The 72,089-nt window shown below is 45.9% G+C and overlaps 1 protein-coding gene across 1 annotated transcript; it reads left to right on the top strand.

Moving 5' to 3' along the window:
• The first annotated feature begins 36,815 nt into the window (after positions 1 to 36,815).
• Positions 36,816 to 42,475, top strand: LOC120993944 (transmembrane protein 70, mitochondrial-like). Its single transcript, XM_040422406.1, has 4 exons — positions 36,816 to 36,843; positions 37,558 to 37,688; positions 39,780 to 39,891; positions 41,973 to 42,475. The coding sequence occupies exons 1-4, from the start codon at positions 36,816 to 36,818 to the stop codon at positions 42,419 to 42,421; spliced, it is 720 nt and encodes a 239-aa protein (XP_040278340.1). The 3' UTR covers positions 42,422 to 42,475.
• Positions 42,476 to 72,089: the final 29,614 nt, after the last annotated feature.

The following is a 72,089-nucleotide window of genomic DNA, read 5'->3' as shown; positions in this document are numbered from 1 at the left end:
ATTTATAGGAACTAACTCCTATTACCAACAAACAAAGTTGAAAAGAAAATAGAAGTATTTAGGCCCAACGAACAAACTTGAGGTAGCAGATTCTGAGGCAAAGCCTCCCGTTCGCTAGCAAAATCAGTTCCAACCGGCCAGGAGAGACGGCCCCGGCCCAACCTACTTACATAGTATGGCGCGTGCATACCACGGTAGCAGAGAGCAAAATAAGAAGCTCCATGCTGCAAAGAAAGAATCCTACCACCAGAGAAGCTAGTTTGCTAATGACACCCAGCGGCAGCTGTGCACCTAAAAACACATGCCTGGAAGTGAGGGTGTGGCTCGTATATGAAGAGACTCCGCCCCTCCCACAAATGCAGGCTGACTAATCAGCCTTACCAACTTGTCCTTAATTGTAGGGCACCTTCTAAATGTGACCAGAGGTCAGCCTTGTAGATTTTGAGATCGATTTATTTTTGTCGGTCCGCAAGTTGTATTTAAAAAAGCTGTTCACAGAGACCCCCATACAGGGTCCCACCCCTCCATCGGGAGAGGTCCCAGCCACTATGTCCCAGACCGACTTCCATTTACGGGGTAGATTCAGTGATGAGGAGATAGCCTGCATTCATTTTATGTCCAACATGGAGCCAGAGGAACCTTCTGGTGATCAAGGCCAGTTTAGCAAGTATACAGGGGGCATCAGGTCCACCTTCCTCCCATGCCGGCCGGCTCAGCGATAGATCTGTTCCACAAGCGAGTGCTGAGAGAAATGCGTGCGCTGGCGTATCCGGCGGCACCTTCTAACCTTACGGTTGAAGAATCCCGCGCTCTCATGTGGTTAAACAAACAAGATAACATGGTTATTAAGCCGGCCGATAAGGGAGGGAATGTGGTCCTGATGCCCAGGGAGTACTATTTAGAAGAAGCGCAGAGACAATTAGGAGATATTACCGTGTATATCAAGCTCAGGAGAGACCCCATACCGGAGATCTCGTCTAAGCTTTTTACACTTGTGAATCAGTACATATCGATCGGATTTCTATCCAGGAACATGAAATGTTGTGCATTTTCATACGTATACAATATTATCTAATGACATTATAATCAAAATGAATGCTCATCTCATTGCCTTTAAGAATAAGATCAGCCTGAACCAAATTTATATTATGTGGCTGAGGAAGCCAAGATGAGTTCATGGCAAGTTCAGTCTATATAAAAAATAATAATTGTGAACATAAACGGACATTGTATTAAAAGTGTGTGCTAAAGATATGAGACCATCTGTTAAGGAGTAAGTCAACTCCCTAAAACATGTCTGTCAGGAGGGAACAAGGTTACTTGATAAGGACTCATGTCCGTATCACACACCTGCTGCATGAGATTCAATTTATATATTCATAATTATATTATATATATATATATATCTATGTATGGTATATTTAGTTTACAACATATGTTAAAACTATATGTCATATAATGTGTTATCTATGTGTAACAATGTATCGATTTATATATATGTTATACCATGTATTTACCATTTAGAAGAAACAACTACAGAAACAAGTAAGTTTAAGTTAATTGGATTTCAAAACAATAGTTATTCATGGGAGTAGATAAATGAAATGTACAAGTTCCAATGCCAAGCATCAAAGCCGCTATATAAAATTTTCATCAAGTCAACCTATATTTCAAAAAGATAGGAGAAGACAGTCAACTCCAACAAGTCCAGGATATAGGTAATTAAAAGTGTAAGGAAAAGACCTTCCTCAATGATTTATTTAGAAAGGTCAACGAAGTTCATGTGAACATATTATTAGATATTTAATTTTAATGCTTAAAAGTTGGGATGTTCACCTACAGTACCGCAGTGCCATCTGGAGGCAGATGGACAATATTATATTATTTCATTATTTGTTTTATACCATATTAGGAGTTTGATATGACGTCATAATGTTATTAGCATGCGAATACACCCACCTTACCTGATTGGGAATCCCTAACCTAAAGGGGATGATTCTTAGATAAGGGGGGGAATAATTATTTGTGTGCGGAGTAGCATGGAAGGAAAAAGTTAGCAAGAGAAAAAAAAAGAGCTAGAGGAAAAGATCCATATATCCATTGATCCATCCATTCATTGAATCAAAAAGAAAAACTTTACCAGAAGAAACTTGGATTATTCTTTTTGGATTATTAGGAAAGTTCCTCAGAACTGGTCCCATCTGAACTCTGTCTACCTTTGACCCGGTAACGTATATTTTGCCTACTACTCGTGATATTAATAAGATATTTCTCTCGGTATATAGCAAAGAGTTCCCATATTGTGGGAATATATAGTGTTAGGTGCCTCCATAATGCTGATTATTCTCTTAGCAAAGATACATATTGTTAATGGAAGATCTGACATTATTTGAAAAGAGGACCAAATCCTTGGGAAGTTATTTTCCTTAGTCTGATTGCCGAGCTGAATATTTTATCATATTAATATCATATATTTTTGATTGGTCATAGGAAAACAGAGTCAAGGGATAACAGTTATTTTCCTGTAAATCCGTGTTTTATTGTTATAGCCTGTTTGATAACAGAAGATCCTAAGTTTCTCTTGGTATATGAGTCTGTTTGTTAAAAGTATGACACTGGTTGTCATGAATCAATAAATCATACTGTGCTGATCAGATAGGGGTGTGTTAACACCACCGTGTGGTACATTTCGGATGTTACGTTGTAACTTCATCATTTGTTTTGCAGTTGTATTGTTTTTATATTCTTTGTTTTTATAATAAACAAATATATTTTTGCACATACAATTGTTCCTTTGTTTCACTGCTTGCACAAATCAAATTAAGATACTTGATAAAAAAGAACTTAGAGGCGTTTTTTTATGTCCGCCTGAAGGATAATATATTTTTATATTTTTTTATCCTCTCTTTTATATGAAGATTCTTTTTCATATAGAAGATATATGACAGAAAGATCGACTTATCCCTGCCTTCCCTAAAGTCCCTGAATGGTACTTTGTGCCAAAAATTCACAAATCACTGACCCGACCTCCTGGACGTCCCATCATCGCCGGGATTGGGTCAGTGACTGAGCCCTTATCCGGTTATATCGATTGGCTCCTCAGACCGCTGCTAGCTAGCACCCCGACGTACCTAAAGGACACAGGTGACTTTCTCCGGGCACTCGGGTCCCTTGAGTGGCAGAGAGGGTTTAACCTGGTGTCCTTGGATGTCGAAAGCTTATACACTAGAATCCCCCATGATTTAGGACTTTGAGCAATTAGCCAAGTCCTTAGCAGAAGCGATAAGGATGTGGCGTTCAAAAACTTCATCCATGAAGCATTGGACCTCGTCCTTACTAATAATGTTTTTCAGTTTTATGGTCAGTGGTACCGCCAGGTACTAGGTACCGCAATGGGCACACCTGTCTCGTGCACATTTGCCAACCTGTACCTGGCGGTATTTGAAGAGACGTATATATCTTCTCGGTGGATAACCCCTTCCTACGGCATATTCACTTGTTTTTAAGATACGTGGACAACGTTTTTCTGGTCTGGTCGGGGAGTGAGGCGTCCTGTAACGCGTTCGTGGATCACCTCAATGCACGTAACCGGATGAATATGAAGTTCACCATCAACTTTGGTGGTGGATCTCTATTTTCTGGACGTGCATGTTACTGTCAAAGAGGGAGTTGTACACACTAGTAGCTATCGTAAGCCCACGGCGACTAACTCACTCCTCCACCAGACCAGTTTCCACCCGCCATCGGTCAAACGGGCTGTCCCGTACGGACAATTTGTCCGTTTACGTAGGATAAATGATACTGATGCGGGCTTTCATAGACAAGCCAGGGAACTTGGTGGTAGGCTTCTGGACAGGGGTTATCCATCGGGAAGCGTCTCAGCGGCCCTACACAGGGCTTCAAAACTGGACCGTAACGCTTTACTCATGGAGAGGAAAAAGGATGCTACACCCTTGCGCTTCGCTTTTTCCTTTCAATACAGTCCTGCCGCAGATATAATCAGGCAGACGATCAACCAAAATTGGGACTTATTGAAGGGGGATCCCTCTCTCAGCAGCCTTGCCAATGAACGACCTCTGGTCACATTTAGAAGGTGCCCTACAATTAAGGACAAGCTGGTCAGTAGCGTATTGAATACGCCCCCAGATGTGACCTGGCTTAAGAAACCCAGAGGGAATTACAAATGTGGCCATTGCTCGTTCTGCTCACTCAATGTCTGTAGTAAGGATTTACGGATTGGGGGAATAAAACACGTTGTACGTGATTTTATTAACTGCCGCACTTCTCATGTGGTGTATGTGGTTTTCTGCCCTTGTAAACGCTTTTACATAGGTAAAACGATTCGCCCCCTATTTGAACGCATCCGTGAACATGTCGGTTCTATACGGTCGGGGAGAGGCAGCCCGCGTCTTATTGACCATATCCGCACCGCCCACGATGCTCATCCACGTTGTCTATCCTTTGCAGGGGTGGAACATGTCCGACCTATCCCCAGGTGGGGTGATCGGCACCGCTTACTCCTGCAGAGGGAGGCAAGGTGGATTATGCGAACTGGAGCAATGGGAGCGGCAGGGTTAAATTATAAAAACGAAAAATCTGTGTTTTTGTAAGCGTGATGCGTTCATCTTAGGGGGCGAATAGTTACACCCAGTTTCCCACACTCACACCATGTATGAACTTGCCTCCTATGCAATTCCTTGATAGGCTGCGGTATTAATATTCGCACATGATTGTGCACTGTTACAATTGGTCCCTTTTTTGCTATATGTATATGAGTTTGCCACTGTGCGCCTATATGAAATGGATCTCATGAATACCTTCCCCCCGTTTGTGTGTTTGTACCTGTCCATGCTGGTCCCATGTTTTTAAATCAAGTCATAGATCCACGGGCGCACAGCTGCGGCTGATGGTGCCGGCCGCTCTGAGTCCGCCTCTATAAAGCGCAGGTCTGCGCAATGACGTGCACAGCAGCCAGAAGAAGCACGATCCTCCGCGCGAAACGGCCGTCGCCGCTTGCTACAGTGTGTCCGCCCCTGGATTCTACATGCACTACTTCTCTTGAAGCATTTGAATAAAGCAGCAACATTGAATCTCCTCCGGTGAGTGCCGCGATCTTCATTATTACTTCTCTCCAGATTATGATTCATTAATCTAACCTCTACTTCGCTGAGCACCACTCTACGGAGCATCAACCACAGCAGCGGTTTCCTATTACTCATAAGGCTATTTCAGTTAAGGCAGTGCCGCCTAGCCTCACCTGCTCCATACGTATTATATTCAGGAAGAGGGATCATTTCATAGGGTTTCCAGCCAGTCATTCCCAAGTGGCTCCGAGGGTGGGTTCCTGCACCCACAATAGCCAGGTACACAATTGTCCAGCCAGGGCACAGTTCTGGAGGATGACGAGGTGGAGGATGAGGAGGAGGAGATGGAGGAGGAGGAACCATGTTCACAGCAGGGTGGCACCCAGAATAGCTCATGGCCATCACTGGTGCGTGGATGGGGGATACAGATGACACAGACGATACACCTCCCACAGAGGACAGCTTTTCATTGCCTCTGGGCAGCCTGGCACACATGAGCGATTACAAGCTGCAGTGTCTCCGCAACGACCGCCGAGTTGCCCACATTCTAACTTGTGCTGATTACTGGGTAGCCACGCTGCTGGATCCCCATTACAAGGACAACGTACTGTCCTTAATTCCGTCACTGGAGCGTGATCGTAAGATGCGCGAGTACAAGCGCACGCTGGTAGATGCGCTGCTGGTGGCATTCCCACCTGACAGCGGGGGCACAGTGGAAGCACAAGGCGAAGGCAGAGGAGGAGGAAGAGGTCGCCAACGCAGCTTTGGCACCACCAGCACCTCAGAAGGCAGGGTTAGCATGGCCGAAATGTGGAAAAGCTTTGTCAGCACGCCACAACAACCAGCACCACCAGCTGATATGGAACGTCTTAGCAGGAGGCAGCATTTCACCAGCATGGTGGAGCAGTATGGGTGCACACGCCTACACGTACTGACTGATGGGTCTTCCCCCTTCAACTTCTGGGTCTCCAAATTGGGCACATGGCCTGAGCTTGCCCTTTACGCCTTGGAGGTGCTGGACTGCCCTGCAGCCAGTGTATTGTCTGAACGTGTGTTTAGCACGGCAGGGGGTGTCATCACAGACAAGCGCAGCCGCCTGTCCACAGTCAATGTGGACAAGCTCACGTTCATCAAAATGAACCAGGCATGGATCCCTCAGGACTTGTCCGTACCTTGTGCAGAATAGACATGTATACTGGCACTAAGCAGCCATTGTTATACTGCAGCGCAATTGCTCATTGTTGTATTTTGGATATTTCACACTCTTTTGGAGTGTACCCTAATTAAAAAAAATAAAATAAAAAAATTTAAACCAAAAAACAGTGTTGGCTACCTCGTCCTCCTCCACCGCTGCTTCCACCTACACCGCTACGTCCACCGCCTCCTCAAACTCCTACTCCATATGGACCTCCACCTCATAAATCAAGTTTATTTTTTAAAATTTGTACGTATTTTATTTTATGTCATTTCACTAATTTGTCTGTTACATATTCGGGTGAAATTCACCAATTTCTGGGTGTGATATACCCCTGCTCTACCTAGTAGACAGGTAACATTTCACTAATTTGTCTGTTACATATTCGGGTGTAATTCACCAATTTTTGGCTGTAATATACCCCTGCTATACCTAGTAGACAGGTAAAAAAAAATCATTAATTTGTCTGTTACATATTCGGGTGAAATTCACCAATTATTGGCTGTGATAGACCCCTGCTCTACCTAATAGACAGGTTAATAAATTTCACAAATTTTTCTGTTACATTCTTGGGTGACATTTTACAATTTTTGCCGTGAATAAACCCCTGCTCTGCAAAGGTGAAAGGGACCGAAATTTTAAATAATCATCTGTTCCATTGGTGGATGACATTAACCCATTTCTGGCGATGAAAAACCCCTACTCTGCATAGGTGACAGGGAATTAAATTTGTAAAGTTCGTCTTTAATTGGCCCTTTCATTCGATCCTTCTGCTTTAATAACTTGTCCCACATTTCCGCTCCATCCCATTGCAGCCATTGACCTCCCTTGGATGAGGTCTCCCTTTCTCACGCTCCCTCTCCGGCGTGGAACCCTGATTCGCCGATAACCGTGATCAACATGGTAGGCTCAGAAAAGAACATCGAAAGTTGGTAGAGAAGATATCCAAATGGATCGTGGACGTCACAGGACCGTGCGATCAGGCAGAAGTTATCTAGAGTCAACAAAGCGGCAGCAGGGCCTCTCCTGTCTAACGTTTCCAATTCCAAAATACCCCAGTGACATTCCCTATAATTTTTTATTAATCATTCCAATAACAGGGCATCTTAAGAGTCCTGTATTGTTATTTATTGTCACTACCTTCCTGAGTCGGAGAGTGGGTAATTGCTGCGCGTCCCCTCCTTTCCTTCAATTCTTCTGCTTTAATAATTTGTCCCACATTTCTGCTCGATCACAATTAAATTTCATCCATTAACCTCCCTTGGATGTGGTCTCTCTTTCTCACGCTCCCTCTCTGGCGTGGAACCCTGATTCGCCGCTAACCGTGATCAACATGGTAGGCGCAGAAAAGAACATCGAAAGTTGATAGAGCAGATATCCAATTGGATCGTGAACATCACGGGGACATGCAATATGGTGGGGCAGTATGTTTGCACACGCCTACACGTACTGACTGATGGGTTGCCCCCTGCAATTTCTCGGTTTCCAAATTGGGCACATGGCCTGAGCTTGCCCTTTACGCCTTGGAGGTGCTGGCCTGCCCTGCAGCCAGTGTCTTGTCTGAACGTGTGTTTAGCACGACTGGAGGGGGTTACCTTAGGTTATATTTCCCAATGTTTTGGGGTGTACCCTAATTTAAAAAAGTAAAAATAAATGTAAAACCAAAAAGCAGTGTAGGCTACCTCCTCCACCGACGCGTCCACCTACACCGCCACATCCACCGCCTCCTCAACCCCCTACTCCATATGGACTTCGTTCTCCTAGATCAAGATTATTATTTTTTATTTTTACATATTTTATGTTATTTAAAGTCATTTCCCTACTCACCATGCTCTTAACCACATTTTGATGCCATTTGCAGCCCTCTAGCCCTTTCCATGACATTTTTAGAGCCATTTTAGTGCTCAAAAGTTCGGGTCCCCATTGACTTCAATGGGGTTCGGGTTCGGATCAAGTTCGGGTCCCGAACTTGAACTTTTCTGTGAAGTTCGGCCGAACCCGTTGAACCCGAACATCCAGGTGTCCCGCTGAGACTCTGATGCCAGGAAAGGAGCGAGGACCTCAGCCCACTGGTCTCGAGGCAGCTTTTTCCTGGTGGCCACTTTCTCGTACATCGCCAGGTAGGTTTCGATGTCGTCTGCAGGTGTCATCTTAGGGATCTCTGCACGGACTGCTTTCCAGGCATCGTGGACGCTTGGGGTTGCTCCTGCTGTCTTCAAAGCCATCACATGTTGTAGCAGCAACTGGTTGGTCTCTTGCTGCTGCTTATTAGCCTCCCGTTGGTGTAGGTTGGTCTCTCACTGCTGCAAATTAGCCTCCATGAGGGCCTTCACAGCAGCCTCCATTTTGTCGTGGGGCATGGGTTAAAATACACCTGGTTTGATGTACGACATACAACTGTGCCCAAAAAATGCTAACCCAAAAATATATCGCGTTCACGCCAGCCTCAATGCGCTTGGCCGCATCAACCACCAATTGTGGGGATTCGCTCTGGTAGTCAGGACTAGCAGATGCAGTATACTGTAGAGGCAAAGTACACAGTTCTTGAATGAAACAGTGGTGTTTATTCACACATTGGTGTATAACAAAATGCAGATAAGGTGTATGACAAAACGCAGGAGGCTTGGTGTTTGTTCACACACAAGGAAAGTCCATAAACAATAAAAGTCACCTTTTCTCCTGGGTATTAATTCAAGTCCATAGGCAGGCTGTTCACCTTTAGAGGGGTCTGAGTCCTCGAGCCCAGCTCAAACCTCAAATCCCAGCACAGCTCTCAGTTCACAGCACACAGACTCCAGAGCTCCACTGTTAGAGGGAGGTAAATACACCACACCTGGCAGTGGTGGCTGGTTTTTATGCCTGGCAAAACCCGACCTGGAACATGGGGAGTAGTCACCCACCACAGACTTTGACTATTCCCAGTAAGAGCCGTCCTGGATCAGCTTTGACAGCCATGCTAACTCTTAAGGTGTTAATTAGCAATAGCTGCTGCTGACACATAAAATACCGGCTCTTACTTCACTGAGGCCAGAAACCTCAGTGACACACACCTTCCATCCACGATGATTCCAGTTACCTTCTTACAATATACAGTGGCGGAAATAATTATTTGACCCCTCACTGATTTTGTAAGTTTGTCCAATGACAAAGAAATGAAAAGTCTCAGAACAGTATCATTTCAATGGTAGGTTTATTGTAACAGTGGCAGATAGCACATCAAAAGGAAAATCGAAAAAATAACTTTAAATAAAAGATAGCAACTGATTTGCATTTCATTGAGTGAAATAAGTATTTGAACCCCTACCAACCATTAAGAGTTCTGGCTCCCACAGAGTGGTTAGACACTTCTACTCAATTAGTCACCCTCATTAAGGACACCTGTCTTAACTAGTCACCTGTATAAAAGACACCTGTCCACAGAATCAATCAATCAAGCAGACTCCAAACTCTCCAACATGGGAAAGACCAAAGAGCTGTCCAAGGATGTCAGAGACAAAATTGTAGACCTGCACAAGGCTGGAATGGGCTACAAAACCATTAGCAAGAAGCTGGGAGAGAAGGTGACAACTGTTGGTGCGATTGTTCGAAAATGGAAGGAGCACAAAATGACCATCAATCGACCTCGCTCTGGGGCTCCACGCAAGATCTCACCTCGTGGGGTGTCAATGGTTCTGAGAAAGGTGAAAAAGCATCCTAGAACTACACGGGAGGAGTTAGTTAATGACCTCAAATTAGCAGGGACCACAGTCACCAAGAAAACCATTGGAAACACATTACACCGCAATGGATTAAAATCCTGCAGGGCTCGCAAGGTCCCCCTGCTCAGGAAGGCACATGTGCAGGCCCGTCTGAAGTTTGCCAATGAACACCTGAATGATTCAGAGAGTGACTGGGAGAAGGTGCTGTGGTCTGATGAGACCAAAATAGAGCTCTTTGGCATTAACTCAACTCGCTGTGTTTGGAGGAAGAAAAATGCTGCCTATGACCCCCAAAACACCGTCCCCACCGTCAAGCATGGGGGTGGAAACATTTTGCTTTGGGGGTGTTTTTCTGCTAAGGGCACAGGACAACTTATTCGCATAAACGGGAAAATGGACGGAGCCATGTATCGTGAAATCCTGAGCGACAACCTCCTTCCCTCTGCCAGGAAACTGAAAATGGGTCGTGGATGGGTGTTCCAGCACGACAATGACCCAAAACATACAGCAAAGGCAACAAAGGAGTGGCTCAAGAAGAAGCACATTAAGGTCATGGAGTGGCCTAGTCAGTCTCCGGACCTTAATCCAATCGAAAACCTATGGAGGGAGCTCAAGCTCAGAGTTGCACAGAGACAGCCTCGAAACCTTAGGGATTTAGAGATGATCTGCAAAGAGGAGTGGACCAACATTCCTCCTAAAATGTGCGCAAACTTGGTCATCAATTACAAGAAACGTTTGACCTCTGTGCTTGCAAACAAGGGTTTTTCCACCAAGTATTAAGTCTTTTTTTGTTAGAGGGTTCAAATACTTATTTCACTCAATGAAATGCAAATCAGTTGCTATCTTTTATTTAAAGTTATTTTTTCGATTTTCCTTTTGATGTGCTATCTGCCACTGTTACAATAAACCTACCATTGAAATGATACTGTTCTGAGACTTTTCATTTCTTTGTCATTGGACAAACTTACAAAATCAGTGAGGGGTCAAATAATTATTTCCGCCACTGTATATGGATATATGCCCCAGAAATAAAATAAAAATAATATATATATATATATTTTTTTTATATATAAACATGACCCCAGTAATGTCCCCAAATCACGGTCCGTCCCCCCCCCCCCAGCTGCTGAGAATCCCCCTGCTAGCGCATGCCAGAGCGCCTACAGGAGGGAGATGCCAGATAACTGGACAAATGTGTCCAGTTACAGGCCAATCAAAAATTGTGCTAAACACCTCTGGCACTGTATTGGGCAGCACCGGAGATGTGCGGTACAACAAGACAGGGGATCAAAGAGATCCGCTGCCTTGGTCGCTTGTGGAATGTCTGGCACCTCCGGCGCTGTAATTACATTATCGGAGGTGCGCGGCTACTTCAAGGGCAGGAGGATCACAGCGATCCTCCGTCTGGAAGTGCCAGGTGCACGGGCTGCTGCGGTGACGTCATATCACCGCACCAGCCCTCGTAAATAATCCGGCGGTGGAGCGCTCATCAGTTGAGCCGAGCAGCCCCTCCATGAAGCAAGAATCAACAACGGGACAGCGAGCACAAGCGAGAATGAGCATTGGCTGGCTAAGTACCCCTGAAACCCCCTGATAATTAACCCCTGCATATAAACCTCTGCATTGCCCTTATTTAAACCCTACATTGCCATACCCCTGTATCCTGCATTGTATTATTTAACCCCTGCATTGACATATCTGTATTGATTATTAACCCCTTCATTGCCCTGATTTAACCTCTGCATCCTGCATTCCCGTGCCATTATTATTTACCCTGCATGCCATACCTGCATTGCCATGCCATTATAATTTAACCCCTGCATTGCCCTACATTGATTATTTGCATTACCATTGGACCCCTGTACTGCCTTATCCCCGTATTAACCCCTACCTTGCCACTCTACCCTATAATACACTTTTACCCCTTTTTACCTCCTCATGGACAGTTTACTGTTAGGTGGGGAGGGTCAGGGGCGTAACTACCATAGCGGCAGATCATGTGACTGCTATGGGGCCCAGGGCAAGAGGGGGCCCAGACTTAGTTCGGATTATCTCCTCATCTACTGGAGGTAAAAACTTGGTCAGGATTCTACCCTCTAAAGGAAAAACTTTTTGCAAATGAGGCAGTGAAAAAATGGCCCAAGGGTCATTGAAAGGGGTTTAGGCAGAAACCCTTCTATCCTTGTGGGGGGCCTGGTTAGATCCTTGCTATGGGGCCCTCACTTCTCTATGTACGCCACTGGGGAGGGTGTTGCTATTATTGTGTGTATGTGTGTGCTTAGATGGTGGGTGGAATAATTAGAGGGTATTGTGACTTTTATTTAGTGTAGGTAGTGTTATTGTAGTGTGTGATGTTTTACTATATATATATATATATATATACAGTACAGACCAAAAGTTTGGACACACCTTCTCATTCAAAGAGTTTTCTTTATTTTCATGACTATGAAAATTGTAGATTCACACTGAAGGCATCAAAACTATGAATTAACACATGTGGAATTATATACATAAGGCCTCTTTCACACTTGCGTTGTCCGGATCCGGCGTGTACTCCACTTGCCGGAATTACACGCCGGATCCGGAAAAACGCAAGTGAACTGAAAGCATTTGAAGACGGATCCGTCTTCAAAATGAGTTCAGTGTTACTATGGCACCCAGGACGCTATTAAAGTCCTGGTTGCCATAGTAGGAGCGGGGAGCGGTATACTTACAGTCCTTGCGGCTCCCGGGGCGCTCCAGAATGATGTCAGAGCGCCCCATGCACATGGATGACGTGTCCATGCGAGGGGTTATCCATCGGGAAGCGTCTCAGCGGCCCTACACAGGGCTTCAAAACTGGACCGTAACGCTTTACTCATGGAGAGGAAAAAGGATGCTACACCCTTGCGCTTCGCTTTTTCCTTTCAATACAGTCCTGCCGCAGATATAATCAGGCAGACGATCAACCAAAATTGGGACTTATTGAAGGGGGACCCCTCTCTCAGCAGCCTTGCCAATGAACGACCTCTGGTCACATTTAGAAGGTGCCCTACAATTAAGGACAAGCTGGTCAGTAGCGTATTGAATACGCCCCCAGATGTGACCTGGCTTAAGAAACCCAGAGGGAATTACAAATGTGGCCATTGCTCGTTCTGCTCACTCAATGTCTGTAGTAAGGATTTACGGATTGGGGGAATAAAACACGTTGTACGTGATTTTATTAACTGCCGCACTTCTCATGTGGTGTATGTGGTTTTCTGCCCTTGTAAACGCTTTTACATAGGTAAAACGATTCGCCCCCTATTTGAACGCATCCGTGAACATGTCGGTTCTATACGGTCGGGGAGAGGCAGCCCGCGTCTTATTGACCATATCCGCACCGCCCACGATGCTCATCCACGTTGTCTATCCTTTGCAGGGGTGGAACATGTCCGACCTATCCCCAGGTGGGGTGATCGGCACCGCTTACTCCTGCAGAGGGAGGCAAGGTGGATTATGCGAACTGGAGCAATGGGAGCGGCAGGGTTAAATTATAAAAACGAAAAATCAGTGTTTTTGTAAGCGTGATGCGTTCATCTTAGGGGGCGAATAGTTACACCCAGTTTCCCACACTCACACCATGTATGAACTTGCCTCCTATGCAATTCCTTGATAGGCTGCGGTATTAATATTCGCACATGATTGTGCACTGTTACAATTGGTCCCTTTTTTGCTATATGTATATGAGTTTGCCACTGTGCGCCTATATGAAATGGATCTCATGAATACCTTCCCCCCGTTTGTGTGTTTGTACCTGTCCATGCTGGTCCCATGTTTTTAAATCAAGTCATAGATCCACGGGCGCACAGCTGCGGCTGATGGTGCCGGCCGCTCTGAGTCCGCCTCTATAAAGCGCAGGTCTGCGCAATGACGTGCACAGCAGCCAGAAGAAGCACGATCCTCCGCGCGAAACGGCCGTCGCCGCTTGCTACAGTGTGTCCGCCCCTGGATTCTACATGCACTACTTCTCTTGAAGCATTTGAATAAAGCAGCAACATTGAATCTCCTCCGGTGAGTGCCGCGATCTTCATTATTACTTCTCTCCAGATTATGATTCATTAATCTAACCTCTACTTCGCTGAGCACCACTCTACGGAGCATCAACCACAGCAGCGGTTTCCTATTACTCATAAGGCTATTTCAGTTAAGGCAGTGCCGCCTAGCCTCACCTGCTCCATACGTATTATATTCAGGAAGAGGGATCATTTCATAGGGTTTCCAGCCAGTCATTCCCAAGTGGCTCCGAGGGTGGGTTCCTGCACCCACAATAGCCAGGTACACAATTGTCCAGCCAGGGCACAGTTCTGGAGGATGACGAGGTGGAGGATGAGGAGGAGGAGATGGAGGAGGAGGAACCATGTTCACAGCAGGGTGGCACCCAGAATAGCTCATGGCCATCACTGGTGCGTGGATGGGGGATACAGATGACACAGACGATACACCTCCCACAGAGGACAGCTTTTCATTGCCTCTGGGCAGCCTGGCACACATGAGCGATTACAAGCTGCAGTGTCTCCGCAACGACCGCCGAGTTGCCCACATTCTAACTTGTGCTGATTACTGGGTAGCCACGCTGCTGGATCCCCATTACAAGGACAACGTACTGTCCTTAATTCCGTCACTGGAGCGTGATCGTAAGATGCGCGAGTACAAGCGCACGCTGGTAGATGCGCTGCTGGTGGCATTCCCACCTGACAGCGGGGGCACAGTGGAAGCACAAGGCGAAGGCAGAGGAGGAGGAAGAGGTCGCCAACGCAGCTTTGGCACCACCAGCACCTCAGAAGGCAGGGTTAGCATGGCCGAAATGTGGAAAAGCTTTGTCAGCACGCCACAACAACCAGCACCACCAGCTGATATGGAACGTCTTAGCAGGAGGCAGCATTTCACCAGCATGGTGGAGCAGTATGGGTGCACACGCCTACACGTACTGACTGATGGGTCTTCCCCCTTCAACTTCTGGGTCTCCAAATTGGGCACATGGCCTGAGCTTGCCCTTTACGCCTTGGAGGTGCTGGACTGCCCTGCAGCCAGTGTATTGTCTGAACGTGTGTTTAGCACGGCAGGGGGTGTCATCACAGACAAGCGCAGCCGCCTGTCCACAGTCAATGTGGACAAGCTCACGTTCATCAAAATGAACCAGGCATGGATCCCTCAGGACTTGTCCGTACCTTGTGCAGAATAGACATGTATACTGGCACTAAGCAGCCATTGTTATACTGCAGCGCAATTGCTCATTGTTGTATTTTGGATATTTCACACTCTTTTGGAGTGTACCCTAATTAAAAAAAATAAAATAAAAAAATTTAAACCAAAAAACAGTGTTGGCTACCTCGTCCTCCTCCACCGCTGCTTCCACCTACACCGCTACGTCCACCGCCTCCTCAAACTCCTACTCCATATGGACCTCCACCTCATAAATCAAGTTTATTTTTTAAAATTTGTACGTATTTTATTTTATGTCATTTCACTAATTTGTCTGTTACATATTCGGGTGAAATTCACCAATTTCTGGGTGTGATATACCCCTGCTCTACCTAGTAGACAGGTAACATTTCACTAATTTGTCTGTTACATATTCGGGTGTAATTCACCAATTTTTGGCTGTAATATACCCCTGCTATACCTAGTAGACAGGTAAAAAAAAATCATTAATTTGTCTGTTACATATTCGGGTGAAATTCACCAATTATTGGCTGTGATAGACCCCTGCTCTACCTAATAGACAGGTTAATAAATTTCACAAATTTTTCTGTTACATTCTTGGGTGACATTTTACAATTTTTGCCATGAATAAACCCCTGCTCTGCAAAGGTGAAAGGGACCGAAATTTTAAATAATCATCTGTTCCATTGGTGGATGACATTAACCCATTTCTGGCGATGAAAAACCCCTACTCTGCATAGGTGACAGGGAATTAAATTTGTAAAGTTTGTCTTTAATTGGCCCTTTCATTCGATCCTTCTGCTTTAATAACTTGTCCCACATTTCCGCTCCATCCCATTGCAGCCATTGACCTCCCTTGGATGAGGTCTCCCTTTCTCACGCTCCCTCTCCGGCGTGGAACCCTGATTCGCCGATAACCGTGATCAACATGGTAGGCTCAGAAAAGAACATCGAAAGTTGGTAGAGAAGATATCCAAATGGATCGTGGACGTCACAGGACCGTGCGATCAGGCAGAAGTTATCTAGAGTCAACAAAGCGGCAGCAGGGCCTCTCCTGTCTAACGTTTCCAATTCCAAAATACCCCAGTGACATTCCCTATAATTTTTTATTAATCATTCCAATAACAGGGCATCTTAAGAGTCCTGTATTGTTATTTATTGTCACTACCTTCCTGAGTCGGAGAGTGGGTAATTGCTGCGCGTCCCCTCCTTTCCTTCAATTCTTCTGCTTTAATAATTTGTCCCACATTTCTGCTCGATCACAATTAAATTTCATCCATTAACCTCCCTTGGATGTGGTCTCTCTTTCTCACGCTCCCTCTCTGGCGTGGAACCCTGATTCGCCGCTAACCGTGATCAACATGGTAGGCGCAGAAAAGAACATCGAAAGTTGATAGAGCAGATATCCAATTGGATCGTGAACATCACGGGGACATGCAATATGGTGGGGCAGTATGTTTGCACACGCCTACACGTACTGACTGATGGGTTGCCCCCTGCAATTTCTCGGTTTCCAAATTGGGCACATGGCCTGAGCTTGCCCTTTACGCCTTGGAGGTGCTGGCCTGCCCTGCAGCCAGTGTCTTGTCTGAACGTGTGTTTAGCACGACTGGAGGGGGTTACCTTAGGTTATATTTCCCAATGTTTTGGGGTGTACCCTAATTTAAAAAAGTAAAAATAAATGTAAAACCAAAAAGCAGTGTAGGCTACCTCCTCCACCGACGCGTCCACCTACACCGCCACATCCACCGCCTCCTCAACCCCCTACTCCATATGGACTTCGTTCTCCTAGATCAAGATTATTATTTTTTATTTTTACATATTTTATGTTATTTAAAGTCATTTCCCTACTCACCATGCTCTTAACCACATTTTGATGCCATTTGCAGCCCTCTAGCCCTTTCCATGACATTTTTAGAGCCATTTTAGTGCTCAAAAGTTCGGGTCCCCATTGACTTCAATGGGGTTCGGGTTCGGATCAAGTTCGGGTCCCGAACTTGAACTTTTCTGTGAAGTTCGGCCGAACCCGTTGAACCCGAACATCCAGGTGTCCCGCTGAGACTCTGATGCCAGGAAAGGAGCGAGGACCTCAGCCCACTGGTCTCGAGGCAGCTTTTTCCTGGTGGCCACTTTCTCGTACATCGCCAGGTAGGTTTCGATGTCGTCTGCAGGTGTCATCTTAGGGATCTCTGCACGGACTGCTTTCCAGGCATCGTGGACGCTTGGGGTTGCTCCTGCTGTCTTCAAAGCCATCACATGTTGTAGCAGCAACTGGTTGGTCTCTTGCTGCTGCTTATTAGCCTCCCGTTGGTGTAGGTTGGTCTCTCACTGCTGCAAATTAGCCTCCATGAGGGCCTTCACAGCAGCCTCCATTTTGTCGTGGGGCATGGGTTAAAATACACCTGGTTTGATGTACGACATACAACTGTGCCCAAAAAATGCTAACCCAAAAATATATCGCGTTCACGCCAGCCTCAATGCGCTTGGCCGCATCAACCACCAATTGTGGGGATTCGCTCTGGTAGTCAGGACTAGCAGATGCAGTATACTGTAGAGGCAAAGTACACAGTTCTTGAATGAAACAGTGGTGTTTATTCACACATTGGTGTATAACAAAATGCAGATAAGGTGTATGACAAAACGCAGGAGGCTTGGTGTTTGTTCACACACAAGGAAAGTCCATAAACAATAAAAGTCACCTTTTCTCCTGGGTATTAATTCAAGTCCATAGGCAGGCTGTTCACCTTTAGAGGGGTCTGAGTCCTCGAGCCCAGCTCAAACCTCAAATCCCAGCACAGCTCTCAGTTCACAGCACACAGACTCCAGAGCTCCACTGTTAGAGGGAGATAAATACACCACACCTGGCAGTGGTGGCTGGTTTTTATGCCTGGCAAAACCCGACCTGGAACATGGGGAGTAGTCACCCACCACAGACTTTGACTATTCCCAGTAAGAGCCGTCCTGGATCAGCTTTGACAGCCATGCTAACTCTTAAGGTGTTAATTAGCAATAGCTGCTGCTGACACATAAAATACCGGCTCTTACTTCACTGAGGCCAGAAACCTCAGTGACACACACCTTCCATCCACGATGATTCCAGTTACCTTCTTACAATATACAGTGGCGGAAATAATTATTTGACCCCTCACTGATTTTGTAAGTTTGTCCAATGACAAAGAAATGAAAAGTCTCAGAACAGTATCATTTCAATGGTAGGTTTATTGTAACAGTGGCAGATAGCACATCAAAAGGAAAATCGAAAAAATAACTTTAAATAAAAGATAGCAACTGATTTGCATTTCATTGAGTGAAATAAGTATTTGAACCCCTACCAACCATTAAGAGTTCTGGCTCCCACAGAGTGGTTAGACACTTCTACTCAATTAGTCACCCTCATTAAGGACACCTGTCTTAACTAGTCACCTGTATAAAAGACACCTGTCCACAGAATCAATCAATCAAGCAGACTCCAAACTCTCCAACATGGGAAAGACCAAAGAGCTGTCCAAGGATGTCAGAGACAAAATTGTAGACCTGCACAAGGCTGGAATGGGCTACAAAACCATTAGCAAGAAGCTGGGAGAGAAGGTGACAACTGTTGGTGCGATTGTTCGAAAATGGAAGGAGCACAAAATGACCATCAATCGACCTCGCTCTGGGGCTCCACGCAAGATCTCACCTCGTGGGGTGTCAATGGTTCTGAGAAAGGTGAAAAAGCATCCTAGAACTACACGGGAGGAGTTAGTTAATGACCTCAAATTAGCAGGGACCACAGTCACCAAGAAAACCATTGGAAACACATTACACCGCAATGGATTAAAATCCTGCAGGGCTCGCAAGGTCCCCCTGCTCAGGAAGGCACATGTGCAGGCCCGTCTGAAGTTTGCCAATGAACACCTGAATGATTCAGAGAGTGACTGGGAGAAGGTGCTGTGGTCTGATGAGACCAAAATAGAGCTCTTTGGCATTAACTCAACTCGCTGTGTTTGGAGGAAGAAAAATGCTGCCTATGACCCCCAAAACACCGTCCCCACCGTCAAGCATGGGGGTGGAAACATTTTGCTTTGGGGGTGTTTTTCTGCTAAGGGCACAGGACAACTTATTCGCATAAACGGGAAAATGGACGGAGCCATGTATCGTGAAATCCTGAGCGACAACCTCCTTCCCTCTGCCAGGAAACTGAAAATGGGTCGTGGATGGGTGTTCCAGCACGACAATGACCCAAAACATACAGCAAAGGCAACAAAGGAGTGGCTCAAGAAGAAGCACATTAAGGTCATGGAGTGGCCTAGTCAGTCTCCGGACCTTAATCCAATCGAAAACCTATGGAGGGAGCTCAAGCTCAGAGTTGCACAGAGACAGCCTCGAAACCTTAGGGATTTAGAGATGATCTGCAAAGAGGAGTGGACCAACATTCCTCCTAAAATGTGCGCAAACTTGGTCATCAATTACAAGAAACGTTTGACCTCTGTGCTTGCAAACAAGGGTTTTTCCACCAAGTATTAAGTCTTTTTTTGTTAGAGGGTTCAAATACTTATTTCACTCAATGAAATGCAAATCAGTTGCTATCTTTTATTTAAAGTTATTTTTTCGATTTTCCTTTTGATGTGCTATCTGCCACTGTTACAATAAACCTACCATTGAAATGATACTGTTCTGAGACTTTTCATTTCTTTGTCATTGGACAAACTTACAAAATCAGTGAGGGGTCAAATAATTATTTCCGCCACTGTATATGGATATATGCCCCAGAAATAAAATAAAAATAATATATATATATATTTTTTTTTTATATATAAACATGACCCCAGTAATGTCCCCAAATCACGGTCCCCCCCCCCCCCCCCCCAGCTGCTGAGAATCCCCCTGCTAGCGCATGCCAGAGCGCCTACAGGAGGGAGATGCCAGATAACTGGACAAATGTGTCCAGTTACAGGCCAATCAAAAATTGTGCTAAACACCTCTGGCACTGTATTGGGCAGCACCGGAGATGTGCGGTACAACAAGACAGGGGATCAAAGAGATCCGCTGCCTTGGTCGCTTGTGGAATGTCTGGCACCTCCGGCGCTGTAATTACATTATCGGAGGTGCGCGGCTACTTCAAGGGCAGGAGGATCACAGCGATCCTCCGTCTGGAAGTGCCAGGTGCACGGGCTGCTGCGGTGACGTCATATCACCGCACCAGCCCTCGTAAATAATCCGGCGGTGGAGCGCTCATCAGTTGAGCCGAGCAGCCCCTCCATGAAGCAAGAATCAACAACGGAACAGCGAGCACAAGCGAGAATGAGCATTGGCTGGCTAAGTACCCCTGAAACCCCCTGATAATTAACCCCTGCATATAAACCTCTGCATTGCCCTTATTTAAACCCTACATTGCCATACCCCTGTATCCTGCATTGTATTATTTAACCCCTGCATTGACATATCTGTATTGATTATTAACCCCTTCATTGCCCTGATTTAACCTCTGCATCCTGCATTCCCGTGCCATTATTATTTACCCTGCATGCCATACCTGCATTGCCATGCCATTATAATTTAACCCCTGCATTGCCCTACATTGATTATTTGCATTACCATTGGACCCCTGTACTGCCTTATCCCCGTATTAACCCCTACCTTGCCACTCTACCCTATAATACACTTTTACCCCTTTTTACCTCCTCATGGACAGTTTACTGTTAGGTGGGGAGGGTCAGGGGCGTAACTACCATAGCGGCAGATCATGTGACTGCTATGGGGCCCAGGGCAAGAGGGGGCCCAGACTTAGTTCGGATTATCTCCTCATCTACTGGAGGTAAAAACTTGGTCAGGATTCTACCCTCTAAAGGAAAAACTTTTTGCAAATGAGGCAGTGAAAAAATGGCCCAAGGGTCATTGAAAGGGGTTTAGGCAGAAACCCTTCTATCCTTGTGGGGGGCCTGGTTAGATCCTTGCTATGGGGCCCTCACTTCTCTATGTACGCCACTGGGGAGGGTGTTGCTATTATTGTGTGTATGTGTGTGCTTAGATGGTGGGTGGAATAATTAGAGGGTATTGTGACTTTTATTTAGTGTAGGTAGTGTTATTGTAGTGTGTGATGTTTTACTATATATATATATATATATACAGTACAGACCAAAAGTTTGGACACACCTTCTCATTCAAAGAGTTTTCTTTATTTTCATGACTATGAAAATTGTAGATTCACACTGAAGGCATCAAAACTATGAATTAACACATGTGGAATTATATACATAAGGCCTCTTTCACACTTGCGTTGTCCGGATCCGGCGTGTACTCCACTTGCCGGAATTACACGCCGGATCCGGAAAAACGCAAGTGAACTGAAAGCATTTGAAGACGGATCCGTCTTCAAAATGAGTTCAGTGTTACTATGGCACCCAGGACGCTATTAAAGTCCTGGTTGCCATAGTAGGAGCGGGGAGCGGTATACTTACAGTCCGTGCGGCTCCCGGGGCGCTCCAGAATGATGTCAGAGCGCCCCATGCACATGGATGACGTGTCCATGCGATCACGTGATCCATGCGCTTGGGGCGCACTGACGTCACTCTGGAGCGCCCCGGGAGCCGCACGGACGGTAAGTATGCTGCTCCCCCGCTCCCCGCTACACTTTACCATGGCTGCCAGGACTTTAGCGTCCCCGCAGCCATGGTAACCATTCAGAAAAAGCTAAACGTCGGATGCGGCAATGCGCCGAAACGACGTTTAGCTTAAGGCCGGATCCGGATCAATGCCTTTCAATGGGCATTAATTCCGGATCCGGCCTTGCGGCAAGTATTCAGGATTTTTGGCCGGAGCAAAAAGCGCAGCATGCTGCGGTATTTTCTCTGGCCAAAAAACGTTCCGTTCCGGAACTGAAGACATCCTGATGCATCCTGAACGGATTTCACTCCATTCAGAATGCATTGGGATAATCCTGATCAGGATTCTTCCGGCATAGAGCCCCGACGACGGAACTCTATGCCGGAAGAAAAGAACGCAGGTGTGAAAGAGCCCTAACAAACAAATGTGAAACAACTGAAAATATGTCATATTCTAGGTTCTTCAAAGTAGCCACCTTTTGCTTTGATTACTGCTTTGCACACTCTTGGCATTCACTTGATGAGCTTCAAGAGGTAGTCCCCTGAAATGGTTTTCACTTCACAGGTGTGCCCTGTCAGGTTTAATAAGTGGGATTTCTTGCCTTATAAATGGGGTTGGGACCATCAGTTGCATTGAGGAGAAGTCAGGTGGATACACAGCTGATAGTCCTACTGAATAGAGTTAGAATTTGTATTATGGCAAGAAAAAAGCAGCTAAGTAAAGAAAAACGAGTGGCCATCATTACTTTAAGAAATGAAGGTCAGTCAGTCAGCCGAAAAATTGGGAAAACTTTGAAAGTAAGGGCTATTTGACCATGAAGGAGAGTGATGGGGTGCTGCGCCAGATGACCTGGCCTCAACAGTCACCGGACCTGAACCCAATCGAGATGGTTTGGGGTGAGCTGGACCGCAGAGTGAAGACAAAAGGGCCAACAAGTGCTAAGCATCTCTGGGAACTCCTTCAAGACTGTTGGAAGACCATTTCAGGGGACTACCTCTAGAAGCTCATCAAGAGAATGCCAAAAGTGTGCAAAGCAGTAATCAAAGCAAAAGGTGGCTACCTTGCAGAACCTAGAATATGACATATTTTCAGTTGTTTCACACTTGTTTGTTATGTATATAATTCCACATGTGTTAATTCATAGTTTTGATGCCTTCACAGTCATGAAAATAAAGAAAACTCTTTGAATGAGAAGGTATGTCCAAACTTTTGGTCTGTACTGTACGTAGTAGAAAATAATAGACTGTAAACTTTGTATTGTTTTAATAAATGTATTTAATCAAAATACGGTATATAGAGTTTTCAGTCGCCGCCACTATAGTTTAGTACAGACACGCAGTTCAGGAAGGTAAATGAACAGAGAGATAGAGATAGGAAGTAGGCGGAGTCAGTAGTAATTGCCTATTTATTAATATGAATTATTAATATTAAATTCCAAATATTAATAATTGATATGTCCTATAACAGGGGCACTGAAGGGGGCTCTATTACTAATGAAGGGAATTATTATTGGTGGGGCTTTGAGGAGCACAATTACTATAGGGGGAACTATTTCTTTGGCACTATTATTTCTTCTGGATAGTATTTGGGGGTATTAGGGAGCACAGAGAACAGCAGGATAATACTTGTGGGACTTGAGGATGGGGAGAATAATAAAAAAGTGAGGAACCTAAGATGTCTATGTGTTAATCTCTGCAGAGATGAGGCATGGCTGAAATAAGTTGTCTAGGAGAAGATGAAATATCTTGGCAAAAGACAACTTTTCCCATTTTTTTATACAAAGTTGGCATTTGACCAAGATATTTATCTCACCCAGCATGGGTATATGTAAAATGACACCCCAAAACACATTGCCCAACTTCTCCTGAGTACGGCGATACCACATGTGTGACACTTTTTTGCAGCCTAGGTGGGCAAAGGGTCCCACATTCCAAAGAGCACCTTTCGGATTTCACCGGCCATTTTTTACAGATTCTGATTTCAAACTACTTACCACACATTATGGCCCCTAGAATTCCAGGGCAGTATAACTACCCCACAAGTGACCCCATTTTGGAAAGAAGACACCCCAAGGTATTCCGTGAGGGGCATGGCGAGTTCCTAGAATTTTTTATTTTTTGTCACAAGTTAGCGGAAAATGATGATTTTTTATTTCTTACAAAGTCTCATATTCCACTAACTCGTGACAAAAAATAAAAACTTCCATGAACTCACTATGCCCATCGCGAAATACCTGGGGGTGTCTTCTTTCCAAAATGGGGTCACTTGTGGGGTAGTTATACTGCCCTGGCATTTTAGGGGCACGAATGCGTGAGAAGTAGTTTGAAATCAAAATCTGTAAAAAATGGCCGGTGAATTCCGAAAGGTGCTCTTTGGAATGTGGGCCCCTTTGCCCACCTAGGCTGCAAAAAAGTGTCACACATCTGGTATTGCCGTACTCAGGAGAAGTTGGGCAATGTGTTTTGGGGTGTCATTTTACATATACCCATGCTGGGTGAGATAAATATCTCGGTCAAATGCCAACTTTGTATAAAAAAATGGGAAAAGTTGTCTTTTGCCAAGATATTTATCTCACCCAGCATGGGTATATGTAAAAAGACACCCCAAAACACATTGCCCAACTTCTCCTGAGTACGGCGATACCAGATGTGTGACACTTTTTTGCAGCCTAGGTGGGCAAAGGGGCCCACATTCCAAAGAGCACCTTTCGGATTTCACCGGCCATTTTTTACAGATTTTGATTTCAAACCACTTCTCACTCATTCAGGCCCCTAAAATGCCAGGGCAGTATAACTACCCCACAAGTGACCCCATTTTGGAAAGAAGACACCCCAAGGTATTTCGTGATGGGCATAGTGAGTTCATGGAAGTTTTTATTTTTTGTCACAAGTTATTGGAATATGAGACTTTGTAAGAAAAAAAATAAAAAAAAGAAATCATCATTTTTCCGCTAACTTGCGACAAAAAATAAAAAATTCTAGGAACTCACCATGCCCCTCACGGAATACCTTGGGGTGTCTTCTTTCCAAAATGGGGTCACTTGTGGGGTAGTTATACTGCCCTGGCATTCTAGGGGCCCTAATGTGTGGTAAGTAGGTAAATGACCTGTGAAATCCTAAAGGTGCTCTTTGGAATGTGGGCCCCTTTGCCCACCTAGGCTGCAAAAAAGTGTCACACATGTGGTATCGCCGTACTCAGGAGAAGTAGGGCAATGTGTTTTGGGGTGTCTTTTTACATATACTCATGCTGGGTGAGAGAAATATCTCGGCAAAAGACAACTTTTCCCATTTTTTATACAAAGTTGGCATTTGACCAAGATATTTATCTCAGCCAGCATGGGTATATGTAAAATGACACCCCAAAACACATTGCCCAACTTCTCCTGAGTATGGCGATACCAGATGTGTGACACTTTTTTGCAGCCTAGATGCGCAAAGGGGCCCACATTCCTTTTATGAGGGCATTTTTAGACATTTGGATCCCAGACTTCTTCTCACGCTTTAGGGCCCCTAAAATGCCAGGGCAGTATAAATACCCCACATGTTACCCCATTTTGGAAAGAAGACACCCCAAGGTATTCAATGAGGGGCATGGCGAGTTCATAGAATTTTTTTTTTTTGGCACAAGTTAGCGGAAATTGATTTTTTATTTTTTTTTCTCACAAAGTCTCCCTTTCCGCTAACTTGGGACCAAAATATCAATCTTTCATGGACTCAATATGCCCCTCACAGAATACCTTGGGGTGTTTTCCTTCCGAAATGGGGTCACATGTGGGGTATTTATACTGCCCTGGCATTCTAGGAGCCCTAAAGCGTGAGAAGAAGTCTGGAATATAAATGTCTAAAAAGTTTTACGCATTTGGATTCCGTGAGGGGTATGGTGAGTTCATGTGAGATTTTATTTTTTGACACAAGTTAGTGGAATATGAGACTTTGTAAGAAAAAAAAAAAATTTCCGCTAACTTGGGCTAAAAAAATGTCTGAATGGAGCCTTACAGGGGGTGATCAATGACAGAGGGGTGATAGATGACAGGGGGGTGATCAATGACAGGAGGGTGATCAGGGACTCTATATGGGGTGATCACCCCCCTGTCATTGATCACCCCCCTATAAGGCTCCATTCAGATGTCCGTATGTGTTTTGCGGATCCGATCCATGTATCCGTGGATCCGTAAAAAACATACGGACATCTGAATGGAGCCTTACAGGGGGGTGATCAATGACAGGGGGGTAATCAATGACAGGGGGGTGATCAATGACAGGGGGGTGATCAGGGAGTCTATATGGGGTGATCACCCCCCTGTCATTGATCACCCCCCTATAAGGCTCCATTTAGATGTCCGTATGTGTTTTGCGGATCCACTCCATGTATCCGTGGATCCGTAAAAAACATACGGACATCTGAATGGAGCCTTACAGGGGGGTGATCAATGACAGGGGGGTGATCAATGACAGGGGGGTGATCAGGGAGTCTATATGGCGTGATCACCCCCCTGTAAGGCTCCATTCAGACGTCCGTATGTGTTTTGCGGATCCGATCCATGTATCCGTGGATCCGTAAAAAACATACGGACATCTGAATGGAGCCTTACAGGGGGGTGATCAATGACAGGGGGTGATCAGGGAGTCTATATGGGGTGATCACCCCCTTGTAAGGCTCCATTCAGACGTCCGTATGTGTTTTGCAGATCCGATCCATGTATTCGTGGATCCGTAAGAAACATACGGACGTCTGAATGGAGCTTTAAAGGGGAGTGATCAATGACAGGGGGGTGATCAATGACAGGGGGGTGATCAGGGAGTCTATATGGGGTGATCACCCCCGTCATTGATCACCCCCCTGTAAGGCTCCATTCAGACGTCCGTATGTGTTTTGCGGATCCGATCCATGTATCAGTGGATCTGTAAAAATCATACGGAATTCTGAATGGAGCCTTACAGGGGGGTGATCAATGACAGGGGGGTGATCATGGAGTCTATATGGGGTGATCAGGGTTTAATAAGGGGTTAATAAGTGACAGGGGGGGGTGTAGTGTAGTGGTGTTTGGTGCAACATATTACTGAGCTGCCTGTGTCCTCTGGTGGTCGATCCAAACAAAAGAGACCACCAGAGGACCAGGTAGCAGGTATATTAGATGCTGTTATCAAAACAGCGTCTAATATACCTTTTAGGGGTTAAAAAAATCTCATCTCCAGCCTGCCAGCGAACGATCGCCGCTGGCAGGCTGGAGATCCACTCGCTTACCTTCTAATCCTGTGAACGCGCGCGCCTGTGTGCGCGCGTTCACAGGAAATCTCGCGTCTCGCGAGATGACGCATATATGCGTGACTGTGCGCAGGGCTGCCGCCTCCGGAACGCGATCCTGCGTTAGGCGGTCCGGAGGCGGTTAAATAGCACTCCACCCCAGTGCTCTGAGCGGATTATATTATTCACTTAGGTCTTGGAAGCTGGAGAGGAAGGGTGTCTGTTCCAGCGCAGAGAGATAAGTGTGGTTTCTTGTTTGATTGTTTGGTGTCATCTTCCCCATCCAGGTTCTGTGCGAGCAGGCTGCTCCTATTTCCCCTCTTCACCATCTCAGGGAATTTAGGGTGTTTCAGTCCAGGCACGGGGACACTTCATACCTACCACAAAGGTATGCATGTGGGCTGAGCAGTGCAGGGAGAGAAGTCAGGGATAATTTAGGAGGTGACCCTTCCCCTGCCTCTTGCCTAGAGCCTGGTTGGTGGTTTAATTGTTAGTCTTTGTGCACGTCCGCCGTGACACCTGTATGTTTGATAGTGTTTATGCAGCAAGTAAAGCAATTAAGGCTACTTTCACACTTGCGGCAGCAGGGTTTGGCAGGCTGTTCCAGTGGGGGAACAGCCTGCCGGATCCGTGCTAACACTAGCCCACCATGCCATCGGAAGTCTGCTCCGGCCCCAATCACTATAATGCCTGCTGGACCCTGCTACCGCAATTGTGAAAGTAGCCTAAAATGTCTTTAGTGCTAGTGCGAGTGGTGGGGTGTCGACTGGAGCCGTATGCATTGGGGCTTGGGCCCTGGATCTTTTGAGACCCCAGCAATGCCCCTGATTGGTGGTGTTTTATAATTTTTATAAATGTTTTAATTAATTTTTTGACATTTCTTTTAATTGCTGATTTCTCCTGTAACAGAGGCCAACATATTAGCCCAAGCTAAGGGGGATACTGCTTCTGCAGATGCATGATGTCCTTGCAACTGCTAAGGCTACTTTCACATCTGCATTTTTGCTGCATCCGTCATGGATCAGCAAAAACGCTTCTGTCATGATAATACAGCCTTCTGCATCCATTACGAACGGATCCGATTGTATTATCTCTAAAATAGCCATGACGGATCCGTCTCTAAAACAATTGTAAGACGGATCTTTTTTTTTTGTGTCAGAGAAAACGAATCTGTCACAATTGTGAGTCATGACGGATCCGTCTTGCTCTGCATCCCAGGACGCACTCAAAAGCTCTGCTTGCAGTGTTTTTGTGTGCGTCATTGGAACACAATGAAACGGAACGGAATGCATTTTGGTGCACTCTGTTCCCTTCAGTTCAGTTTTGTCCCCATTGACAATGAATGGGGACAAAACTGAAGCGTTTTCCCCACTTTTGAGATCCTATGACGGATCTCAATAGTTCAAAGTGAAAGCGCAGATGTGAAAGTATCCTAACTCTGCAAGGACACTCAGAAATGTCCTTGTGGAGTTAAATGCAACACCCCCCCAGATGTATATAAATGGGCAGTCAACAACTGGTTAACATTGCCCAGTTTAATGAAGGCATTCTTACGCGATCATCAAGACAATTAACGCGATCATCTAGTTCAAGTAGAATTGCCTCTCCACTCATTTTAACAGTCCCCGCAGGGGATTACAATAAAGTAATATGACAATATATGGTAAGATTACAATATAGTCACATACAGCATGCAAAGAGCATGTAGTATTGAACATGGTAAACAACTAATTAGAATGCGATCAGTCATATTCCAGAGATATGTGTCCTTGTCTTCTGTCTTCTTGGAATGTTGAGGTGTTGATGGTAGGTTCGACGGGTCCTCAAGATATGAGGTCTTCTTGTTAAAAAAGTTTTTATGCGTATATAAGTAGAATTTTCTCAAGCACAACAGAATATATTATTAATATGAATGAAATACGATTACAGGCAGGCAGGGTATCAAAAATAATTTATTTCTTTAACGTTTTTCACCATTTTGATGATTACATTATCACACATATGTATTTCTCATTGATTTATTAGCTAACTATCTAACCTACCTGTCTAGAAAAGGCCCCTTAGACTGCCTGTACTGCATGAAGTATACAGATAAGCTGCATAGATCATGGGATGTTAGACATCCATTCCTGGCCGCCTCATAGTAGCCATTTCATCTGAATATTCACACATCATTATGGACTTGTTGACAACACACACACACACACACACACACACATAATTATCTACCTAAAAGGATGACGACAGCCAGCCAGAGGTGCATCCCAACACAAGGACCACCCCGGAGTAATCCCCGGTGAAATCACGCTTTTAGGGCATTGACTCTTCTTGTAGGAGTGGTGCTCAAACTGCTAGGGTGCATCTGTGGGACCCTCTTTCAGAGATGATGTCCTCCACCCAACTCTCAAAAAGCTGAGGGGTCTTCAGGAGAGGTGGGCAGTCGAGCTGGGCTATCAGACGGTCAACTCTGTAGCTGTGATGTCATCCTTCCTACAAAATGGACATGTCCACACCCTTAACTAGAATTATAACATATTAATCTTTTCCAGGTAATTATTGAATGTTATATCAATAAAGATATGCAGGAAAGTGGAAAGAAACCAGACATGAGCCAAAACCCTGATAATGATTGATGCTAGAAATCAGAGTTACTTCTTTCCTTTCACATTTTCTCCTATTTTGATCATTACATTATCACTCATATATGCATTTCTCATTGATTTATTAGCTAACTATCTGTCCTAGCTGTTTAGAAAAGGCCCCTTAAATTGCATGTACTGCATGAAGTATCTAGATAAGCTGTATACATCATGTGATATTAGATATCCCTTCCTGACCACCTCATAGTTGTCATTTCATCTGAACATTCCCACTTCTTTATGGGGTTATTGACAGCACTTACTTCATTATCTACCTAAAAGGATGACGACAGCCAGCCAGAGGTGCATCCCAACACAAGGACCACCCCGGAGTAATCCCCGGTGAAATCACGCTTTTAGGGCATTGACTCTTCTTGTAGGAGTGGTGCTCAAACTGCTAGGGTGCATCTGTGGGACCCTCTTTCAGAGATGATGTCCTCCACCCAACTCTCAAAAAGCTGAGGGGTCTTCAGGAGAGGTGGGCAGTCGAGCTGGGCTATCAGACGGTCAACTCTGTAGCTGTGATGTCATCCTTCCTACAAAATGGACATGTCCACACCCTTAACTAGAATTATAACATATTAATCTTTTCCAGGTAATCATTGAATGTTATATCAATAAAGAGAAGCAGGAAAGTGGAAATAAACCAGACATGAGCAAAAACCCTGATAATGATTGATGCTAGAAATCAGAGTTACTTCTTTCCTTTCACATTTTCTCCTATTTTGATCATTACATTATCACTCATATATGCATTTCTCATTGATTTATTAGCTAACTATCTGTCCTAGCTGTTTAGAAAAGGCCCCTTAAATTGCATGTACTGCATGAAGTATCTAGATAAGCTGTATACATCATGTGATATTAGATATCCCTTCCTGACCACCTCATAGTTGTCATTTCATCTGAACATTCCCACTTCTTTATAGGGTTATTGACAGCACTTACTTCATTATCTACCTAAAAGGATGACGACAGCCAGCCAGAGGTGCATCCCAACACAAGGACCACCCCGGAGTAATCCCCGGTGAAATCACGCTTTTAGGGCATTGACTCTTCTTGTAGGAGTGGTGCTCAAACTGCTAGGGTGCATCTGTGGGACCCTCTTTCAGAGATGATGTCCTCCACCCAACTCTCAAAAAGCTGAGGGGTCTTCAGGAGAGGTGGGCAGTCGAGCTGGGCTATCAGACGGTCAACTCTGTAGCTGTGATGTCATCCTTTCTACAAAATGGACATATCCACGCCCTCAACTAGGAATATAACATATTAATCATTTACAGGCAATAATTGAATGTTATATCAATAGAGGAGAAGCAGGAAAGTGGAAAGAAACCAGACATGAACCAAAACCCTGATAATGATTGATACAAGAAATCAGAGTTAATTCTTTCCTGCCACATTTTCTCCTATTTTGATCATTACATTATCACTCATATATGCATTTCTCATTGATTTATTAGCTAACTATCTGTCCTAGCTGTCTAGAAAAGGCCTCTTAAATTGAATGTACTGCATAAAGTATCTAGATAAGCTGTATACATTGGGGAATGTTAGATATCCCCTTCCTGACCACCTCATAGTTGCTATTTCATCTGAACATTCCCGCTTCTTTATGGGGTTATTGACAGCACTCACTTCATTATCTACCTAAAAGGATGACGACAGCCAGCCAGAGGTGCATCCCAACACAAGGACCACCCTGGAGTAATCCCCGGTGAAATCACGCTTTTAGGGCAATGACTCTTCTTGTAAGAGTGGTGCTCAAACTGCTAGGGTGCATCTGTGGGACCCTCTTTCAGAGATGATGTCCTCCACCCAACTCTCAAAAAGCTGAGGGGTCTTCAGGAGAGGTGGGCAGTCGAGCTGGGCTATCAGACGGTCAACTCTGTAGCTGTGATGTCATCCTTCCTACAAAATGGACATATCCACGCCCTCAACTAGGAATATAACATATTAATCATTTACAGGCAATAATTGAATGTTATATCAATAGAGGAGAAGCAGGAAAGTGGAAAGAAACCAGACATGAACCAAAACTCTGATAATGATTGATACAAGAAATCAGAGTTAATTCTTTCCTGCCACATTTTTTCCTCTTTTGATTATTACATTATCACTTATATATGCATTTCTCATTTGTTAGCTAACTATCTTTCCTACCTGTCCATAAATGGCCACTTAGACTTCCCGTACTGCATGAAGTATCCAGATAAGCTGCATAGATCATGGGATGTTAGACATCCATTCCTGGTTGTCTGATAGTAGCCATTCAATCTAAACATTCACAAATCTTTATGGGGTTATTGACAGCACACACCTACATCATTATCTTATAGAATGATGATAGTCAGCCAGAGGTGTATCCCAACACAAGTACCATCCTGGAGTAATTCCCTAGTGAAATCACTCAGGGCATTGACTCTTGCAGGAGTGGTGCTCAAACTGCTAGGATGCACCTGTGGGACCCTCTTTCAGAGATGATGTCCTCCACTCGACTGAGGGGGTCTTCAGGAGAGGTGGGCAGTCGAGCTAGGCTATCAGACGGTCAACTCTGCAGCTGTGATGTCATCCTTCCTACAAAATGGACATGTGCACACCTGCAAGGAAGAATACAAGATATAAATCATTTCCAGGCAATTGTGGAGGCAATAGAGGAGAAATATAAAATTTGATGTAAACTAGAAATAAACAAAAACCCTGATAACGATTGATGCAAGAAATTATTTCAACTTCTAGGACAATGGTCTACGACCTCTGGCTCAGCAAGTGCTGCTGTAGAAATACAACTTCCATCATCCCATAATAGCCAGCAACTGTCAGAACATGTTTGGAGTTGTTTTCCACTCACTAAACATCTCAGGGGAAATTTATCAAGAGCAGGGGGGATGCATTTAATTTATCATGAAGTTCATACCTGGTTACAAATTAAGTGCATCCTCTGACAGTCTATGCGCCCTGAATGAATTCTTGACCAGCTCACAGCTGCCATAGATTTCGGTCATCATGTACAGCAGAAAACTGGCATACATCAAGTAAATCTTCTGGGGCTGATGTCTAAGCCCACCCCTTTCAAAAAATGGAAAGGCTGGCAGTAAAATGCCATTTACAAACATTTTAAACAGAATTTGCAACTTTTGTTTATCAGTTTTCTGGTGTACAGGAATGATACATCTCTACTTGTGCTATGAACTACCAAAAGCAGTGGACTTAATAATTAGGCTACTTTCCCACTCGCGTTTGGTGCGGATCCGTCATGGATCTGCACAGATGGATCCGTTCCGATAATACAACCGTCTGCATCCGTTCTGAACGGATCTGTTTGTATTATCTTTAACATAGCCAAGACGGATCCGTCTTGAACACCATTGAAATTCAATGGAGGACGGATCAGTTTTCTATTGTGCCAGATTGTGTCATAAAAAACGGATCCGTCCCCATTGACTTACATTGTGGCTCAGTCTCGTCAGACGGACACCAAAGCGGAATGGAGATGGAATGAAGGCAAACTGAGGCATACTGATGAATTCTGATCTGATCCTTTTCCATTCAGAATGCATTAGTGCAAAACTGATCAGTTTTGGACCGCTTGTGAGAGCCCTGAACGGATCTCACAAACGGAAAGCCAAAACGCCAGTTTCAAAGTAGCCTTAATCATCGCCTCTCCTTACCTTGGTGTTATCATGGTTGCTGTTGTTTGTGTGACCAGGGACAGTGACCAGTGAAATAGGGGGAACATTGACCAGTAAGATAGAGCAGCATCCAGGAAGATAGGGGAGATAGTAAGCAGTAAGATAGGACAGAGACCAGTAAGATAGGATGAATAATAACCAGTAAGATAGGGTAATGACCAGTAAGACAGGACAGTGGAAATGTCAGACTATTAAGATCACGGATACATACGATAATGGGCGATACAGTAATTAATAATGGGTAAATTGGGAGAGTCACCTACAATAAATAACCCCAATTGTAGTATCAAAAAAATGATTTTACTAATTCATGACCATACCCAAAAACAGGACATTGAGATAACCCATAATTCCCAACATATCTTCTTTGGTGTTCTATATCATTAATTAATTGAAGATAGGACAGTTAGCAGTAAAATAGGGCGGATAGAGACCAGTAAGGTAGGGTAATAACCAGTAAGTTAGGACAGTGACCAGTAATATATGGAAGTGAATTGTAAGATAAGGCAGTGATCTGTAAATTAGGGTGGGAAGTGACCAGTACGATAAAGGGGGCAGTGAATAGATGAACTAAAGGCACTTTCCAAATGGTCTGAAAGCTGGAACCTTATTGGCTGCTATGAACAAGCTCCGCTCGTCTTATGCAGTGCTTTAGATGAACCTCTTCATACACATAAATCATCCCATACAGTTCCCTGGTACAGTAATGATCCCCCTCCTGCAATGTCAGAACTTACCATGATCTAAAGAGGGGTCGCAGACTTCACTACAGACACACGGATGCTTCTCTCTTGCAGACAGAGGGGGGTGTGATGCAGCAGAGCTGGGAGACATCTTCCTCCTCCTGCAGCCGGCAACCAGGAATGACAGTTGGTAACAGCAATTATCATTCATGTCTCTGAGGGGAAGTGCTGATTGGTTGATCAGATTCTAATCCACCAATCAGCAGCTCTCTGTTCTCTACAGCCTGGGACTGGAGGAGCACACAACAGCCCGAGCCCTGAGTGCAGCACAACTGATGTGTGCGACTGTGAGGTGGACCAATTATTACCCCCATAGCAAAGTGTTGGTAGGGTTTATGCAAATTAAATTTCCCATTAGGGTCCATACTTTTGCTCTTTTTCCCCTGAAATACTTAAACTTTTTTGTTTATAGCAGGGTACATATGGTTAAAGGAATTTTTTTTTATTTATTTCACTATGCCGTAAATAAGCATTATTATTAATCCCACTAGATGGATTTCATCCGTTCCTGTTATTTTTTTCACCTTCCTGACAGAGCCTAGTTTTAAAAATCAGTAACTTTGGGATGCTTTAATTATCCAAGCCATTAAGAGACTCTTTTTCTAAATTTTCTAAATTTTTATTTCTCTGCTTTTGTATTTAACTTTTTTTTGCTATATGTTTAATTTAATTCTGAATTTGAGATAAAAAGCAAAAAGAAAAGAATAAAGAAGAATATCCAGGAGGCTCCTGACAAATGGAGAGATCTATTGCATGAGTAGCTATAGGGGTCGCAGCAGTCGCAATTGCGACCGGCCCCCAGTTTAGGGGGGGATCTGTGGATGGCACTGTTTAGGGGGGATCTGTGGATGGCACTGTTTAGGGGGGAGATCTGTGGATGGCACTGTTTAGGGGGGAGATCTGTGGATGGCACTGTTTAGGGGGGATCTGTGGATGGCACTATTTAGGGGGGAGATCTGTGGATGGCACTGTTTAGGGGGGATCTGTGGATGGCACTGTTTAGGGGGGAGATCTGTGGATGGCACTGTTTAGGGGAGGGAGATCTGTGGATGGCACTGTTTAGGGGAGGGGGGATCTGTGGATGGCACTGTTTAGGGGGGGATCTGTGGATGGCACTGTTTAGGGGGATCTGCGGATGGCACTGTTTAGGGGGATCTGTGGGTGGCACTGTTTAGGGGGGATCTGTGGATGGCACTGTTTAGGGGGGAGATCTGTGGATGGCACTGTTTAGGGGAGGGGGATCTTTGGATGGCACAGGGGGGGGCCCATAACTTTTTTTGCTATGGGGCCCATGCATTTCTAGCTACGCCCCTGCCCAAGCCCTAATACAATGTCCTGATGACAGATTTCCTTGTTACTCCAGAAGAACGGGAATTCCAGGCCCAAATACAACATTCTGATCAGGGCTGGCGTTAGGTATTCAGGCGCCCTGTGCGAGCTAATCTTGTGCCCCCCCCCCCCCCCAGTTCACCTAAACATACACAAAGAGGAAAACAATCTTTGTAACAAACAGTTTTTTTAAATTACAGATAATTTAAGTGCAAACAAGTACAATCATACCCAGTGTCACCCAGGGCCAGTCCACTGCCCCCCTTAATCCTACCCTGTCACCTTTACCCAGTCTCCTGCCCTTCTTAATCATACCCAGTGTCACCCTTACCCAGTCCCCTGCCCCCTCAATTAGACCCTGCCCCCCTTAATCATACCCTGTCACCTTTACCCAGTCCCCTGCCCCCCTTTATCATATCCAGTGTCAACGAAAGCCAGTCCCCTGCCCCTTAATCATACCCAGTGTCACCCTTACCCAGCCCCCTCAATTAGACCCTGCCCCCCTTAAATTAAGGGTGACAGACACTGGGTATGATTAAGGGGGCAGGGGACTGGATAAGGATGACATTGGGTATGATTAAGGGGCAGTAGACTGGATAAGGGTGACACTAGGTATGATTAAGGGGCAGTGGACTGGCTTTGGTTGACACTGGGTATGATTAAGGGGGGCAGGGGACTGGGTAAAGGTGACAGGGTATGATTAAGGGGGGCAGAGGACTGGCTTTGGGTGACACTGGGTATGATTAAGGGGGGCAGGGGACTGGCTTTGGGGGACTGGCTATGGGTGACTACGGGTAATCCGCTGTGTGAAAGACAGCCAAGCCCCGCTCCGGACAGCAGAGACACGGAGCAGTAACATGATTGATAATGCTCCGTGTCTCTCTGTGACATTTTTACTACAAAATCACAGTGAGATACAGTTGTCACCATGATTTTGTAGTAAAAAGATCACAGAGAGGCAAAGAGCATTATCAATCATGTTACTGCTCCGTGTCTCTGCTGTCCGGGACGGGGCTTGGCACTCTTTCACGCAGCGGATTACCCGCACGGCATCCGCTCGTGTGAAAGAGCCCTTAGGCCCCTTGCAGACTAGCGTTCCTCCCGCGGCGAGTCCACATCGCAGCACCCGGCCTGACCTCCCAGCGCTGCCGGAGGTCACATAGCATTATATTGATTTATGATCTAACCCTTAAAGTTCTGGAATGTATTGGATAACACTGGCATAATGCTGTTAGTGTCATCTAATACATTCCAGCACTGTAAGGGTTACATAGCATCATAAATCAATATAATGCTATGTGAATCCCGTCAGTGCTGGGAGGTCAGGCTGGGTGCGGCGATGCGGACTCGCTGCGGGGGAACGCTCGTCTGCAAGGGGCCTTAGCACAGGGGGGCCCACTGAGGCTTTATCGCCCAAGGGCCCACATGAACCTGGAGCCGGCCCTGCAGGACTGTACATAGTTATGCCTTGTCTGCCATAGCAGAAGTCATTTGCAGCTCTGACTAATAAAGTGGGGTCATAAGTGGAGGATCCCTTGTATGATGTTAAAGGGGTATTCCGGTTATATAAAGTGATCCCTATCCACCAGATAAGGGATAACTATTAGATCGGTGGGCTCCATACCCCTTGGATTCCCCCTGAAATGAATGAAGCAGCCGCTCAGCCTACCCTGCAGAATTCCCATAGAAATGAATGGAGAGGCAGGGCACAAGCCTGACCAGCTGCTTCGCATTTTGGGGGCTCCCACGTGGTAGGACCCCCACTGATCTAATAGTTATTCCCTATCCTATGGATATCGGCTAACGTTATGTAACCAGAATACCCCTTTAATATACCCTGAGGACGTGTTCACATGGTTGACTTTCTACACTGATTTCAGTGCGTGTTCTGCACCCAAATTCCTGGGAAAACCGCAGCAAATTCCATGTAACACTGAAGTCTGCGGCTGTTGGGAGGCTGGTGCGGCTTATGTGACACCCCGGGCTGGCAGTCTGATTTATTGGGGACACTGCTGGATGTTTGTGGAGGAGCAGTCTGTAAAGGGTTAATTGACTTCTCAGCTATTTAGGCTGTTGACACGTCTCCCCCTATGTTTCCCAGGCAGCGGTAAACCCCGCCCAGCAGCCGCCAGTCATGTGACTTTATTGTTGCTCCAGCCGTAACCAGGCAGCGGGGTGGACTCTATCACTTCCGGGTCACTTGTATGGGGGGCGCTGCGCGGGACGCTGTGTCTGGGGAGGGCACGGACGTGTGTCTTCTCCCTGTCCCTGCGGAGCAGAGCGCCGCCCGGGCGTCAGGTGAGGCTGACCTTGTATCTCTACGCGTCACGTGGTGTGTGCAGCAGGTAGCCTCTGGTGCTGTACTGACCGCAGTATGGAGTGTGCATCAGGACCCCTCATCATCACCTTACCCTAAGGCCTGCCTAATATGGGCGCCTACTGTCGTCTTTATACTTTGTTTCCCAACCAGTGTGCCTCCAGCTGTTGCAAAACTACAACTCCCAGCATGCCCGCACAGCCCAAGGCTGTCCGGGCATGCTGGGAGTTGTAGTTTTGCAACAGCTGGAGGCACATTGGTTGGGAAACAAACAGACTGATGTGTATGGGGTGGGAGGGTGGACAGCACTAGGACCACCTCTGTATTTTGTGGATCAGTGATTTGCGGACTGCAAAATGGATGCAGTCATGTAAATGAGGCCTGGTGGTGAGGGTTCAGATCCACGGGGACTGCGCCCCAGCATTGGAGTCTAGTTGTACTAGCATAGAAATGAATGGGGTCACAGCGGAACTAACTCATTTGACGGGACCCCAAAATGGGAACAAATCCAACACTGCTGCATTTCTGGAGATTCTGAGGCTGTGGCTGCACCGCGACCCCATTCATTTCTATCCTAGTGCCGCTACGGTGCGGTGATCGAGGGCACTGTGTACCTGCGCCCTAGAGGGTGACATGCTTCTGCCACTCACAGACGTGAGATATTGGAACACTTTCCGTAATAAATAAATTACCAAGTCTAATACTTTTGACTCATTTGTATGATCTTTATCTACTTTTAGGACTTGTGTAAAAATCAGATGTGATGGAAGCCAAATTTATGCGGAAATGAGATAATTCTGAAGGATGCAGCAATGTATATATGAGATAGATAGAACCTTAAAGAGGACCTCTCCAGACATGCCTGTTTTAATATCTTCATGCATCCCCCATGTAATAACAATTGTGTTACATCTCTTCTTATGGCTCTGTGTTGTGCCATTCCTCTATTATTTACACAAGAAGTTATGAATAAACTGCTATTGGCCTTCAGTAAGGATACAGAGGGGTGTAACCAGTTAGGGGGGTTACCTGCTCAGTCTGAAAACGGCAACTGATTGGATAGAGTGAGTCTGTGCAGGTACACCACCCCCCCCCCCCCCAACTTGTGACCACCGCTCTGTACCCTTACTGCAGACTGCTAGCAATTTATTCATAACTTCTAGTAGGAATAACAAAGGAATGGTACAACATAGAGACATAAGAAAGATGCTCCAGAATTATTATTACATGGGGAATGTATATAGCTATTAAAACAGGCATGTCAGGCGAGGTGACAGGTCCTCTTTAATGTAGTATCAGGGGAGGGCAGAAGATGGGGGTACATGAAGGACAACAACATGTATGGGGCAGTCAGGAAAGTTGATCATCAGCCAGAGAAGCATTTGGCTTATTGCTGTCCTATGTGTGTGGTTGACTTTAGGGCTCTTTTATACGAGCAGATCCCGTGCAGGTAATCCGCTGCGTGAAAGACAGCCAAGCCCCACTCCGGACAGCAGAGACACGGAGCAGTAACCTGATTGATAATGCTCTTTGCCTCTCTGTGATCTTTTTACTACAAAATCACGGTGACAACTTTATCTGATCGTGATTTTATAGTAAATAGATCACAGAGAGGCACGGAGCATTATCAATCATGTTACTGCTCCGTGTCTCTGCTGTCCGGAGAGAGGGCTTGGCCCTCATTCACGCAGCAGATTACCCGCACAGGATCCGCTCGTGTGAAAGAGCCCTTACAGTAAAACCTGGGCCGGCAGAATGTCTATTATACACATTTATTTGTATTATTTTGGTTTAGTACTGTTTACTGCGTATTGTTCCGTTCACCTGAATGGGAGAGAACTGCAGTACTCTGAACGGCCACAATGAAAAGTACCACGATCTGAGGATGAACCAGTTCAAACGCTGATCACTGGGGGTGCTGGGAGTCTGACTACTGCTAATATATGATTGATGGCCTATACTAGGGATAACCCCTTTAAATTTCCACTTCCAGCATCACTTCCCTGTCTGTCACGCATGTTGTGGCTTTGACATTCTCTGACACAAACGTTTTATTTCTTTCTCTACAATAGGTTTCTGTACCTGATGTGAAGTTTGTTCGTTTCGTCAGCACGTCCTCCACTCCAGTAAACCATGAGGAGGACAGACTGGTTTACATTGGAAACCTGGGAACGGCAGTGCTTGGTACGTTCTTGGCTGATATGTCTGCCACATCCTACTTGAGGTCCTCCATGCAGGTGGAGCAGCATCAGTGTAAGACTGGGGCTACACTGTGACATCAACCTGCCACCAAGGGTCCAGGTGTTGGATCCTGGATGATGTGCTGTCACCTTGTAGCCCCAACCTTACACGGAGGTAGCGGGTGCAAGCACCAGTCAACTGGGAAAATATTGAAGAGCTGCTTCTATGTGACCTTTATATGCGGTAAATGACCAGACAGGGTATTGAAATTTCATGTTGAATTTCAAAATCCTAATCCCCTTTTGTCCTAAAAGATAAGCCCTCCTAAATGTGCCTGGCAGTATCTTATGCACCTCTTATTGCAGATAGAATATGGGATGACATTGATGTCTGTATTTTCACAGGGAGTGTGGAGAATAGGCTCTACTCTGCCCTAGGTGCAGGCGCCCATAGGTGTTGGGGGGCAGATATGGTGTCTGTACTGCTGTAAATATCTGGTATATCGGCATTTTGCCTGCACACTGTAATGGTGTTTCAGCAGTGTCTCGTATTAGATATACAGGAAAGGCATGACTGCCCAATGAGACGTATACTGATGACCTATCCTCAGGATAGTTCATCAGTATCTGATCAGTGGGGGTCTGACACCCCGACCTCTGCCAATCAGATGTTTTGAGAACGTACCAGCGCTCACAGTAGCACCACGACCTTCTAATAGCTTTCCCCTGGCCAGTAAAGACACGTTCATGTGTCACGTGGCCTAGGAGCAGCTCAGCCCCATTCAAGTGAATGGGGCTGAGCACGATACCAAGCACAGCCACTATACTATGTACGGCGATGTGCTTGGTGAGCTGATCGGTGGGGGTCCCGAGTGTCGGAACCCAGCTGATCAGATACTGATGACGTACAGTACAGACCAAAAGTTTGGACACACCTTCTCATTCAAAGAGTTTTCTTTATTTTCATGACTATGAAAATTGTAGATTCACACTGAAGGCATCAAAACTATGAATTAATACATGTGGAATTATATACATAACAAACAAGTGTGAAACAACTGAAAATATGTCATATTCTAGGTTCTTCAAAGTAGCCACCTTTTGCTTTGATTACTGCTTTGCACACTCTTCGCATTCTCTTGATGAGCTTCAAGAGGTAGTCCCCTGAAATGGTTTTCACTTCACAGGTGTGCCCTGTCAGGTTTAATAAGTGGGATTTCTTGCCATATAAATGGGGTTGGGACCATCAGTTGTGTTGAGGAGAAGTCAGGTGGATACACAGCTGATAGTCCTACTGAATAGACTGTTAGAATTTGTATTATGGCAAGAAAAAAGCAGCTAAGTAAAGAAAAACGAGTGGCCATCATTACTTTAAGAAATGAAGGTCAGTCAGTCAGCCGAAAAATTGGGAAAACTTTGAAAGTAAGGGCTATTTGACCATGAAGGAGAGTGATGGGGTGCTGCGCCAGATGACCTGGCCTCCACAGTCACCGGACCTGAACCCAATCGAGATGGTTTGGGGTGAGCTGGACCGCAGAGTGAAGGCAAAAGGGCCAACAAGTGCGAAGCATCTCTGGGAACTCCTTCAAGACTGTTGGAAGACCATTTCAGGGGACTACCTCTTGAAGCTCATCAAGAGAACGCCAAGAGTGTGCAAAGCAGTAATCAAAGCAAAAGGTGGCTACTTTGAAGAACCTAGAATATGACATATTTTCAGTTGTTTCACACTTGTTTGTTATGTATATAATTCCACATGTGTTAATTCATAGTTTTGATGCCTTCATAGTCATGAAAATAAAGAAAACTCTTTGAATGAGAAGGTGTGTCCAAACTTTTGGTCTTTACTGTATCCTGAGGATAATTATACTGCCAGAATCTTTGTGTTGCATGATAGGATACAATTCAGGAGACCCTAGAAAAGCAGAGCGCGCAGACATGTTTTCTACACCTAGTCTTTGGCTTTCTCTGGATCAAAGTTCTAGGTTGCTTTTAAAGGGACTGTGTCTTCAGTGTTAAACTTGCCAGATATATACATATACAGTTAGAATATGTGTGTTACTAATCTGTTCTTTATTATTCATACAGGGGTGAAGTTCTTCTCCTACTCTACCAGCGTGGTCAGCTTAATTATTCTGCCAATGATTTTTGCAAATTCTGGCATCGGAGTAGACAGTCTTCCATTGAAGATTGGTTTCTTCAGCATAGTTGGATTCTTCACCTTCATTACTCCTGTTACTTTGCATTTGTTGACCAAGGGCTATGTGGTTCGCCTATATCACAACAAGGAGAGAGACCTTTATACTGCAATCACTTACAATGCATTTCTTAGAGAGAAAAGGACGGAGTTTTCCCCAGAAGATGTTGAAGTACCTGGAGTGAGCAAGATGTTCACCACATTTTATGCAAAGAAGAAATCCATGCTGATAAATCCAATGTTATTTCCCAATTCCAATGATTATCAGCACCTTATGGGTTATGATAAACCCTTCACTTTTAATTTAGAAGACCTAAATCCTCCCTCTAAGGAAAAATAAACCTTGTGTTTGTAAAGGTTAGGGATCGACCGATTATCGGTTTGGCCGATATTATCGGCCGATATTGAGGATTTTGAACGTTATCGGCATCTATTTTGCCGATATACCGATAACGTATTGGGAACACAGAACGCGCTGCTCTCAGCGCGTTCTGTGTTCCCTCCGCAGCACAGGGGAGAAGGAAGCAGTGTCTCCTCCCCCTGTGATGCTGCTGCCGCTGCCTCCAATGACAGGACGGAAGACAAGAGGAGGGGAGGGGCTGTGGCCGCTGCGCCACTAATGAAGATGAGTCTTTCATTAATTCAAATACAGGAGGCGGGAACTGGCTGCAGAATCACATAGCCGGCTCCCGACCTCTATGAACGGCAGCTGCGGTCCGCGGTAGTTAACCTCTTAGGTGCCGTGGATCGCAGCTACCGCTCATAGAGGTCGGGAGCCGGCTATGTGATTCTGCAGCCAGCTCCCGCCTCCTGTATGTGAAAGAGAGGTATCTTCATTGGTGGCGCAGTGCGCCCCCCCCCCCCAAGCCCCCTAGTATTAATCATTGGTGGCGCAGTGTGCCCCCCACCCCAATAGTAAAAACATTGGTGGCGCAGTGCGCCCCCCCCCCCCCTCAAGCCCCCTAGTATTAGTTATTGGTGGCGCAGTGCGCCCCCCCCCCCCCCCCCCAGTATTAATCATCGGTGGCAGTGGCCACAGGATCCCCTCTCCCCTGCTCCTCCGATCGGAGCCCCAGCAGTGTAAGCCTGGGGCTCCGATCGGTTACCATGGCAGCCAGGACGCTATTGAAGCCCTGGCTGCCATAGTCAGCTCCATGCTGCTGTGTGCACAGAGCACAGGGCAGCAGGGAGAGTGCGAGATCCTATTCACTCTGATAGAGATCTATCAGGGTGAATGGGACAAGGGTTCTAGTCCCTAAGGGGGCTAAAAGTTAGTAAAAAAAAAAAAAAAACACAAAAATATTAAGTATAAATGAAAAAGATTTACAAATAAAATAAAATAATAATACACGTTAACAATAAACATTAATTTTCAGCAGATTTGTGTAGGAAATTTTTTTTCTTCCTCAAAAATAATAATACCCAGAATATCGGTATAAATTATCGGCCTGAAAGTTGACAAATTATCGGTATCGGTATCGGCCCTAAAAAATCAATATCGGTCGATTCCTAGTAAAGGTGTCATTTTCTTAAGATTTATTTTAATTTTTTTAAGATGACGTTTAACGCTTCCTTTCACACTTGACGTTTTGAGTAAAGTTGAGCACAATTTTCCATCCACAGGATATGTGTGAAAGGATGGTACATACCTCATGGTACGTAAGAGAAGCTGCTCAGAGCGCAGTACGATTAAAGGGGTTCTCTGGGACCCTCAGAGTATAGCCACATGTCGCAGGTCCACTACAGAAAAAACATAGCATATCTGGATGAAATCTGCAGGGGCAAAATCCTCACCAAATCTTGCAGGTTTTACTATAGATTTATATGCATAATTATGCAAGTTTCCATTGCAAAGGGAGAAATCCGCAGCATAAATTGGCATTTACAATTTGCATCTTGCGTTACGTGCGGATCTCTGTGCAGACATTTTCTGCAGTGTGTGGATAAGATCTGTGAAAATGTTATCCACTTCCCTGCTCCTTGCTCGGTGTGACCATACCGTAACACTGATGGCATATCCTTATAATACGCCAGCATTGTGTGTTCGGCGTGGGTCCGATGGAGCCCGGTTCTGCGCAGTCCGGTGGATGGGTGCACATGGTGATTGACAGGCTCTCCTTTATGATTATGCATACTTAGCTGTCAGTCACTGTTTAGCACTACCCACAGGACTTTATAACAGTCTGCCCCCACATTAGATAGCATGCTCAACATGACACTAAGCAAATCTGACTGGTGTCCTCTGAGTGCAGAGAGTAAGTCCGACCAGGACTCCTAGGAGAGACGGTGAGACGCCTGAGGACCCTGCCCACACAGTATGATTGGCAGCTTACTGTGTATACATACTGAAACAGGGAGAGCTGTCCATCACTGTGCGCGCGCGTGGGGTAATCAGGACTCTTACTGTTTCTCCTAAGAGTCCTCTCAGGAGTTATTGAAAAGTTCTGCTCTAAATCTTGTACACATATAAATATATATGCGGTTGATCTCAGGAGGCTTTTCCCTCTAAGATCTGCACTGCGCAAGCCCTGTCAATCAGAAGGCGCAGCAGCTGCAGAGAAAGCAGAGCCTCTAGGTGTAATGGTAACGCCCCCGTTGCTCCTAGAGGCTCATTTGCATATATTAAAACATCATTTTTCTTAACAGGTCAGATAGTTTTATTATCATTTTGTAGAAGAAAAAAAAAAGCATATACCATACAGGATAACTTTATTTATTTTATTATTATTATTATTATTATTTGCACAATAGACAAGTCTAGCATGCATAAAACGTCACACTCTTGGCCGGGGGGAGGGATATAATAAATACATTCAATGTGTGTGCCCGGAGTTTTCCTGGTACATATATGATACTGGTAATGAAAACAGGATGTGAACAGAGCCTTACATTGACAGGAAACTTATTAAGCTCTGCCTTGGGCATGGCTTCAGTTCATTCCAGACCAGGGGACCTTTCTTGGCGCTCTCTGCTGTAGTAACTCTTTAGATCAGTATTGATCACTGCATCTGAGATCATGGTTAACTCCAGTCCTGACCAATGCAATAGGGTGTCAGCTGTGTGCGGGCCAAACTTGTGCCTTAAAGGGGTAATCCAGAAATTGATTATGATGACCTATAAGTCATCATGATTACATCAGTGGGGGCCAAGTCCTGGCACCCTGCCAATCAAATGTTTCAGGGAGCTACAGCACTCACTAGAGCTCTGGTGAGCGCAGCCGGCAGCTTTAGGCCCCTTGCAGACGAGCGTGAGCGGATTAGGTCCGGATACAATGCGGAATGCGTTCAGTGAAAACTGCGCGATTTTGCAAGCAAGTTCATTCAGTTTTGTCTGCGATCGCGTTCACTTGTTTAGTTTTTATCGCGCTTGTGCAATGCGAGTTAATGCGTTTTGCACGCACGTAATAAAACTGAATGTTTACAAACAACATCTCTTAGCAACCATCAGTGAAAAACGCATCGCTTGCTTGTGGATGCGATGTGATTCTCATGCAGCCCCATTCACTTGGGGTCAGCGTTGCGTGTAAATTGCAGAATATAGAACATGCTGCGATTTTCACGCAACGCAGAAGTGATTTGTGAAAACCAACGCTCATGTACACAGACCCATTGAAATGAATGGTTCCGGATTCCGTGCGGGCGCAATGCGTTCACATCACGCATTGCACACAGTGCCCTACATCCCATAGCAGCTTGGTATTGCAGCTCAGCCCCATTTACTTTATGTTTACTTCACTTTTATTATTTTCCAAAGTATCAATCTCGTATAATGAGCATACGAGCATCAAACAGCAAAAATATCCAAATATCAGTAAAGGATCACGCAGGATCCACATTTTCAGTGACAATGTATACAAATGAGAAAAGTAAACAGATAGCACTAGAAAAGTGTAGAGAATATTCTCAAACAAGCGACATTGTACATATTATACATCAATTTAGCATTATAGTACCCCACCCCAAAGGACGCTAAAGAATCAAGAGAAGTCATCTCACATATAACATTTATGAAAAATAAACCAAACCGTTAGGGCCCAGAAAAAGAGAGCAAAAAAGACCCTTAAATAGGAAGTAATCTTTATATGATATATAGGTTAGTAAAAGGCAATTGTAAAAGAGAGGAATATAGAAGCGTGCTGCAAAACTATTATTCCCTGAGTTCCTCTGTATTACTGAGTTCTCCCAGTAGCCTTGAAAACTCAGAAGAATGGACAAAATCCACCAGAGTATTCCACCTACTATAGAATAGATTCTCCATACCCTGCGAAAGTGCTGTAAGTTCTTCCATTCTTAACAAATATCTGAGTTCGGACGCCCATGCACAGGGAGAGGGAGCATCCACCTTTTTCCACCGACGCGGAATAACCATACGTGCTGCTACTAGAAAGAACCGCAACTGATTTTTCTTTAGACTAGCTATCGAGCCTGGGATAAGCGATAGAAGAGCAATCTTAGGAGAGTTGGGAACCGTTCTACCCGTGAATTTGTTACATATGAGGAACACCTGGTCCCAATTTTTTTTTTATTATTGGAAACCCCCACCATATGTGCAACATCGAACCCACCTCCGAATTACATCTCCAGCACAGGTTAGAGACATTCGGGAACATCTTGTTTAGAGTCGAGGGGCAATAATACCATCTGGCTAGGATCTTAAAGTTCTTCTCCTTCGCGTGAGCAGCTATAGACAATCCATGAGAGAGTGCACACACCTTAAGAACATCCTCCGATGAAAAGGACAGCTGTAGATCAGACTCTCATTTCTTAAATAATGGGGCTAAATCAGGACTACTACAGTCCATTAGAAGCCCATACAACTGTGATATGAGCTTGTAATGAACATCAGGCTTCACATAGATGTTATCAAAAGCTGTCAGATCAGGACATGACCTTCGGTCGAATAAGCTATGTATGAAAGATCTTATCTGAACATATGCAAGCCACATGGAGCCATTCCGTCTATCCTCAGGTACAAGGGAGTCATAATTTTGGAGATGTTTTTGTGCCATAGCGTCCCGGACCCTAGGACATTGGGATTTGTGCCAAATCAAAAGATTAAGTGCCCTTTCCCCTAGCAGAAAATCAGGGTTGCTCATGATTGGGGTCGTAGGACTTTTTTTATGCGAAATCTGAAATTTCGAGGTCCAATAATCCCAACAGGCCAAGGTGTGTCTCACCAGAAAAGGCCAACCCTCCTGGGCTGGGCGGTTGGAAACCCATGGTGCCACCGATAAATCTTCTGGGGAAAGCTCCCTTTCCATCTTAATCCAAAGTTTCGGGGAGTTTCTATCCGACCAGTTTATGATCCTCATCAGCAATGCTGACGAATGATATACCCTAAGATCTGGCAGACCCAACCCTCCCTTATCTCTATGTTTAGCCAGAACCACAGAGCCAATCCTAACTCTACCTGAATTCCAGATGAATTGAGTAATGGCCCTCTGAAGAACCACAAAATACCCCCTTGGTACATTTATTGGGACAGTTTGAAAAAGATACAGAAATCTCGGAAGAATGTCCATCTTAACGACTCCAAGCCTTCCAAACCACGAGATGTGCTTCAAAGAAAATTTCTGTAAATCTTCCAGTACCTTCTTCTGTAAGGGTAGGTAATTAAGAGGATAAAGTAAATGGAGTTGCCTAGGTATTTGTAATCCTAAATATGTTAAACTAACGTTCTGCCATTGAAAGGGAAAATTGCTTTGAGTTTGGGAAGCTACATCTGACGGGAGTGAAATATTGAGCATCTCACTTTCAGTGGGATTCATTTTAAAGTTACTCAGAAAGCCGAACCTCTGGAATTCCTGTAGAATAGATGGGACAGCAACGTGAGGATTTGAAATATACATGAGGAGGTCGTCAGCATACAGGGCTAATTTATGATGCGCGTTCCCCAATTGTATGCCTTTAATATTCGGGTTAGCTCGTAAGGCATTAGCTAAATGTTCCATGACTATCACATACAACAAGGGAGAGAGCGGACACCCTTGCCGAGTCCCATTTTTTATGTTAAAAGAGGAGGCCAATATGCCATTTGTTCTCACTCTGGCAGTGGGATTCGTATATAAAGCACCAATTTTCCCTATTACCGTGGGGCCTAAACCAATTTGTTTCAGCGCCGCAATCATAAATCCCCAATTAACTCTGTCAAACGCTTTTTCTGTGTCGACCGAGAAGAGACAGAGGGGATCCCCCCTACTTTTAGCTCTAGAGATGAGGTTAATCGTGCGTATAGTATTATCCCTGGCTTCTCTACCAGGTACAAACCCTACTTGATCGCCGTGTATAACACTAGGGAGTATTCTATTAAGACGATTCGCTATGAGTTTGGAATATATTTTAATGTCACAATTAATCAGGGATATGGGACGATAATTAGTGCAAACTTTTGGGTCTTTATTAGGTTTCGGAATTACGACTATATGGGCCTCCAGGGACTGTTTAGGAAAGGGACAAGAAGGAGAAATGCTATTGAATACTCCTAAGAGAAAAGGTAATAACAGCTCCTTAAAATCCTTGAAAAAGGGTGCAGTAAACCCATCAGGACCCGGGCTTTTCCCCCCTTTTAGTGATTTCAAAACTTCTCCTATCTCGTGTTCTGTAAAATCTTCTTCAATTTCTGTTCCCTTTTCTATGGGTATTGTGGAAAGAGCCATATATACATTTATCCGGTCAACAAACGCCTCTCCATGCATATCCGCAAATTGTCCCCGGATGTTATATAAACCCTCGTAATATACTTTAAAGGTTTCCGCAATTTGTCTCGGATGATGTACTAGAGCACCATTAGCATCCAATATATTCGGAATAAAGCTAGCTTGTTGTCGAGGGTGTATATAACGCGCTAGCGCCTTCCCGGGTTTATTGGAATGCGCAAAAAGGTAGCTGCGAAACCGTTCAGTGTTCCTAAAAACAGAGTCTGAGAGTAACTTTTTAAGTTGATCTCTAGCTGACGTGAGTTCAGAAAGAACGTGTGGGTCCAGTGATTGCTTATGTGACTGCTCAAGATCAGCTATCTGCAGTAAAAGTTGCCAAATTTTTGCTCCCTTCTCTCTTTTGAGTCTGGCACCACGGCTTACCAAAACACCTCGCAACACACATTTCAACGCTTCCCACTGTAGGGGGAGGGCTGTGTCATCTAGTGAGTGATTCTCAAAAAAGTGTCTGGTCGAAGACTCCAGATCAGCTCTACAGACACTATCCCTCAAAAGGGTCTCATTCAACCTCCATGTACATTCTTTGGCTACCAGGTCTGGCAGTTCTAGAGACAAAAATATTGGTGCATGATCTGACCAAAGTGGGGTGCCTATGTGTGAGCAAGGGGAAAAGGACAAAGCATGGTGGGAGATCAGGAATCTATCTAACCTGCTGTAAGTCTGGTGCGCCGGGGAAAAGTAAGTGAAATCTTTGTCTTAAGGATGAAGTATCCTCCAGACTAGGGATGTCCCGATACCAGTATCTGTATCGGGACCGATACCGGGCATTTGCACGAGTACATGTACTCGTGCAAATGTCCCCGATACCACTGCCGATACCTGTGCGCCGCTTCTATGTGTCTGTGTCAGTCCGCAGCCTGCCCCTGCACCTCGCACAGCTAACAGCTTCAGAGGGCAGCAGCAGGCAGTGTGTAATAGGAGCCGACAGTGGAAGCTAGCTCCGCCCCGCCCCTCCCCGCCCTCCAACCAATCAGAGACTCACAGCACAGGGAGCGTAGTGCAGGGACTCAGAGAATCGTCTGACAGTTTATTAGTTAAAAGAATCCAATGAGTCACAGACCGTGTCACCGAGTCCCTGCCAGATTTCCTGCTCTGCGGCTCCCTGTAAGTCCGTCCGGGGGAGGGGGGGGGGGGGGCATTATTAGCATAGCATGTAGTGGAGCTGGGTGTGTACAGGGTGCATGTAGCAGAGCAGGAAGTCTGGCAGGGACTCGGTGACACAGTCTCTGACTCATTAGATTCTTTTAACTAATAAACTCTCAGACGATTCTCTGAGTCCCTGCAATAACTATACATTGTAATTACATCAGTCTGCTCCACTGCATTCACTGCAGCAGAGCTGTGTTTGCCAGGAGCGAGTCCCTCTAAAGGTGATAGTGTCTGTCTTCTATGGCCCTGGTCCTTCCCTTCCTGCCTGCAAGCTGCGCATTGATCTCTAAAAGCAGGCATTAGGGCAAGAAGAAATATACATTACTGTATGATGGCCACAAGACTATTATACTGAGGAGGGGGGCTTCAAAAATTGTTGTCCTGACTCCTTACAGTAGCGTCTCCTTGTGGCCGCCCCCATACAGTGTAACGTCTCCTTGTGGCCGCCCCATACAGTGTAACGTCTCCTTGTGGCCGCCCCATACAGTGTAACGTCTCCTTGTGGCCGCCCCCATACAGTATAACCTCTCCTTGTGGCCGCCCCATACAGTATAACGTCTCCTTGTGGCCGCCCCATACAGTATAACGTCTCCTTGTGGCCGCCCCATACAGTATAACGTCTCCTTGTGGCCGCCCCATACAGTATAACGTCTCCTTGTGGCCGCCCCCATACAGTGTAACGTCTCCTTGTGGCCGCCCCCATACAGTATAGCGTCTCCTTGTGGCCGCCCCCATACAGTATAGCGTCTCCTTGTGGCTGCCCCATACAGTATAACATCTCCTTGTGGCCCCCATACAGTATAACCTCTCCTTGTGGCCGCCCCATACAGTATAACGTCTCCTTGTGGCCGCCCCATACAGTATAACGTCTCCTTGTGGCCGCCCCATACAGTATAACGTCTCCTTGTGGCCGCCCCATACAGTATAACGTCTCCTTGTGGCTGCCCCCATACAGTGTAACGTCTCCTTGTGGCCGCCCCATACAGTGTAACGTCTCCTTGTGGCCGCCCCATACAGTGTAACGTCTCCTTTGGGCTGCCCCATACAGTGTAACGTCTCCTTGTGGCTGCCCCCATACAGTGTAACGTCTCCTTGTGGCTGCCCCCATACAGTGTAACGTCTCCTTGTGGCTGCCCCCATACAGTATAACGTCTCCTTGTGGCTGCCCCCATACAGTATAACGTCTCCTTGTGGCTGCCCCCATACAGTATAACGTCTCTTTGTGGCCCCCATACAGTATAATGTCTCCTTGGAATGTTATAGTTCTGTTTTTGGGCCTTTTGGTTGGTCAGTGGTCAGAAAATACATGTGTGTGTATTTTATTGTTAAAATTAGTATCGGTAATTGGTATCGGTGAGTACTTAAAAAAAAGTATCGGTACTCGTACTCAGTCTTAAAAAAATGGTATCGGGACATCCCTACTCCAGACATCTACCAATTGTCTGGCATGTAGCAGATGCTTGGATCTATTGATTGTGGACCAGGGAACCAAAGTTCTACCCGAGGAGGAGTCCAATATTAGCTTCATGATCATGTTGAAATCACCACCCAGGAGCACCAATCCACCAGCAAAGGTGTCTAACTTAGTAAGAATACCTGATAGAGCTCTGCTTTGTCTGGTATTTGGCAGGTATATATTCACAATGGTGTACACTCTCTCATGGATCCGCAGCTTCAGGAACAGGAACCGACCCAGAGGATCCAATTGCGACTCTAAAAAGGTATAAGGCAGTGATTTATGAAGAGCAATTGAAACGCCCTTAGATTTAGAATCCGGATTAGTACTACGAGCCCAGAAAGTATAATGTTTTGACAGAATTTTTGGTACATGCTCTCTTTTGAAATGTGTTTCCTGTAACAGCAGAATTTGCACCCTCTCTCTGTGCATGCCGTATAAAACCCCTGAGCGCTTCTCTGGGGTGTTGAAACCTCTAACGTTTAGGGAGGCCAATTTCACTTTAGGCGGACCCGCCATTCTGAGAAACTCAAATTATGCTCTGAACTATGCTTAAGAACGCTGTAGTGGGGGAATAATCAAGGGTTCGCACAAACCACCCCAAGAGTACCCTGCGTCTTGAGGAGGTCTGGCAATCACCGACTATCAAGACAGGGGGGTAGAGGTAAAGGGGAGGGAAGGAAAGAAAAGAGAAAGAAAGGGGTAAGTTGCAATATATCAAGTAACTGTCCCAAGTAGAGGGACCGACTCGTCCTATACCTGATAGAACGAGGGTTACAATAGGAGACGGACTTCCAGTGACGGAGCAAGGAAGCCGCCACAAGGCTGAGAAGCCCTAAGAGCCATGACTAATAGGTGAACATGAAAACATTCACATACAACTTTCATTACATAGCTAAGCATTGCCTTAACACTTAACTGCAGATAGAATAAATCCTGTAAACCTAAGGAGAAATATAGGATAGTTAGCCATAGACATGGAAATAACACAGTTGGAGAGAAGAAAGCATAAATGCAGGTTCAATCCCCCCAAATAAACACTTGTCTCCAAAGTTGTCCCTGGAACAGCATCTCGCAGTTCCACACGGTGACCATTCCTACGGACCACCAGTTGAAATGGGAACCCCCAGGAGTATGGAATATCCTTTGACTTCAAGAGGTCTAGCAAGGGTTTAAGTGCCCTCCTTTGGGCTAAGGTGTTCCTGGATAAGTCCTGGAGTATCGTCAGAGTGGCCCCGTCGAAGTCAATTGTAGAAAAGTTGCACGCTTTTTTCATTATAGCCTCCTTTACCGAATAATAGTGGAGACGGCAGATCACATTTCTGGGCCTAGAGGGGTCTGAGCTGATGGGGGCTAAAGCTCTGTGCGCTCTGTCCATTTCCAACCGGTCTGAGACAGGTTCCCCTAGGATGGTGCTAAAGAGTCCTTGTAATGTAGATATCAAGTCCTCCGTCTTGGTGGCCTCAGGAAGTCCTCTGATCCTGATGTTATTCCGTCTATTATGGTTTTCGATATCATCATGTAGACGGTAAAGGTGACCAATGTGATGGTCTCTAACTTCCCCTTGATTCATAAGCTCATCTACCTGCGCAGCTGTGTGATCATGCAGAGACGCCACTTCCTCCAACTTCTCTTCAATAGCTTTCACATTAGATTTAATCGTGGAGAACTCTTGCTTGTATGAGTTTTCCAGTCGCTCCACATATTTTTCCATTTCAAGCTTAGTGGGAAGGAGTTTAATATATTCCCTTATGTCCCAGCTTTCACCTGAGTTCCCACCTTCTGCCATTTCTACTGTACCACGGGTCTGTGCTGTAGCGTGGCAGTGCTGAGGAGATGAGGCCGCGTCCCAAGATGGCGACTGCCTCGTGGCGCCTCCACTCAGAAGATCCTGCTTGGACCGGAGCGAGTCAGGTGAGCGATTTGCCGCGATGCAACTCTGGGTCTGATATCGGGACCCCTGAGAGCTCGGTGGTACCTCTGCTTCCGAGGAGTTTCTCCGGTGCACCGGCGTGAAGGGAGCCGAGTTCGGGTTGCGGCCTGTTTTGTCACCAGCCGGCTCCGATGCAAAATACTTCAGCAACCCGCTCTTGCTGAGGAATCACCCACTAGTGACCCTTTGCGTGTGCGCACCATAAGAGCTGTTTCAGGTGCATTAGGAGGCAAGTATCTCTCGGCTTCTCAGACCTGCGGCGGGAGCTCCGCCTCCGGACCACCTAAAGCACGGATGCGTCCTGGAGGCGGTCGATTCACTCCTCCTGGACGCATCCGTGCGTCATCTCGCGAGACGCAAGATTTCCTGTGAACGCGCGCACACAGGCGCGCGCGTCCCCAGGATCGGAAGGTAAGCGAGTGGATCTGCAGCCTGCCAGCGCCGATCGTTCGCTGGCAGGCTGTAGATGCGATTTTTTTAACCCCTAACAGATATATTAGACGCTGTTTTGATAACAGCGTCTAATATACCTGCTACCTGGTCCTCTGGTGGTCCCTTTTGCTTGGATCGACCACCAGGGGACACAGGCAGCTCTGTAATAAGTAGCACCAACCACCACACTACACTACACTACACCCCCCCCTGTCACTTATTAACCCCTGATAACCCCATATGGACTCCCTGATCACCCCCCTGTCATTGATCACCCTCCTGTAAGGCTCCATTCAGACGTCCGTATGTTTTTTACGGATCCACGGATACATGGATCGGATCCGCAAAACACATACGGACGTCTGAATGGAGCCTTACAGGGGGGTGATCAATGACAGGGGGGTGATCACCCCATATAGACTCCCTGATCACCCCCCTGGGCAGTATAACTACCCCACAAGTGACCCCATTTTGGAAAGAAGACACCCCAAGGTATTTCCTGATGGGCATAGTGAGTTCATGGAATTTTTATTTTTTGTCAAAAGTTAGTGGAATATGAGACTTTGTACGAAAAAAAATAAAATAATAATCATCATTTTCCGCTAACGTGACAAAAAAGAAAAAGTTCTATGAACTCACTATGCCCATCAGCGAATACCTTAGGGTGTCTACTTTCCGAAATGGGGTCATTTGTGGGGTTTTTCTACTGTCTGGGCATTGTAGAACCTCAGGAAACATGACAGGTGCTCAGAAAGTCAGAACTGCTTCAAAAAGCGGAAATTCACATTTTTGTACCATAGTTTGTAAACGCTATAACTTTTACCCAAACAATTTTTTTTTTACCCAAACATTTTTTTTTATCAAAGACATGTAGAACAATAAATTTAGAGAAAAATTAATATATGGATTTAATTTTTTATTTTTTATTTTACAACTGAAAGTGAAAAATGTCATTTTTTTGCAAAAATTTTGTTACATTTCGATTAATGACAAAAAAAGTAAAAATGTCAGCAGCAATGAAATACCACCAAATGAAAGCTCTATTAGTGAGAAGAAAAGGAGGTAAAATTCATTTAGGTGATAAGTTGCATGACCGAGCAATAAACGGTGAAAGTAGTGTAGTGCAGAAGTGTAAAAAGTGGCCTGGTCATTAAGGGTGTTTAAGCTAGGGGGGCTGAAGTGGTTAATAGTATGGGCTGGTGCAGGAACTATCTGCTCCCCATAGCATACTATTATGGCATACTACAGAAAGGAATTAAAGGGGTTATCCAAGACCCATATGCCTGATCCCCTCACACAGATTATATTTACCTTGCTCCCTGGCACCCACGTCGCTTCTGATGCTGACAGGCCACCGCTGTATCACCCCCGGTTGCGCCGATTAAAACATCCATCGATGAGGGGGGGGGGGCTTGGGCAATAGCAGGCCGTGGCGGGAACAAGCCTCCCTAGCATCGTGGGTAACGTTAGGGAGGCTTATTCCTATGGCGGCCTGCTATTGGCTGCCCCCCCCCTCCCCCCGATGCTGGATGTTTTCATCTGCGCAACGGGGAGATACAGCAGCGGCCGTGCAGGAAGATAATCCCCCTGAAAATACTATTACCACACAGATAGTTCACCTTCAATAATTATTGGCATACTCTGCCAGAGTGCGCTATTTTGTAACAGTGCACCCAATAGTAATAATGTCCCTCATTTTACCCCCAAAAGTAACGACTCCCTCTACAATGTGTGGCAGAAGACAAAATGAGCCCTTATAATGTGTGGCAGTGCAAAAATACCTCCTTATGTGTGCCAGTACAAAAAAATGCTCCCGTGTGCCAGTACAAAAAAAAGTGCCCCCTGTAGAACAAATGTCCCCATAGTGGCCACCTTAGAATGTGTGCCAGTACAAAAATCCTCTTTTATAATGTGCACTAAGTACAAAAAAATACCAAAAAGCTCCCTTATAACATGTATCAGTACAAAAAAGCACCCCCTTTTACTGCCCCCAATAGAACGAATATCCTCATAGTGGCCCCCTTATAATGTGTGCCAGTACAAATATGCTCCTTTTTACAGCTACACTGTCCCCATAGTGCTTTCTCCAGTTAGAAATTTTGATTCCCACCCCATTGTGCCCCAACAGCATGCTGCCAAATAAAAATAAAGAATAAGCAATGCAGTGCAAGACGTAGACTTCCTCTAGTCTGTGCCCTGAGCTCTATGCAGCCCGGCTCAGGCAGCGCGATAATGATGACACCGGCCTCTGATAGACTACAGGAAATAGGGCTATTAGAGGAAACAGTGGGCCATGGAGACCTCCGCTGTCCCGTCACGGTATCCAATGTATTGCTGTCCTGAGTGCAGCGATGCAGTTGAATATGTAGAGATGAGGGTTTCCACAATGGAAGCGCTCATTGGACATGGCCCTTCCGCTGCCCCACTCTTGCCCCTACCTTTTGCTGCCAGAGGCAATTGTCTCGCCTCACCTCATTGGCGGTGCACCCCTGATATCCATATGAAGGCTTGTGGCATCAGTTGTACATTTTAGTGGCACCATTTAATGTTCCATCTAATGGATTGCAAAATTGTAAAAAAAAAAAATTTGTGGAGTAAATTAAAATGCAATGCTTTTTTTTTGTAGGGCGAGCTTTAGCTTTTCTTGGTATTATTTTGGGGAACGTAACTTTTTGATCATGTTTTATTCTATTTTTTGAGGTGGCGAGAAAATAAAAAAATGGTAATTCTGATGTTGAGATTCATCAGGAAACCTGACCGTGTGGCCATATACTTTGTTGGGTGTCAGCCATGGTGACCTTAAGGAGGAGGCAGGTACAGTAAAGTGCAACGGTGAAGCAGCTCCCTACTCCACTATTCACCAGCTTGTGCTCTCAATAGCAGCAGACGCAATGTGGTGACGTTATTGCACTTGTTGAGCTGAGCTAGAAACTGTACGCTCACTAAGAGCATACAGCAACACTTGCAATGAGCAGGACACTGGGTCAGTTGGGGCTACTATGCAGTGGGTCAGATTGAGATGTAAATAAGTTTGTGACGCCAGTTGCAGCTTGTGCAGGTACTGTAGCAGGGCCCTTTAAGATGGTATGAGCACACGTACTAGGTGAGGAATGCCAGAGGGGGAGATTGTCTCTGTATTGTGTCAACGGTGTCTCCTACCTGTAGTACGGCTGGACTCCTGTATCCTGGCTCACATGCAACAAATTTGAGTGCTGTAAATAGGAGTAACTGAGGAATGATGGAATTCCACACAGAAAAGAGGGTCCAACTTGTCTTTACTTGATGTTATTATATATGCAGCTCTTGATCCATACAATGTTACAGCTTTAGTCTAGGATCCCAGCAGTTGTTGGCAATATGTGGCAGGAATTATATATCTATATTCTGCATCTAGTACATACGCCTTTAAGAATCTGGCAGGAATCTGTCTTCTGCTCTGTCTGAGGTCTGCTTGATATGGGCCTGACTAGCTGTGGAGGTACTTATCTTCTCCTTGTATTTGGATATGTACTTACAGGACTGCTCGCAGGGAATGGTGGTTTCGTCCTGGAGATCTGATAGTTCTGAAGTTGGCTGCTTCTTTGGTCATCCAGCTGAGGTAAGGGACTCAGGCTGGGAAGGTTGATCTTGGGCCTCAGCAGAGGCTTGGATCCCTGGTTGGGGTCCCTGTTTCTGGGAGCTCCTATTCACGCAGCCTACCCCAACAGGGGGTGGCTGGTACACACTGCCTAGAACTTTCTGTCCTCCCTCTGAAGTAGGATGTGGGAACATTCCACTCCTCCTCAGATAGGGGGAAGCTAGCCTGGAATGGTATATTCCAGTCTAGATATACTAACTGGCTTGGTTCTGCTACATACTGCTGCCACCTGCTGGTGTACATGGATATTACAGCATAAATACAATGCAACAGGCCTGGAAAATGCACATTATGGGGGAAATGATGCAAACTTATACCAGATGACAATATACATACACTTGACATTATGAAGCAGGGGAACAGAAGTTTAGTGACATACTTCAGGATGTTACACACTCAGGACAGGAAAAAACCCTGTGGAGGAAACCTGTGGGAAACCATGGCTGCTGTACTGCCCTTCCTCCAGGCATACTAAGGAAGCTTACCGCTATAGCATACGTTTTGGTGTGTGTGTATTTGTAATGATTGTGTGTTTGTTTAGAATTTGTGTATGTATGTATTTATAGTGATTGTGTTTGTGTATTACTTGTGTATGTGTGTGTTGTGTTTATGTGTGTAGTGATTGTGTGCACAGCAGAAGAGGGAGCAGCGTGCAAAAGCAGAGCGGCCGTCCCCTAGACAGTACACCTGCTACTGCCCACCGCAGCAAGGGACCGAGCACACCAAAGCCAAACTCCAAGGAGTTCCCTGGAGTGGCAGTTCTTCAGACAATGTGCTGACGACAAGACACGAGTGGTTTGCACGCTGTGCAATCAGAGCCTGAAGCGAGGCATAAACGTTCTCAACCTGAGCACAACCTGCATGACCAGGCATTTAAGTGCTAAGCACGAGCTGCAGTGGAGTAGACACCTCAAAAAGCAAGAAAGGTCTCTGGCTCCTCCTGCTTCTTCTTCTGCTGCAGTCGCGGCCTCTTCATCCACCTCTGGAGTGACAGTGCCAACTGCCACCCCTCAAACAGAGGATCTGCCAGCAACACCAACACCTGGGTCACCAAGCATCTCCACAATGTCCCACGGAAGCATTTGCAGTAAGCCGGATTGCGGCAGATGCACACTGGCGCAATATTAATAGTTTTTAGTTCGTGACGCCAATTGCAGCCAGCGCAGATACTGTAGCAGGGCCCTTTAAGATGTTGCAACTCACGTACCAGGTGAGGAATGCCAGAGGGGGATAATGTCTCTGTGTAGTAGGTATTGTGTCAACAGTGTCTCCTACCTTGGTACAGCTGGACTCCTGGATCCTGGCTCACTTGCAATAAATTTGAGTGTGGTCAGTAGGAGTAATTGAGGAATGAATGTAATCCAGACAGGAAATATAATCCAACTCGTCTTTACTTAATGCAGCTTTGAATCCATACAAGATACAGCAATAGTCTTGGGTCCCAGCAGGTATTGGCAATATGTGGTAGAAATCTATATATATTCTGCTTCTTGTCATATGCCTAGTAGATCTGGCAGGTATCTGTCTTCTGCTCTGTCTGTAGTCTGCTTGATATGGGCCTGACTAGCTGAAGGAGGTATTTGGCTTCTCCTGGTCTTTGGATTAGTACTCACAGGACTGCTCGCAGGGGATGGTTGTTTTCCTGGAGATCTATAGTTCTGGAGGGCTGCTTGCTTGTCCACAGCTGAGGTAAGGAACTCAGGCCGGGAAGGTTGATCTTGGGCCTCAACTGAGGCTGGATCCTAGGTTGGGATCCCTGTGTCTGGGAGCTCCTGCTAACACAGCTTTCCCCAAGGAGGGGGCTGGTACACACTGACTAGAACTTTCCTTCCTCCCCATGAGACAGGATGTGGGAAAATTCCACTCCTCCTCAAAGAGGGGGAGCTAGATTGGAATGAACTATTCCAATCTAGCAATACTAAACTAGCTAAGATCCTGTTACATACTGCTGCCACCTGCTGGTGTACACGGAAATTACAGCAAATACATAATACAGGCCTGGATAATGCACATTATGGAGAGAGTGATGCAAACTTATCCCAGGTGACAATATACATACACTTAACATGTTGTAGCGGGGAGAAAGAGTTTTAGTGACATACTTCAGGATGTTACACATTCAGCTCTCCATGTACCCCCCTACCCACCCGCGATCCTTGGCCCTGAATGCCAGCATTTCAAAATGACTGTCCTTTGAAATAATATCATTCCGTCTGGTGGAGACAGAGAGTTTTAAAAGCCTCCACCACCGAGGATTGCAGGGCGCTTCAGTTTGCCTCCTGTTGCTTCCTCCTCCTACTCCGCTTCCTCATCCACTACCGGCTCCTCATCCGGTCAGCGTAACACCTTCACCACCAACTTCAGCACAGCCAGGGACTAGCTGGTTTGACGCACATCCCTTGCCTGGCGCATGTGCTGAATTTGGTGGTGCAGAGGTTCCTTAAAAATTACCCCGATATTACGCTTAAGCGTAACTTCGGCCTTCCCGCTCACGGCCTCATGTGCGATGTGCCCACAAGGTGGAACTCCACCTTGCACATTCTGGCCAGACTGTACAAGCAGCAGCAGGCGATAGTGGAGTTTCAGCTGCAGCACGCACGGGTGAGTCGCTCTGCGGAACAGCACCACTTCACCACCAATGACTGGGCCTCCATGCGAGACCTGTGTTCCTTGTTGCGCTGTTTTGAGTACTCCACCAACATGGCCAGTGCCGATAACGCCGTTCTCAGTGTTACTATCCCACTTGATCTTGGGAACCGGTGGGCACCAGTGTTTTGATTGCTGTACTTACCTAAATTTTGGTGACAATAAAGACCGGGATTTTCACAATGTCCATCGTGGTGCTGGAGCTTTTCTTCTATTTTTGCTATCACTATCGAGGACTGGCTTGAGTCCGCCCCGTGCACCGCTGTGCAGGACGTGAAGGTGAGCTGGCTGTAACCCTTTCTATCCCACTTCTATGCCTCCTTGAAAAAACGCTGCAGGCGATGATGGAAGAGGATGTGGCACAGGAGGAGGAGGAGGAAGAGGGATCATTATCTGGAGAGAAGTAATAAAGAAGATCACGGCACTCACCAGAGGAGATTCAATGTTGCTGCTTTATTCAAATGCTTCAAGAGAAGTAAGAAGAAGCAAGCGGCGACGGCCATTTCGCGCGGAGGATCGCGCTTCTTCTGGCCGCTGTGCACGTCATTGCGCAGACCTGCGCTTTATAGAGGCGGACTCAGAGCGGCCGGCACCATCAGCCGCAGCTGTGCGCCCGTGGATCTATGACGTGATTAAAAAACATGGGACCAGCATGGACAGGTACAAACACACAAACGGGGGGAAGGTATTCATGAGATCCATTTCATATAGCGATGCCTATTAAGTATAGGCGCACAGTGGCAAACTCATATACATATAGCAAAAAAGGGACCAATTGTAACAGTGCACAATCATGTGCGATTATTAATACCGCAGCCTATCAAGGAATTGCATAGGAGGCAAGTTCATACATGGTGTGAGTGTGGGAAACTGGGTGTAACTATTCGCCCCCTAAGATGAACGCATCCCGCTTACAAAAACACGGACATGTCGTTTTTATCATTTAACCCTGCCGCTCCCATCGCTCCAGTTCGCATAATCCACCTTGCCTCCCTCTGCAGGAGTAAGCAGTGCCGATCACCCCCCCTGGGAATAGGTCGGACATGTATTGGCAATATGTGGTAGAAATCTATATATATTCTGCTTCTTGTCATATGCCTAGTAGATCTGGCAGGTATCTGTCTTCTGCTCTGTCTGTAGTCTGCTTGATATGGGCCTGACTAGCTGAAGGAGGTATTTGGCTTCTCCTGGTCTTTGGATTAGTACTCACAGGACTGCTCGCAGGGGATGGTTGTTTTCCTGGAGATCTATAGTTCTGGAGGGCTGCTTGCTTGTCCACAGCTGAGGTAAGGAACTCAGGCTGGGAATGTTGATCTTGGGCCTCAACTGAGGTTGGATCCTAGGTTGGGATCCCTGTGTCTGGGAGCTCCTGCTAACACAGCTTTCCCCAAGGAGGGGGCTGGTACACACTGACTAGAACTTTCCTTCCTCCCCATGAGACAGGATGTGGGAAAATTCCACTCCTCCTCAAAGAGGGGGAGCTAGATTGGAATGAACTATTCCAATCTAGCAATACTAAACTAGCTAAGATCCTGTTACATACTGCTGCCACCTGCTGGTGTACACGGAAATTACAGCAAATACATAATACAGGCCTGGATAATGCACATTATGGAGAGAGTGATGCAAACTTATCCCAGGTGACAATATACATACACTTAACATGTTGTAGCGGGGAGAAAGAGTTTTAGTGACATACTTCAGGATGTTACACATTCAGCTCTCCATGTACCCCCCTACCCACCCGCGATCCTTGGCCCTGAATGCCAGCATTTCAAAATGACTGTCCTTTGAAATAATATCATTCCGTCTGGTGGAGACAGAGAGTTTTAAAAGCCTCCACCACCGAGGATTGCAGGGCGCTTCAGTTTGCCTCCTGTTGCTTCCTCCTCCTACTCCGCTTCCTCATCCACTACCGGCTCCTCATCCGGTCAGCGTAACACCTTCACCACCAACTTCAGCACAGCCAGGGACTAGCTGGTTTGACGCACATCCCTTGCCTGGCGCATGTGCTGAATTTGGTGGTGCAGAGGTTCCTTAAAAATTACCCCGATATTACGCTTAAGCGTAACTTCGGCCTTCCCGCTCACGGCCTCATGTGCGATGTGCCCACAAGGTGGAACTCCACCTTGCACATTCTGGCCAGACTGTACAAGCAGCAGCAGGCGATAGTGGAGTTTCAGCTGCAGCACGCACGGGTGAGTCGCTCTGCGGAACAGCACCACTTCACCACCAATGACTGGGCCTCCATGCGAGACCTGTGTTCCTTGTTGCGCTGTTTTGAGTACTCCACCAACATGGCCAGTGCCGATAACGCCGTTCTCAGTGTTACTATCCCACTTGATCTTGGGAACCGGTGGGCACCAGTGTTTTGATTGCTGTACTTACCTAAATTTTGGTGACAATAAAGACCGGGATTTTCACAATGTCCATCGTGGTGCTGGAGCTTTTCTTCTATTTTTGCTATCACTATCGAGGACTGGCTTGAGTCCGCCCCGTGCACCGCTGTGCAGGACGTGAAGGTGAGCTGGCTGTAACCCTTTCTATCCCACTTCTATGCCTCCTTGAAAAAACGCTGCAGGCGATGATGGAAGAGGATGTGGCACAGGAGGAGGAGGAGGAAGAGGGATCATTATCTGGAGAGAAGTAATAAAGAAGATCACGGCACTCACCAGAGGAGATTCAATGTTGCTGCTTTATTCAAATGCTTCAAGAGAAGTAAGAAGAAGCAAGCGGCGACGGCCATTTCGCGCGGAGGATCGCGCTTCTTCTGGCCGCTGTGCACGTCATTGCGCAGACCTGCGCTTTATAGAGGCGGACTCAGAGCGGCCGGCACCATCAGCCGCAGCTGTGCGCCCGTGGATCTATGACGTGATTAAAAAACATGGGACCAGCATGGACAGGTACAAACACACAAACGGGGGGAAGGTATTCATGAGATCCATTTCATATAGCGATGCCTATTAAGTATAGGCGCACAGTGGCAAACTCATATACATATAGCAAAAAAGGGACCAATTGTAACAGTGCACAATCATGTGCGATTATTAATACCGCAGCCTATCAAGGAATTGCATAGGAGGCAAGTTCATACATGGTGTGAGTGTGGGAAACTGGGTGTAACTATTCGCCCCCTAAGATGAACGCATCCCGCTTACAAAAACACGGACATGTCGTTTTTATCATTTAACCCTGCCGCTCCCATCGCTCCAGTTCGCATAATCCACCTTGCCTCCCTCTGCAGGAGTAAGCAGTGCCGATCACCCCCCCTGGGAATAGGTCGGACATGTATTGGCAATATGTGGTAGAAATCTATATATATTCTGCTTCTTGTCATATGCCTAGTAGATCTGGCAGGTATCTGTCTTCTGCTCTGTCTGTAGTCTGCTTGATATGGGCCTGACTAGCTGAAGGAGGTATTTGGCTTCTCCTGGTCTTTGGATTAGTACTCACAGGACTGCTCGCAGGGGATGGTTGTTTTCCTGGAGATCTATAGTTCTGGAGGGCTGCTTGCTTGTCCACAGCTGAGGTAAGGAACTCAGGCCGGGAATGTTGATCTTGGGCCTCAACTGAGGTTGGATCCTAGGTTGGGATCCCTGTGTCTGGGAGCTCCTGCTAACACAGCTTTCCCCAAGGAGGGGGCTGGTACACACTGACTAGAACTTTCCTTCCTCCCCATGAGACAGGATGTGGGAAAATTCCACTCCTCCTCAAAGAGGGGGAGCTAGATTGGAATGAACTATTCCAATCTAGCAATACTAAACTAGCTAAGATCCTGTTACATACTGCTGCCACCTGCTGGTGTACACGGAAATTACAGCAAATACATAATACAGGCCTGGATAATGCACATTATGGAGAGAGTGATGCAAACTTATCCCAGGTGACAATATACATACACTTAACATGTTGTAGCGGGGAGAAAGAGTTTTAGTGACATACTTCAGGATGTTACACATTCAGCTCTCCATGTACCCCCCTACCCACCCGCGATCCTTGGCCCTGAATGCCAGCATTTCAAAATGACTGTCCTTTGAAATAATATCATTCCGTCTGGTGGAGACAGAGAGTTTTAAAAGCCTCCACCACCGAGGATTGCAGGGCGCTTCAGTTTGCCTCCTGTTGCTTCCTCCTCCTACTCCGCTTCCTCATCCACTACCGGCTCCTCATCCGGTCAGCGTAACACCTTCACCACCAACTTCAGCACAGCCAGGGACTAGCTGGTTTGACGCACATCCCTTGCCTGGCGCATGTGCTGAATTTGGTGGTGCAGAGGTTCCTTAAAAATTACCCCGATATTACGCTTAAGCGTAACTTCGGCCTTCCCGCTCACGGCCTCATGTGCGATGTGCCCACAAGGTGGAACTCCACCTTGCACATTCTGGCCAGACTGTACAAGCAGCAGCAGGCGATAGTGGAGTTTCAGCTGCAGCACGCACGGGTGAGTCGCTCTGCGGAACAGCACCACTTCACCACCAATGACTGGGCCTCCATGCGAGACCTGTGTTCCTTGTTGCGCTGTTTTGAGTACTCCACCAACATGGCCAGTGCCGATAACGCCGTTCTCAGTGTTACTATCCCACTTGATCTTGGGAACCGGTGGGCACCAGTGTTTTGATTGCTGTACTTACCTAAATTTTGGTGACAATAAAGACCGGGATTTTCACAATGTCCATCGTGGTGCTGGAGCTTTTCTTCTATTTTTGCTATCACTATCGAGGACTGGCTTGAGTCCGCCCCGTGCACCGCTGTGCAGGACGTGAAGGTGAGCTGGCTGTAACCCTTTCTATCCCACTTCTATGCCTCCTTGAAAAAACGCTGCAGGCGATGATGGAAGAGGATGTGGCACAGGAGGAGGAGGAGGAAGAGGGATCATTATCTGGAGAGAAGTAATAAAGAAGATCACGGCACTCACCAGAGGAGATTCAATGTTGCTGCTTTATTCAAATGCTTCAAGAGAAGTAAGAAGAAGCAAGCGGCGACGGCCATTTCGCGCGGAGGATCGCGCTTCTTCTGGCCGCTGTGCACGTCATTGCGCAGACCTGCGCTTTATAGAGGCGGACTCAGAGCGGCCGGCACCATCAGCCGCAGCTGTGCGCCCGTGGATCTATGACGTGATTAAAAAACATGGGACCAGCATGGACAGGTACAAACACACAAACGGGGGGAAGGTATTCATGAGATCCATTTTTATATAGCGATGCCTATTAAGTATAGGCGCACAGTGGCAAACTCATATACATATAGCAAAAAAGGGACCAATTGTAACAGTGCACAATCATGTGCGATTATTAATACCGCAGCCTATCAAGGAATTGCATAGGAGGCAAGTTCATACATGGTGTGAGTGTGGGAAACTGGGTGTAACTATTCGCCCCCTAAGATGAACGCATCCCGCTTACAAAAACACGGACATGTCGTTTTTATCATTTAACCCTGCCGCTCCCATCGCTCCAGTTCGCATAATCCACCTTGCCTCCCTCTGCAGGAGTAAGCAGTGCCGATCACCCCCCCTGGGAATAGGTCGGACATGTTCCACCCCCGCAAAGGATAGACAACGTGGATGAGCATCGTGGGCAGTGCGGATATGGTCAATAAGACTTGGGCTGCCTCTCCCCGACCGTATAGAACCGACATGTTCACGGATGCGTTCAAATAGGGGGCGAATCGTTTTACCTATGTAAAAGCGTTTACAAGGGCAGAAAACCACATACACCACATGAGAAGTGCGGCAGTTAATAAAATCACGTACAACGTGTTTTATTCCCCTAATCCGTAAATCCTTACTACAGACATTGAGTGTGCAGAACGAGCAATGGCCACCTTTGTAATTCCCTCTGGGTTTCTTAAGCCAGGTCACATCTGGGGGCATATTCAATACGCTACTGACCAGCTTGTGGTCATGGCTACAGCCAAGAGGTATCCGAAGAACCCTAGGGAGAGAAACAACGGGAACAACCTGACCCAGCTAGGCGTGTCTTAGCTGACCTGACTAAATGGCTTGTTGTGTGCCCTAAGCCATGATCGTGGGTAGGCCTATAAGTGGGCATACCCTGTGGAAATGAGAAGATAAGGGAGGGAGGGTGGGGCACCTGAAAACACATGCCTGGAAGTGAGGGTGTGGCTCATATATGAAGAGCCTCCGCCCCTCCCACAAATGCAGGCTGACTAATCAGCCTTACCAACTTGTGGTCATGGCTACAGCCAAGAGGTATCCGAAGAACCCTAGGGAGAGAAACAACGGGAACAACCTGACCCAGCTAGGCGTGTCTTAGCTGACCTGACAAAATGGCTTGTTGTGTGCCCTAAGCCATGATCGTGGGTAGCCCTATAAGTGGGCAAAAACCAAGCAAAGTAGGGTAGAAAAGAAATTCGAATGACATGTGCAAACTAATCCCCAAGCCAACTGCAAGGCGTCAGGGATCTCGAGCGAAAATTCGGGGGTATATGAGGCAAGACCAGTAGGAGACCTACAACCCATCTTGTGGATGACAAGGCCAGAGACATGATGCTCAATATTGCGGATACTGCTCCAAAGCGGAATGGAGGACCGGGAATACGTTGTGAAATGGATCATAAAAACCAACTGAAACTAGTAAAGTTTGGTTCTAGTGAGAGTACTGGCAATGCCCTAGCCTCAGGAGATCGTGGGACCGCAACCTAACTGCCTAGACTATGCAGGAATGAGGGCCAAAAAGAACCATGTAGATAGGAAGAGAGTCCTTGAATAGTTCCCCAGACAACAGCTAACTGCTAGCCGTGGTCCACGCGTTGTTCTACTGTGAGCCCCTGAGAATTGTTTTTACGCTTGAGACGTGAAGACCGACCTACTATCTGAATCTTCTACCATGAGGAAATGCTGGACTTTGTCCAAAATCCGATTCAACGTGGTTGTAGGGAGTCTGAGATTAGTGCGGCAAGAAGCTACGAAGCCATAATATACAAGATTCTGTCTATGCCCTCCCATGAGTGAGGGAATGCAATGCAATGAAGTTACCGGCGAAAATGAATTCCTGGTCGTGGTAAAAAGGCAAAGACTTTGTGCGGGGACCTGGTTGACAAGATATGATCGACTACGATCAGAGACTGAAATGTTAGAGGGAATTGCCCTACTTGTTCTTCCTCTGGCAGGACCTGAACGAAAGCATGAACAATTAAAGAAAGAGGAAATATCTGCGCAAGACATGACAATGATGCTGTAGGGCGAACCGGACCAGTTTGCGGTCAAAACATAAAGTGAGCAATCAACATGGATTATTAGGAAATTAGGGAAGCAGGTATGTATGCGATACATAGGGGCCAAATCAGCCCAGATGCACAGATGGACAACCAACCAGGCAATCAGCCCAGCAGGACTGAAAACAGTCATCGGGCCGCCGAAACTGTCATCGGGCCCCCGAAGCCATGGGGCCAAAGCTGTCATCGGGCCCCCGAAGCCATGGGGCCAAAGCTGTCATCGGGCCCCCGAAGCAATGGGGCCAAAGCTGTCATCGGGCCCCCGAAGCCATGGGGCCGAAGCTGTCATTGGGCCCCCGAAGCCATGGGGACAAAGCGGTCATCGGGCCCCTGAAGCCATGGGCCCGAGTTATTTATTATTATTATTTTTTATAATTATGACTATAAAAAGTGACCTGAATAAGGTGCAGGTGAAATTAAACCATGAGCCTAACCGATGTGGCAGGCGATACCTAAGATAAACTACGTGGCGTGAATAACATGCAAGGCAAAATATCGTTAGGAACAAGACCTGACCGACGTGGAAGGTGACCCTTTTATGAGTTCAACTGCATGACCTGAAAAGACGAAGGGAAAAGTGACAGAGAATGGAGATAATAACGGGCATAAACTAAAATTAAACCTGAATAACATAAGCTGGCAAGCAGGTAAAGATATGAGTCATTCAAAAGCATAGCTGCACAGGTGGACAGACAACCATTGGTCGGACCCCTGAAGCCATGGGGCCGAAGCAACCACCAGGGGCCCATGGGGCCGGGCAGCCGCCAAGATGCGAACCTTAGAATTAAGGACGGCTGGGGAAAAGATTGGGGCTTAACCCAACGGGTTTAGTAATCAACCGGGACTTGATAACCTAGAAAGACAAAGACATGGGGTAAAGCTTCTTAATGAAATGAGGCTGAAAATGAGGCCGCAAGTACTAATCTGTAAAATATAAATGAACAAAAGAAAACTTCTGAAAGGTGTGCCATGGAAAATAGTATCAGATGGCCGTATGACCTACCAATGTCGATGACAATTGTGAAATCCTCTAAGCCAAGAGCCATGCGTGAGAGCCCCTTATGGCGGGAGCCATGCGTGAGAGCCCCTTATGGCGGGAGCCATGCGTGAGAGCCCCTTATGGCGGGAGCCATGCTTGAGAGCCCCTTATGGCGGGAGCCATGCGTGAGAGCCTCTTATGGCGGAACAAGTATCAGATGACCGTGCAAACTACAAATGACGATGCCAGTCGTGAGGTCCTATAAGCAAAGAGCCACTCGTGCGAGCCTCTTATGATTTTTTATTTTTTTTTAATAAACCACTTATGCAGCACCAGAATGCCTTGGGGACTCGCATTACCATGACCCCCTCCAACAGCAAACCTAGAACACTAACCAGCCTACAACCATGTCGTACCCCTAACAAACAAAACATGAAAAAACGGTCATAGGGCCCCCGGAGCCATGAGGCCGGATCAGTCATAGGGCCCCCGAAAACAGAGGGATGACGTTGCGGTGACGATAAGTAATTAAAACGTAAGCCGGACCTGATGGCATATGAAGCGACTTGAATGATTGGATTGGCTAGAAGGTGGCCTAAGGAAGATGACTACCAACAGGCGTTAAAAATATAGACATTAGTCACGTGCATACATAAAACACTAACCACCGCGAACCATAAATGTAAACATGAAATTGAAACACAGATGGGAGAAAAAACAGGAGCCTGAGGCATTGCAAGTTCGCTAAGAGAAGTCTCTTATCGTGACAAACAAATAAACAGCTGTGAACTGGGGCAGGAGACCAATCTGAGTGAATACGAACCAGAAGTAAAAGGAGACAAGTCTGAGTGAATATGAACCAGGATTAAAACAGAAAATAGGCCTATGGAATGTAACAGACCACCAAGGAAGGGAACGTAAGCCTGAAAAGAACGCAGTTATGTTTGTCGGGAGAGAGGTACCAGAGCGGTGGGTGCAGACTGCCCCGGTGAGATTGAGCAAAACCATGACGTGGCAATGAACAGGAGAATGTAGCTTTGAGTGGGAGAAGTACAACACATGATGTAACAATAAATGGGTGAATGCAGCTTTGGATGTGAGTGGTACCTAAAAAACATGGTATGGGCGCAGCTCTGAGTATGGGTAGCGCATGAAAAGCATGGTATAAAGCAGACGTATAAATGCAACCTGAAAGTGAGCAGAGTATTGACGTGATGCGAAACCAGACACGTGGATGCAGCTCTAGTAGTGAAAGGAGTATAGGACAAGATGTGAAAGCAGACATGCGGATGCAGCTTTGGATGTGAACAGAATATTAACTTGATGTGACAGCAGACATGGACAGCGGCTTTGGTGAGTGGGGTATACGACCTGGAGTAGCAGTAGAAGTGTGAACACAACTTTGGGTATAAGCAGAGCATGAAATTTGGTATAAACGCAGCTCTGGTTGTGAGTGGAGCAAGATGGGAACACCAGGGTGGTGCATCCAGAGCATGAAAACGGAGTAACAATAGCAGCTGTAAGCCGAGTATACAACATGTGATAACAGGCGTGTAATACGGATCCGGCTGTCGGCTGGGGACGGAATGAGATGTAACAGCCAACAGGTGACCGCAGCTTGAATGTGAGACCAATCTGAGTGAATATGAACCAAGAGTAGAAAAGTGCATAACAGTAAGGATGTGCGGATGCAGCATAAGACATGAAATAAAAGCCGAAAGTGTAAATGCCGCTCAGGATAACAGCAGAGCATGAAAGTGCGGCAGGGTTTTTAAGTACATGGAGCAGTGAGATACATGAAGTCTAAAGATGGTGGTAGCGGGGGAGACACATGGCAAGGAACAGCTACAGCTACAGCAAGAGGACTAAACAATAAACGCTGCGTCCGATCTCCAAACATGACGTCACGTGCAGCCCGGGTAACTATTTCTTTACAGCAAACCGGCTGAAGTAACTTTTCATACGAGACGAACGAAGCAAAGTAAAACTTGTAACATTTATAGGAACTAACTCCTATTACCAACAAACAAAGTTGAAAAGAAAATAGAAGTATTTAGGCCCAACGAACAAACTTGAGGTAGCAGATTCTGAGGCAAAGCCTCCCGTTCGCTAGCAAAATCAGTTCCAACCGGCCAGGAGAGACGGCCCCGGCCCAACCTACTTACATAGTATGGCGCGTGCATACCACGGTAGCAGAGAGCAAAATAAGAAGCTCCATGCTGCAAAGAAAGAATCCTACCACCAGAGAAGCTAGTTTGCTAATGACACCCAGCGGCAGCTGTGCACCTAAAAACACATGCCTGGAAGTGAGGGTGTGGCTCGTATATGAAGAGACTCCGCCCCTCCCACAAATGCAGGCTGACTAATCAGCCTTACCAACTTGTCCTTAATTGTAGGGCACCTTCTAAATGTGACCAGAGGTCAGCCTTGTAGATTTTGAGATCGATTTATTTTTGTCGGTCCGCAAGTTGTATTTAAAAAAGCTGTTCACAGAGACCCCCATACAGGGTCCCACCCCTCCATCGGGAGAGGTCCCAGCCACTATGTCCCAGACCGACTTCCATTTACGGGGTAGATTCAGTGATGAGGAGATAGCCTGCATTCATTTTATGTCCAACATGGAGCCAGAGGAACCTTCTGGTGATCAAGGCCAGTTTAGCAAGTATACAGGGGGCATCAGGTCCACCTTCCTTCCTCCCATGCCGGCCGGCTCAGCGATAGATCTGTTCCACAAGCGAGTGCTGAGAGAAATGCGTGCGCTGGCGTATCCGGCGGCACCTTCTAACCTTACGGTTGAAGAATCCCGCGCTCTCATGTGGTTAAACAAACAAGATAACATGGTTATTAAGCCGGCCGATAAGGGAGGGAATGTGGTCCTGATGCCCAGGGAGTACTATTTAGAAGAAGCGCAGAGACAATTAGGAGATATTACCGTGTATATCAAGCTCAGGAGAGACCCCATACCGGAGATCTCGTCTAAGCTTTTTACACTTGTGAATCAGTACATATCGATCGGATTTCTATCCAGGAACATGAAATGTTGTGCATTTTCATACGTATACAATATTATCTAATGACATTATAATCAAAATGAATGCTCATCTCATTGCCTTTAAGAATAAGATCAGCCTGAACCAAATTTATATTATGTGGCTGAGGAAGCCAAGATGAGTTCATGGCAAGTTCAGTCTATATAAAAAATAATAATTGTGAACATAAACGGACATTGTATTAAAAGTGTGTGCTAAAGATATGAGACCATCTGTTAAGGAGTAAGTCAACTCCCTAAAACATGTCTGTCTGGAGGGAACAAGGTTACTTGATAAGGACTCATGTCCGTATCACACACCTGCTGCATGAGATTCAATTTATATATTCATAATTATATTATATATATATATATATCTATGTATGGTATATTTAGTTTACAACATATGTTAAAACTATATGTCATATAATGTGTTATCTATGTGTAACAATGTATCGATTTATATATATGTTATACCATGTATTTACCATTTAGAAGAAACAACTACAGAAACAAGTAAGTTTAAGTTAATTGGATTTCAAAACAATAGTTATTCATGGGAGTAGATAAATGAAATGTACAAGTTCCAATGCCAAGCATCAAAGCCGCTATATAAAATTTTCATCAAGTCAACCTATATTTCAAAAAGATAGGAGAAGACAGTCAACTCCAACAAGTCCAGGATATAGGTAATTAAAAGTGTAAGGAAAAGACCTTCCTCAATGATTTATTTAGAAAGGTCAACGAAGTTCATGTGAACATATTATTAGATATTTAATTTTAATGCTTAAAAGTTG

This window comes from Bufo bufo, chromosome 3 (assembly GCF_905171765.1).
Source record: "Bufo bufo chromosome 3, aBufBuf1.1, whole genome shotgun sequence".
In the NCBI taxonomy this organism is placed as follows: domain Eukaryota; kingdom Metazoa; phylum Chordata; class Amphibia; order Anura; family Bufonidae; genus Bufo; species Bufo bufo.
This window is presented reverse-complemented; position numbering and strand designations above follow the sequence as displayed.

Coding starts and splice junctions, on each gene's coding strand:
- LOC120993944 (XM_040422406.1), top strand. CDS start 36,816: ATGAACCTGGAGCCGGCCCTGCAGGACT. Junction 36,844..37,557: donor GGAGCCGGCCCTGCAGGACT/GTACATAGTTAT, acceptor AGCCGTAACCAG/GCAGCGGGGTGGACTCTATC. Junction 37,689..39,779: donor GAGCGCCGCCCGGGCGTCAG/GTGAGGCTGACC, acceptor TCTCTACAATAG/GTTTCTGTACCTGATGTGAA.